A 66,357-nucleotide genomic window follows, 5' to 3' on the forward strand; every position below is an offset into this window, starting at 1 on the left:
GCTGGCAGAGAAAGCACAACTTCTGCTCCGTTTAGTTACCTATCACTCAAAGTAGAAGTAGATTTGACAGACTCCAATTGGTACTTGTGCGAGAGCAAATTAGAAGAATAACTTTACTCTCGATGAGATAAACTCGGTTAAATCTGTCGTAGGTATCTGCTATCTTGTCTTTCTTAATTTAGAACGTCAGTTGAAAATATTACGCTAAAGCAGGTGAATGTTGTATTTTTCGCATTTGTATCTTCTTCTTTTACAATGGAATGTAATATCACATTGTCGAACAAACGTAGAAAATAAATAATATATAATATAATATATATTAATAATATAATAAATAATATAATTTAATATATATTAATACATATTATATTAATATATAATTAAATACATAATATACAAAATTAAAAAAATATAATATTAAAAAAAAATAATAATAAATAATTTTCATAAAAGTAGAAAAATGTATTAAAATCTGCTATCTATCGTGGAACATGATTGTGCAATAAATAAAAGATATACATGCCAGGTAAAATACGGATGATAAAATCAAAAGGTCAAGATAAAGATAGTACTTGATAAATTTCTTAGTCTTTGAAAGTTGTCTGACAACGATAAATTGAACTGTTCGGAATTAGAAACTTTGAGATGCTCGTCGCCAGATGACTTGGACAACCCCAGCTTATTAGATCGCGACTAAAAGAGGGACAGAACGGTGGCACACGCGTGTCGCACGGTGACACGCTTCTCCTCGGTTCGGTCTGCGTTGAATTTCGAGAGGGCAGTGCAGCGGGGCACGCCCTCTCGCCCCTGCGAGAGCATAATTCCGATTTTCGCTGGTACATGTGCCTCGGTGGAGCAAACCGGGCCGCAATCTTCGTCCATGAGTGAATAACGCGTGTTGTTCAGCTACCGGGGAAGTTCTCTTGCAGCACGCGCAGGGGCGTATCAAGGACGCCTCGAACCAACGCCCCTGTCGACCCTTAGCTGGTCCAGGGCGTCACTGGGTGGTACACGCTTTAATTCCAGATCAGCGAGTCCTTTTCCTTTTCACTCGTTGCACAAACACATCGATTCCTCGACGCCACGCCGGAGAATAAAAATGTAACATCTCCGAAAGAAAGAAAGGAAGGATTAGCTCTAGAATTGGTAGAGTCCAGACCGTGGACAAAACTTCGATAAGAATTATAGTGAGTACACTCTCTACTACCCTCGAATGTTTTCTAGATGTTTGTGCATTGTACGGGATAAGTTGTATTCAATCAACTGTACTATTAATCATTTCTCGATGAGCGACCGATTTTCGCCACCATCTATTCTATTTTTCATCCGTACAACGGACAAAGTTCAATTAACCAAAATTCCGTGCCAATTGGAATAACACGGATTCGCAAATGGACTTGTGTAACTTCTCAGACTCGTTTAAACGCGACACCGCGTTGTAATATCATTTTGCCGATCGATAAGTTTCGCAAGATCGACGGCGACGATTGGAATCGACGATTCGAAATTGAACAGGACTGACGATGTGGCCAGAGTGCACCTTCGCGGCGATAATCATACGCTTACGTTTACAACTCTGCTCGACGTACGACGTACGTACTTCCTCGTGTATGCGATCCGCGAGCCTTGGCTATCGCGTAATAACAGGCTCAACAATAAGCAATATCGATCGCCAAGTGCAGATGTTCAACTAGAAAACATTCTTCTTTTCGTTCTCTTTCTATCTCTCTGTCGGGCAATTATCAACACGAAAGAATTCTCACAGCATGCAGGCGTATCATCTTGAAAAATCCATGTAAACCACGTAACGAGCTTTCCTTTATCTCTCATTATCGTTCCTTGAAAATTTCCCGCGATTGCTATGCGAGACGTAACGATGGAAATGGCACTGCGTTTAAATTTACATCGAAACGTGGCACGCGAGTGGAATCGAGAATAACAAAGGGGAGGGTTAACAGGGTGTTCATACGCGAAAGGATTAAGAATTGAACAAGTTTTGTAGAAAACGTTGTAAATAAAATAATGGAAGAATTTTAGAACGTGGAATACACAGCGAGTATTCGTACTATATCATTATTATTTTATTATAATATTAATACTATCGACTTAATATATCGCGACTATGATTAGTATTTTCTTTCGATGCAAGTTTGAAAATTCGTAGGATAACGAAAATGTTAATTAAATAAGCTTAATTATTTAAACGTGCATCATTATTGAGAAGAATTTCGACCGCGTCAAATCAAGGGAGGAATATTTCTTCTTACAAATAGTTACCAATGGTACTAAAGAAGAACATCACCGCTTCTAAATACGAATCTAAAATCAATTATGTGTATTTGTACCATTCGAAAATAAAAGGAACGTATTGAAAGAAAATAATTCGTGGTTTCCCTCCTGTTCTACATATTTGCAGCGTTTAGGTACAAATTTAAACGGACTGAGCTTTCTCCGCAAGAATAGGAAAATGGAAAATGGAAAATTCCTCTCGAGCTTACGAAATTCAGATTTTACAAGTTCCCCCATTTCTCCTAACAAATTTGAAAAACTTGTTCTCTGCAAGTAAAATAGAACTGAAAATAGAACAGAGTTAAAACTGCCACGAGAGCACCCCGACTCGTGCCACCCATTTCCTAGATGGCCAAACCGAGGATTTCTAGTTCGAAATAATTTTCTTCGCGGTGTCTGCGAATCACGAACAGCGCTGGTGGATAACACAGGTTCCGCTGGCGGTGGAAAGACACAGTGGTAACGGTAACGGCAATTGAGAAATCGAGGAGCGGAGTTGTAATTAACGTGGCATGGAGCAGGAACCAACCAGGGAGGGTGGAGAAGCCCCGAAGCGTCGGGCGGTGGCGCGCTCAGCAGCGGCAATTGCGCGTTTGTAATTAATTAAATAACGATATAATTGGCTCATAGAGCAATTAGTTGATTGATACGCGAGACCCTGACGAGCGAGAGAGCGAGCGAGCGAGCGAGGGGGCGACGAGAGAAACGATTGTATAGACAGACACGCGTGACGGAGAGATGGAGAAAGAGAGAAAGCACGGAACAATGGGAATCCCAGAGGTGAAATTGTTTCACCGAAGTTGCATGCCAGTCAAACGATGGATATACGATGGGGTGTAATTTATTTGCAATTTGCATTCGATTTACGCGCGAAATTTATCGCGATTCAGACCGGTCGCCTCTAGCCGGCGAATTAATCAAATTAAACGGGTCTTGCGCGTGTGACTGGCAGAAATTCTGGAAGAAGCTGATGATTCAATGATTGCGTTATTGTTTCTTGACGCTCTTTTAACGCTCGCGGATTCGTTGGTTCACTACTGTCCTCTTACGACTGCTCAGTCCAACTAAAACGAAAGATCAATTAACAGACCGAGGGGAGAAACGATTAATCGAGACGCGAGGGAACGTTCCACCGTGAAAACAAGGCAACACACCAACGTTAAAGAATCGCGAAAGAATTTTATCTGATTGATCGACTTGTCGTAAGACAAGATGCGCCCTCAGCCGATACACTTCACGACCACTTCTTTTCACGCTTCGTATCTGTCCAACCCCGCCGCCGGTCCGAAATGTATTTTCAGCGTGAAACAAAGGAATAATAACGTGTAAAGTCCGGTGTAAGTCACGGTGAACGTGTAAGAGACGTGGACGCGGTTCGTTGTTCGGTGAACTCGCAGGCGGCGCCAACGAGTCCTTTGATGGTTCGCCGCGCGGTCGCTTTTTCAGGTAGCCACAGACGCATTAGTCACTCTTCTCGTTCTCTTCGCTTGTCTCTCTTCAAAGGAGAGAGGATGACCAGCCGCGCGCAGGTATCTAAATGAGCTGCTCAGAATTGTTAATAGGCGCCGCAGCCGCGAACAACAACGCGTGTCTCGTCGACGCGCGGGCTCGCTTTTTTCTTTCCACCCCGTGGCCCCTATATATCATCCCCGAATCGGGTCCTGGGTCCTTTCAATCAACAATGTTCACCATTGGCGGTGCTCTGTGGCTCGCGAATCCCTTCGAACATGTACAATGATCGGACAAAGTCATGGAATATCTTGCGCATCGCGATTAATTTCATTACTGAATTTTCAAACAAAATTCTTCAAAATTACGAAACTCTGTAGAAGGTGGACTTGCGCGTTAACTACGTTGGCATTAATTTCATTACTTGACTCGCAAATTCTGGATCATGAAATTTTACAAATACTCTCGGTGAGGCTGGAGCATCTGGAATTTTGTAACACGTAAAAATCCGCTGTCTAACTTGCAGTGTTTCCATTATTTTGTCAAAGCTCAAGTCAACCATGGTCACAGAATTGAAAAACGATATTTTTCCAAACTTCCATTTAAAAAAAGAAAAAAAAGAAAGAAAATACCGCCAAGTATTATACGCGAATCTTTTTAAGTTTCGTCAGATATAAGTATAAAAGTACCAAAAAACAGAAAAAAGAGAGAGAGAGAGAGAGAGATTTTATTTTTGAGCGAAAAAGTGGTTCATTCAAGGTCCGAGGGGGCGGTCTTTGTTCTTTAGGAAATCAAGTATGAAGCCATCAAGCTGCCAGTAAATCGCGAGCTGCGGGCTCGGCGAGCCTCTGTTTTTCTGCGGCAGTCCAATCTCGGCGCCAGTCCGGAAAGCCAAATCACGGCCTCATTATAAAGTAATTAAAACCCATTACTAATGCTATCCTTTATCGCGGCCGGGCAAAAGGGCCAGAAGCCGACACACAATGAAACGGCAGTCAGACCCTCGTCTTCTCGCGCCGCGGTTCTCTCCGATACTGGAACCTCGATTTTCGCCGCATAATCCAATAGTAATACGAGGCACGACAGGACACCTCAGAGCCCCGAACCCTCTCCGTTCGTCAATATCCGTCCTACGATGAACTTCCAATAGGATTTTCGCGTGTTTTAATTGAATTTGACGGCCAATGGACGACAAACGACACAAGTCGTCTATCAGAACGGATACATGCGTGTATTATTTTTAAAACGGTTTCTTTCTTGCTTTTCTTTAGTATTTGATAACGCAGCACGAAACAGACATTAGATAGAGCTTTAGATAAGTATTATAGACCACAACAGTTTGATTCGGAATGTTCGAAAACATAGAAATCCAATTAATTTCATTTTTTATTTGTTTGTATTTCAAACAAACGCAACGATACTTAATACGTCGAAGACGGTAATGTTTTATTTTTTTTTAATTCTATACAGTTCGACGAAAGGAACTGTGTGTGTATACCATATTTTTGGAAAAGAAGAATTATCCAATTTAATTAGATAGAACTTTAGATAAATATTATAGACCACAACAGTTAAATTCGGATATTCAAGAATATAAATCTTTTGCATCCTAGTTAATGCAATTAATTTCATTTTTTATTTATTTATATTTCAAACAAACGCAACGATGCTTAATACGTCGCAGATGGTAATGTTTTTTGAGCAGTTTTGGATATATTTTTTTTTTTTTCAATTCTATACAGTTCGACGAAAGGAACTGTGTATACCATATTTCTGGAAAAGAATTATCCAATTTAATTCAATTTATCGAGTCAAATTATTTGGTTTACCTAATGAATGACGTGCAGAGTAGAGAAAAAAGTTACAAATATTACAAAAAGAAAGAAAAATGAACAAAGCTCGGTTAAACTTGAGGAAGAACAAATGCAAACCTACTCGATCATCGACCGAGAGATAATTGCACCTATAGGTATTATATTGGCTCGCACAAGTTCTCTTCCCTTCGATAAGAAGAGACTTTTTGCATGGGCAGAACGTCAACATAATTACGAAGATCTACCAATCAGCTTTCGGGAAGCGACGAACGACAAAAAGTGACCTTAAAAACGACAAAAAGTGGCAATAAAAATATGACGAAGCCGGTGGCGCCAGGGCTCCTCCAACTCATTACTCGATTCTCCTCGCTAACCCTTCATCAGCCTCTCTCAAGAAGACTGAGTTTCAAAATTTACCTCTAGTGTACTGGTTAATACAGCGCGAGAGAAAAGAAGAGAGAGAGAGAGAGAGAGAGAGAGCTTTCTTTCCTTCGTTTTGTTTTTACTGCTCTTCACGGCACTCTGTTAGACAACGGAACGTTGAATGGAAAATGATTGGAAACAGGCCGACTTTGAACGGGATAATCCCGCGTTTAACCGTGGTAAAGGAAAAGAAAAGAGGGATAAACAAACAGGAGGATGTGGCGTTCATCGATCATCCTAATGAAGGGAACGAATTCTCGTTCCTAAGGCCCGAGGTAAAGGCGAATTTGCCGTTGCGTTTCAGAGTGATGCAATTTCAGTTATTAGACTGCGGTTTCTTCTGTCTTTTTTTTCCCCCTTACAAATTTTTTGCAAGAATAATTAAAAGGGTAGAATCTTCGTTTCATCCGTTAAATATTATAATAGGTAAATACTGTACTTGTATATAGACACTAACTGCGCAAATGGACACCTAGTGCCATTTTATTGATAAGATTTTCCAGTATCAATTTTCTATATTGTGCCACAATTGTAACGCTCAAGTTTTAAAAATCTAACACTTCGTAAAATCTGCATAAACTTCTTCAACATTGCTGGAAACACGTATTTCAATCCAATTAATCTCAATTAAAATAGCAATATAGAGCGTAGCGTTAAGGTGCAGATTTTATTGACAAATGATCTTTCAGTTATTGATTTTCTTACCAATATCAATCAAATGCGTGTGTTAACGTTGAATTAAAAAAGATTCTCTTTGAACACCGGGCAAAGAAAACCATCTGGAAACTCGTGATAATTCATTTTCACGACACTCGAACGCGGCGGCGATGGAACAGCGTCTAAGATGGTCTCAACAACAGTGGTTGGTACAAACAACGAAATCCCAAGCTCTCGCAACAACGACGGTTTTCCCCGTGACGTTCGATAATTCGCTAGAAGCTGCTCGTTTTTCTCGCGTCGAGAAGTTCCTCCACTTCTGGGACGAGCTTTCATTTTCCCCTTGGAATGGCTGATGGAATGGCTTGTGATTAGAGAGGCGCGACATTTTCGCGATCTTATCGGCGAGTTAAGTATCGCTTTTCAGCATTCCGACAAAGCCGGCCTGGCAAAGGTAACGGTGATGACGGGTGTAGATACAAATTGGGGTCGAGAGAGCAAAGGTCCGATCGATCGTCGAGAGATCCTTATCCGTCTAATGGACAGAAGCCACTGGAGGCAAAATCAAGAGTCACTTATTTCGGGATCCAATGCCGTGAATTAATTCGCCCCCCCCCCCCTCTCTCTCTCGTGAAATTGAAATTCTCTCGTTTCTTTCTTTTGCTTTCTCGATCGCTTTCCTTCGTTCCAAGGAGTGAGAGGAGCTAGTGGAACAGTGTCTGACTGGAACAGTGAGAATTAAAAGACAGTTAATTCGATTTCGGAGTCCTTTATGCTCGTCCTCGTTAATTCGTAAAGAGACAGAGAGAAGCTGTCGGAGCGTACAAGTAAGAGATGACTGGTCGGATCCCTTTGGTCAAAGAACCTTTCGATCATCCGATCGATTACGAAATGATTTGATTAGTTGTGAATGTGCCTTGTTGGTCAAGCACCACCTACAGTTATTCACATGAATGTGTTCAAAGAGTTGTAGCAACTTTTATTAATACTGTAGTGAGAAACGATTTTGAAATCAATGTGGATATGTACATATAAGACGATGGAAAATTAATTGTTTGTCATGTGTTTGACAGAGCAAATTTCGAAAAGAAAGTATCCTATTCACGAAAAAAAAAAAAAATCGCAAGCGATGCAAAATCATGTTCCGGACGAACTATCGAAGCGGAGAGCTTTAAAACGAGACTAAACTGGATCTCGTTACTACCATCTTTTTTTCACAAAGTTACGTCAGTTCAAATTGTATGACAATTTTCCATTGTCGTCGGTTATGCTGATCTACGCGGCGGAGGAAAGAAGCGGCAGAAAGGCGGAACCAGGAGAGAGAAATCCCGCTGATCCTTTATAGATTCACTCACGCCCCCGGAACCTTGTTTACGTGGCCGTAACCATCCGTCGCTAAACATTTATCGTCTCCTTGGAAGAAAACCGTCGATAACGTTGTTATTACCATTATACCTGGTGCCCCGAGGCGTTCCCCGAGTGCTTTTCGCTCTTGAAAGTATCGAAAGTGCTTTTTAAGATGAGGATCGCGCCTGGATCCGAGAAGAGCGCATCTCCACTCCCGCGTTCGCATCCGGGATCGTACGAACAAACACGCGGCGGCGTACAGGTAACCTGCTGCAACCGTAAATTGATGGACGTTCACCACCGTGGTACAGTAATTGAAACTCTTGAACTTAGCAAATGAAATCTCGGTATACCCCCGCCACCCCCCCTTTGGTGATTGGTATTATTATTCCAAGGGACCAGGACCGTTTCACAGCGAAATTACAAGCCTGGCTGAAACGCGTAACTTTATGGAAACTCGACTCTCGCGCGCTGTAAGATCCAAGGGATCCTCTCTTCTCTCCCATTCTCTCTCTTTTCCTATGCATATGTAATTGCGCCTGTGTGTGTTTGTTCCCCGTCGCTTTTATTGTTTGCCTTTTCACCGTTTTACTCCGTAAAACGCGCGTCGTGTCGTAAACTTAATAGGCAGTTAAGTATCTGTAATCCGTCGCTATTTGCACACAGGTTCGATCGTTCCCCGTTGACGAAGGTGTTAAGAAAATCACGATCTCTCTCGTGGAATATCTACAACAACCGTCATTTACGGACGTCGAGAATGAATACTTTTGCTGGTTTTTAAAGACTCATACGACGATGAATCAATGGACGTGTATATTCATCGAAGACACGTCATTTTGTTGCTTCTTGTTGTAAGAGACATCTAGATACTTGTACAAGTGTTTTATCAACAGTACTGACATTAGAGTAACAACGCGACGGATCTTGGATTTTCTTTTCGTAAAATCGTCGAACAGACAATTGACCAGACAATAAACGCATGTACCGTCGACACAAGTTTTTGTTTCTTGTACAGATCATTACACCAGAGACATGATGCGCATTACCGAGCAAACAGGCAGAGGTTCGTCAGTTTTATGTTTGCCTATGTTTGCGGAGGAGCGGATAACGAAGGTCGAGGCATTCGGTTCGTAATGACGAGGCCTGAGATCGTAAATTACAGCGGGCCGAGAGCGGGAGGATGCCGGCGATCGGCGGAGAAAGAGAAGAGAACGCTCTCGGGGACTGTCGATGAAAGGGAAGTTGGAACGGTTTTGCCTGGCACCGCCAATGATCGCGTGGTTCGTACCAACGCGCATAGCGCCCTCCACCGCTAAAGGTACTTCTATACCACGCTGGAAACGCAGTTTGTCTTATCGTCCGTCATCTAGCAATGCTGCGAGAGGACCATTGCTTTACGACTAATGGACTTGCACCGGTAAATCACCGGGCAACAATACGGCGCGGACAATTTACGAGGGTCCGGAGTCGGCATCGATTCTCCCGTCCTATAAAGAGATCGGGACGTTGAAAGTTGAGAGGAACGTGTCTCAAAACTCGTACTTGTACTTGTACTTGCCCAAGTGCCGCGTTTTCTCGAAAAAAGAGTCGCCTCGCGAGGAAGTTCCACGTTTCTACGGAACAGTGCAAAGAAATGGATGCACATCAGAGATATGAAAGCGAACAGAGAAACATTTATTGAATCATCCCATAAATAGCTCGGTTTTCTCTGTGAATTAAATTTAAGATAACAAAAAAGTTTTAAAAAGTTAAAATAACATAAAAGCCAACAACTTTGTTACTTATGGGATGATTTAATTAACTATCGGCTATATTCGAATATCTTTCGACTACTTTTGACATTCAAGTCATACCTGTTACACTGAAAACTTCCTGATCTGATCGTTTCGAAGATTAATATCCACCGAAAGTCGACGTTTCAATGTACCTTCCAATTCCGACGAATAATTACAGATCTCTCGCTTGACAATCGCCAACGATCTGCCTCTCCCTTTCTCTCTCGACCTCGCGTTGAAAGAACGAAAATTGCCAACGAAACGCGCTCGTTTAATACACAAGTACCTACATGTTATAAATACACGAGCGAAAGCACGAGATTTGTAATCTTCGCTAATAGAGACAACAAAGATATTAAAGGCGGGGAAAAAAAAAGAGAGACGATTCTTCAGACAGATACCACGACACGGCGACGACGTTTAATCACGCGAGAGCGCGGGATGTTATTCGCGTTTCGCGATCCACCATCTTCCGTGCAAGGGAGAGTTTTAATTAAAACGGCGAATAGCGAAAATTTACAACCGAGTTCTCGTTCGTTTGCTACTTCGATAGACCCGATAGCAAAACGGAGCGATTTCAAAGACTTCTCCAGAGATTTAAAACACATTTCGCAAGGTGACGCGGCAAGAAAGCCTCCTTCCACGCGTATTTTACGCGCATACGTACGCATGTACATGGATAGGATGAAAATTCTGAACGACGACGCAGATAACAAGGCGTTTGCACGCGCGTGCATCGCTAACCTCGATAGAAAATCCTCATTACGCTCGGCGAGGCTGGATTTTTGCGTCGACAAATAATGGCAATTACTCCCGGTGGCGAGCGATTAGAGACGCAAATGAGGCAGGATACGCTATTCCACGGAGCAGTCCACGCGCAGGATCGCGTCTCCCGCGGAAAAACTGGACGAACGAACGATCGTTGTACGCGTTAATAATCGCCGACTCGCAAGAAACTTAACGAGACGGACATTAATGCACAAGTTGCACGTGCGTGGAGGATGAGGCCAGAGGATGTCTACGATTTTATGGGATTCTACACGCATCGCGCAAAACATCGACGCTGGTGAAGCCGAGCTGGTCAATCCTTGTTTGTCCGTTTAATCCGACGCATTTTTGAACAAGAAATCGTCGAGATTATTTTGATCAAGATACTATTTTGCCCAACATGTAACACGCATCTTTGCACATTTCGTTCCAAACAGTTCGTACTTTTATATTAATTATTTTTTCTATGCCTATTTTTACTCGTTTACGTTATTTTTTTACAAACCTTCTTGAAAAATTTTTATCGTAGAGTGAAGTGTAAAAATTTGAGGGTGTTTCAACTATTTTTCTTTATCAAGTGTTTAGTATTGTACGAAAGATCTTACGATGAAAAAGAAAATAACTGGTTCAAGAAAAAAGTAACGATACATTCAATAAACACATTAAAATTTAAAGTAATTTAATTTACATTCACCCACATTTAGACTTTTAATAATTTCAACCACTCAAAGAAACAAGGACTTCTCTTTTTTTTCTTTTCACTAAACCGAGTTGAAGATTGAAATGTAAAAGTCTGAGACTCGTGAGAGAGTTAAAATCGATCGACGGAAAGCTATTTAGTAGAAACGAGACTTGATTCGAGCTTGCTTACTCACGTTATGCCATTTATATGCACATAGAGTATACTACACCGTGGATATACGCGAAATATACACGATTGTCTGTGATCGTGGGCGGATCTCCACGTAATAAGACTATGATAGATCATGTTCCCGTGAATGAGCGACAGAGATCAATTCGTGCATTATACATCCTTCCTGCGTGGTTAATTATACGATTGCTTCACCGCAATTGAGAAACAATACCGCGAAATAACGGTTCTCATTATACAGAAACAATGTTCATCATTCGCGTACGTGCATTCAATTGGTAGGCTCGACTTCACCGAAAATTAGGATAAAATAACTCGAATCGACCGTGCTTCTTGATACATTGAAATACAAGTTGATACTCGTAATGGCTAGTCTCATAATTTGAAGTATCATTCCAAGTTGGTCTTGAAATACCACACATCAATCTCTCGAGGGATATGTTACGTGGAGTGGTCAGAAGTCAACCAATGTAAGTCACCTCTCTCATCAGAAATAATTTATGTTTTACAAACGTATATCTTTTCATTAGTTGACGGAACAGTAGTTTAGTTGTATATTTACAATATGATTATTATGATATTATAATATAGTATTACAATATAATTACTACATGCTGTAACTAAACGGAAAGTTCCATCAAGTGAAAGTTTTGATAAGAAAAGTAAGTTTGCACGACACGAGACATTTTTAATGAAAATTGGCATGTAAGAATTAATGAAAGGCTGCAAATTATTTGTGCAAATCAATATTATTCTTTTTTCTTCAAAGGATGAAAGTTAAGAGGGTGTTTTGCAGTGACTGAAAGTAATTTCGAGTGTTACACGTAGTACACGTTTGAAAATTGATGTCTCGCGAGATTTACAGCACATGATCGTTCAAAGCAAAGGTGGTAACAGTAGTCTAGTAGGTAAATAAATTTACTGGCCTGGATTCCTTTGTGATGCGGCGTTCCCGTGACAAACGACGAGTCTCGATCTTATTGTATCGATTTTCTTTGGTTTCCTATTTAGAAAGTGGCCGTGACTCCGCCTTACGGAAACTATAACCAGAAACTATAAAGACACAGCGGACAGGAAGTCCCGAAATTCGTATACCATGGAAACTACAGACAGATATACAGCCAGCCATAAAAATCCCACATCTGTCACAAATTTTTAATACCTAAAGGAAATAAAAAATCGTGACATACACTTACTGCACAATTATCACGGAAACGAACACTGAACTTTCTACCTTAATTTTCTACCAAATGTTGGTCTGGTAATTTATCAAATTTCGCACAAAATTTCACATCCCAAAGATTAATCAGATTTAACGTTACACCAAATTTATTATCCCTAATTTTTAAAATCGAGCAATCATACACACGTATTAAAGCAATGATTTTACATAGAAAAGTAAGATGAGAAATACAATACAGGGTAAGAGAAAGTGATTAACTGATCGTTCTATTCTACTAAAATTACACGCTATACAACTAACAAATTAATCAAGACTAAAATGCAACTTTCCTTATTCCCTGAATATTCGAAACTCTGCTGTTCTACGAAAAAGGAAAGCTGGACATCGAAATCTGCCTAAAATGCTGGATCGGGCAGATTTCACGGTAATTTTCAACCGTGAGGTTTGAAAACACGGGGCCATCCCTCCAAAGTGGGAAAGTTACGAAGTGCCAATTGCTTTCTACGATTGTTATTAAGGATACACGTGGGCTTTTTTCGGGGCACACCAGCTGCCGAATAATTCCGAACCGCTACGCGTATACGACTTCGGAAGGTACGTGCTTATTTTGTGAGCCGATCAGATACCATTCTATCGTTATCGATGATTGCAGTCATTACGTGTGGTCCGATGCCCTGCATTAGAATTCGTACCGGCAGATTATTATTCGGCAACGAAAACTATTTATATAGTCGCCTGAGAACAACAGATTTGCACGAGATGTAGGTATAATGGACAAAACAGGAACCAATGTAGGTATAATGGACAAACAGAAGCGAGAAACAGGCTAGTTTGATCGATCCATTGTTATTCTGTTTTCATGTGATGATTTAACAAATGGAATGAAGCTTCATTAAATCGTACTTGCACAGTGGCGAATGTAACAACATTTTCTGAAATAGACTAATTCGTAATTACGTTAAATATTTTCAACAAACTAGCTCTCGTGTGTTTTATCAATTTTTGTTATTCTATTGTATTTATACGTAAAGACAGATAAAAAAAAAGGTTTGGAAGGCAGAAGACACGAGAGACAGTCCACAATATTATAAAATGGATTTGGATTCATCCATGTGACTAGGAAAAAAATTTGATATAAAATTAAATTAAATTATTAATCGTAAATGTTTCAATCGTAGGACGTACATCAATATTATATAGTTTATCTTTTTTTTTTTTTACAAATTTATCACGTAGATACTCGCGACAACAATGATCATTAATAATTTAAATTCTAGACATTAACCAACGATGCTATTAAAACAGCACTGCTGTAATAAAGAACTGTTAAAATTGAGGGTCGATAATCAACTATTATATATTATATTCTTCATCACGTATCGGTAACAGTATGCAATTTTACAGTACATATTCATTGTTATTAAATGTAATTTCGACGTCTATAAAATATATGTATTTTTCTTCTGTGCGTGTAAGAATGTAAGCTCCCGGTAGGATTACAAGAATTAATCAACTCGAAATGTGCCATTAATCAATCTTAGCACGGAAAAAAGAAAAACAGGTCAGCAAGCAGTTCTTGGAGATCCGAGCGATTTCAACGTTAACTTTACTCGCGATTGGATTGGTAATTATTACACTGCGGACATTTATGCAAATTTGTGTTTTTACGAATAAAAGTAAAGCAACGGCAACTAAATGGAGATTTCTTCCATCCCTTTAAATATTATTTTACTCGGAATATTTTGCATGTTACGTGGATATTTTGTGCATTCTTGCATTTAAATACCCCATAAATGAATAAATGAATAAATGTGCGGTATAGTAATCGAGATCGATAAAACAGGCATTCCCTGCGCTCCGATTTGTAAGCAGAGCACCTGAGAAATTTTCATATTGCACTCTCTTTAATCATTATAATTATATCGCCGACAATACATTGTACGTCCCTCATTGTTCGTTTCTCAAACCAAGTAGACAGTCAATGAAACGTGTAACATGTAGTTTGGTACTCTAAATGCCAATTGCATGTATCTTTATGTACAATTAAACAAAATGTATGGTTTTACTAACTGTCCTTGATACCATGTTTCAATCTTTTGTCTTATTTTAAAATTACAATATGAAAAATAAAATAAAATTGTTAGTAACGTGATAAAGAATATAATTATATATATATTCTCGTGATATGTTTATTGTAAATTGTCTTTTATCCGCCACTGTATAAAAAAACAAATCATTAATTAATTGGTTTCAATTAAACTATAGATACGTACAGATCTTTGAATTGCTGTGTAGTGAAAATTTTCAGAAAAATGAGAAACAGGGATTAATGGTTACTAAACAAGTAAAGACGTGACGAATGTAACGAAATTCTTTTTCAGTCGCCTTTTACGACACGCAGCGACTACGTTGGGCCTATTCCACCCCCAAGCCCACAAAAGGAGGGTAGAAACTCACATAGAAATTTCTGAATATTTCCTATAAAGAAAAAGAATTCCAATTCCCCAAAGATCCGCATATGTAACGTCGCCGAACTCGAACGATTCACTTGTTCCTAAACTAAATCAACAACCTTCGCGATTAACTGACAATTCCAAGTAAAACGAAACTCCAATTACAGAGTCTCAATGAGACACTAATTTTAAACTTTTTACACGCTGTTGCTTCTGTTCGTCGAGATTACGATTGTCGCTGAATCTCGCGAGAGGCGATTCGTCTTGAGAGAGGCGAAGGAATCTCGAGGGAAGCTCTCCGTGAAAGGGGGAGTGCGGAGATTCAAAGACTAGGCTAGGTTTTCTCAAAGGAGCCTCCGGAAGTCTCGTGAAAACGGAGAACGAACACTTTCTCGTTTGGTTCTTCCTGTCACTCGAGACCCTTTTACCAACACCATCCGAGAACCCGCTCCACCCTACGCGGCCCGTTAATAGGTGATTCTTTACCTAATGGTGTCGCACCGCTGGCCGGCATTCGTCATTCTTCTTTCGACGCTGGCTGTCGTGCTGGAGGCGCTTATTATTTGGCAACAAGACCATCGGTTCTGGTGGGTGTCGACCGTGGGTCATGCCCATCGCACGAGTCCCGATATATTGTATCTTTGGGGTGCACACACACATACATACATACACACACACACACATATACACACACTTCTCAACTTCAACCTCTGTTCGTCGATTGGCAGTCAGTCGCAGAGCTCCGACGACATACATCTGTCGAATTTTATATGCACGAAACAGACAGAGGAGGGTTTTGGATGTTAAGTGATTTGTTAGACGAAGTTACGTCAATTTTAGAAGATTGAAAATACCTCCTAGTGCTCGTTTAGAATAACGCGTAAACAAATGGGAAATGTGATTAAGTTGGCGGGAATAAAAATTATTTTTCATACACTTTAACGTAATTATAACAATCTACTGTGCAGTAGATTTCGTTGCTTTTGCTCCAAGTTTCTTACAAATTTACAATACTACTATACTCATAAATCCAGATAAAATTAAGATACGAAGACAAAGTGTAAGATGCAGAAAGTTCTTCGAGTTAATTAATGTGCCTATTTAAAGACTTCACGAGTAATTGTTCTTTGTTTTTGACATTAGTTTTATATATCTGACTAATATTCATGTATCTTCGATACAAATTGACGAATGTTATCCACGTGCCTGTGAGTAACACGAGAGTACAAAGAAGTGTGACCCAGGCGAAACCAAATAGAAAAACACGAAACTGCGTCGTCGCTCGTGCTCATTACGCAAATTAATAAACGTTTTTCGTTCACACTTCCCCGAATGGATACATAGAAACGATACGTAAATACACACGGGACGCGTGCAAACGATGAGTGTGCAGCTGCAAGTCTCACGCCCCCGACACACCCCCCGGGGGATACAGGGGGTTGCTAGAGCACACGTTTTCGAATAACGAAGTATTCACGCGAACGCGTGGCTAGCTTAGCTTCTTCTTCCCTTGGCACTGGCCACCATGCAAACGAAATATACACACGCTCGACAACGCGTCACCTTCGAATTCCAAACGCAGACTGGCTAAAAAGTCACAAATAGGATCACCTTTAACGCCAGAGCGACCGACACCCGTGATCAAAGACAATCTTGAAAGGACATAGAATTATTGCCGATGTGTATTAAAACCGACGGCGTCGAAGCCGTCGTACGTGTTATTCTCACAAACCGGCATTTTTCCACTCCGTTATTTCAATTTAAATCACTGCTTTCTAAAGTCGAACCTGTTCCTTCTTTCTTTCTTTTTTTTTTTTTTTTTTCGTCGTAGCGAGATAATTCGTGGGTACGACAAGTTATCAGAGAGATGCAAGATATTGCACAGTAATTATCACTGTGAATATATAAACATATCTTGAATATTTTTGTTAAAAGTAAGAAAAAGTTGTCTGTTCTTAAACTATGAAACTGATTTTTGTACCTTCTGTGTGTCTTCGTTTAATACTGCATCAAAATACTAATGTAAATCAAATTTTACTCCAGTGTTGATAAGATTTCTCAACTCAGGTATTTAAATATTTTTAGTGAGCAACTTTAACTGCATCAAATTCATCTGCAAACTTCAGCAATGTACTTTACTGGGTCACAATAACCAAGTCTCATCATAATCCTGATAAAATTACGAAACGTTCGTAAAATATTTTCCAAAGTATTCAAACACTTTCGCGAACAACTATAATTGCATTAAAATCGTTTCCAAATGTTGATCAAAAACTTCAACAATCTACGAATTGTAAGTCTCGTCGCAGACCTAATCATGTAATATATAACATTCGCAGAATGTTTTTGACCACGATGAACCACCCTCTGAAATTAACAAGATGCCAAAGAATAGAGATAGCAGGATCATCTCGGAAGATGTTAGAATTTTCCAGCCGATGACGTCAGCGGTTCCTTGTATCCAGCAGTGTGGTAGATCATGAATGGGTGGAGAACCCCAAGGATCCGCCTTTCGAGTAAACTACCACAACTACCAATATATCTGGGGTGTACCCCGGCACTGCCACCTCCATCGGGCACGGCCGGTCGCTGCCACCCCCGGGGGCAGTAATCTCGCATGGAGATCCGGCTTAAACGATAGGCCCTGTTTCCAGCGCCGCCCTCGTACGCGAGACTCTTAATTTCCAAGCAAAACGAGTACGCCGCAGCCACCACCCGATCGCCCGGTTTCCACGAAAATACTTTGCGTCCAGTTCCTTCGTCGCCGTTTACCCGAAAGAACCGCTCCGATGCCATGTTATTACACCGTGGCTCGGATATTTCCATATCGCGCGACTAGGCGAGGTTAATGCTACCATCAGAGCCGAGCCAACCCCCTTTTTTTTCGAAGATGGCGCGCTATTAAAGAGATTCCCTTTTCTCTTTATTCTCTCTCTCTCTTCCCCTCTCGAGAGAAAACAGGGTCTCCCTGCGCGAGGAGAGTTCGCCAAAATTTCGAATCACTTCGAAGCATCAAACTCTTGGAAGACTTGGAAGATAGGTCTTCGAGCCATTAATTCTTTATTCTCTGCTCGTTGTTTATTCATTTTTTTATCAATTAGTCCGACAGCCAGTAGAGACATCGATAGTCTGACTCTAGTTTATTAATTTATTCTCGATTTATTATTTGCTTTTTCATTCATTTATCAAACATCCGATCTAGGTGAATACGTATCTACTTCTGCGTTCAATGCTTTCCAACGAAGCATTCCGCAGACTTACCGCCAGCTTGCTTATGAAATACAATGACAGAAGAATGGGCGCACTAAACATCCGGACGCCCGTTCTGTCCATTTCGTTTATTACGTTCGCAAGATTATTATTGTTCGTTTCAATACGCGCTGAAGGGTGCATCCCATGAATAAATAAATATCCACATACGCGTACAGAGGATCAAGCCTAATTGCCCACGTAGTTTCAGCGATCTTGCGCAACGATTACGAGAATCGTAAGCGAGGGACGGGGATAAAGAAAAAGAAAAAGAAACTAAATAAGACACAGACAGAGGGAGGGAAGAACGAAGGTTTTGTATCGGCGCGGTGAAAATGGCGCTGGAACAGAGGACGACCAAAGGCAACGCGCAGCGACTATGGTAGGGCCCCCGAGAGCAGGCCAACCACTTATCATTAGCCGCATCTTCTACCGAGCAGTCAGGGTAATTGTTTCCTCTGGTTTATAGTTTTATTCCGACTCACCGGCGCGATGATATCTCTCCTCGTTTTATATTCCTCCAGGCTATATCAAAGCATCATGGCCGTCCTCTACTTTTCTGCGTCCCTTTCTGCCTTTCTTTCTCTCGATCCCGATCTCGCTCGTCGCCATTTCTCTTCTCTCAGCTTCTCTTTCTCTCTGTAAACGGATGCTCTTTTCCTTTTCTCCGCTCTTCTCCCACCGGCGTTTAAAACTCGTCCTTTCTCTTTCTTTTTTTTTTTTTTTTACAATACACCACGCATACTTCTGACAATCTTTTCCCTCGCTAATTACGGAATGAAAAGGGATTCTCGGATATGATGCGGGGCGGAACGAATCGCCTCGATCGTGTCTTGATATATCGGGAAAGATCGAGCAAACAAGAAGGAAGCACCAACGCGCAACGTTAACGATTGAACGACGTGTGTACATAGTGATGAGACACCTCGAATCGGTTCGAGTCCGCATGGGGAAGTTCCTTAATCTAGAGCGGATCTTAAACTGGACTGATTATGCTAGTTTTCGTCTCTGTTTACATATGGATTAATTTGTATAACAGTTCTCGATTGTTAACAAGATTGTACAGTTCGTACGTTATACTTGGTACAGCACGAGGACAGAAGAAAAGGGAAATGAAATGCAGCGTGATGATAAACAATTGTAATAATAACTGTGACAGTAAGTGTTTTAGCGCCATAATTTTGCCAAAGAAATTTGGAATTTTTCAGAAGGAGAATCATATTATTTTTACCACTGTCATAAAATTCCAGATGTCACATCTTGATATCTAAAAATTTTAGTTTCTTAAATTGAGCCAGTTAAATTACACCTAATTCCTTAAATATATACATATTTTCCTAACTGATCCGCTAAAGGAAACTTTCCGGAATCATTTAAAGCAAAGATTCGAATATCTGTCACAACGAACGATCAAAAGAGAAGCCGTGTAGCTACGCAAAGATTTCTACACAAGCGTTGTGTGTTTTAACATTCGTGTGAATATCCTTTGATAAAATGAAATAACCGCGAGACATTGAGCGTAACGCAATCGATATAATTGCGGATATGCCTGTTTACGACTTAGTCGCGGTTCGAAGATTACTCTACATCTTCGACGTAGACATGAATTTTTCATGGCGGCCGCCCTATACTTATTTTTTATACCTACGTTACGTGTCACCGGTCCGGTATAATCTCGAAAATGACCAGGATTCGTCGGACGATCTCCGTGCGTATAAAAGGGAAAAATTTTACTCAGTTTTTCGAAGAGACCGGTAGGTCTCGATCGATTTGCATTATCGATCCGCTCACGGCTTGATCGCATTCCTGAATGTTTATTCCATTATATTAACACATTCGCGTCAGATAATTCACATTTAGTTCTTATTCGTGCAATTTTTAACGAGAATAATGGAAGTAATTTATGAAGAAATTTGGAATTTTATTGCAACAGGAAATTTATAAATATTTATTATTCATGGTGTTATTCGTAATTTCATGGCAGTGAACGGTACAAGTAAAAATAAATTCATTGTCAATTTTAAGATTCAATAATCTTACACATCTACGACTGCTGTCACATCAAGCGATACTTCAACAACAGTGTGTACTAACAGCGTGCTTGATTTTTGATTACCTATATTTGTGTTCTAAATGAATAAATAAATATTTGATGGAACTGTAAGTGGATCTATCTACTACTCGCAATGTACTTTATACTCTATACTTTATACACTCTGTACTCTATGCTCTCTATACTCTGTACACTCTGTATACTCTATACTCTATACTCTTTATCCTCTATACTCTGTGCTCTATACTCTCTATCCTCTATACTCTGTGCTCTATACTCTCTATCCTCTATACTCTGTACTCTATACTCTCTATCCTCTATACTCTGTGCTCTATACTCTCTATCCTCTATACTCTCTAGTCTCTGTACTCTATACGCTCTTTATTACTCTATACGCTCTTTATTATTCTATACGCTCTGTACTCTATACGCTCTTTACTACTCTATACGCTCTATACTACTCTATACGCTCTATATTCCATCAGTACTCATGGAACTGAACTGTGAAAATTTCAACGAACGGCTTACACACAAAATCGAGAGAAGAGGAAACGCAGGACGATCGGAAGAGCCGCAGTCGAAAACACGAACAAAGCGACTTTCGTATTTCAATTTCCTCGTCCAGCCGTGCAAAGCGTGCACCTTCTGAAGAGATTCGACGAAGCTTCGCGCACGATCGTTTTCTTTCGCGTGGCCGAAAATCACAGTGTTCATGGAAGGCATCTAATTGCCAACCACTCGCATCTCGCGCTCCCCCATAAACTTAACGACCGGCTTAACGGTTGGCCCCGCCGGTATGCTAAAGAGTGTTTCTTCGGCTATTTCGCCAAGTACCCTGTTAAAGACTCCCGATGGCCCGTTGTGGCCGTCTGAATGGTGCAAAAGACCGCAATTCTATGCGAGAGACACCCGGTTCGTTTCGCCTATGCGTAATTATAAAATCGTCAAATTAATACGTAACCAACGGCAATCGCCTAATCGTTTTATTTCGCGAACGAGAACGGCAAATTTTTTTTTTCTCGAGCGATTTTTACCTACGCGAAAAAGCTGACGATAAAGGGCAACCTTTCACAGAGCGTTGTTTCATGGATACGTGAGCATGTTTTGTGAAATATAGTTTAGTTAGTAACCCTCAATCGATGTGATTGGAACGATATTAACACTACGATGATCACTGGTGATATTTCTATAAATATTTCAGAATAATTTAAACAATGAATTTTGAACGATACTAGTAACTAGATAATGTCACAAAACTTCTTACAGGAAGTATTTTGTCCTATAGACAAAACGCGAAAGATTTCGCGTGGTAATCAACGAGTTGGACAGCTTTAATAATTAATCTCCCTAGAATGGTAACACGCTGATTCAGTTTGCAAATTACGAAACTTAGTACTTAGTACTTGGAACTGCTTCTGCCGGAGCACTTGGACTTCATCCACAGAAGGATTAAAAATTACAACATTACGGAGTTACAGTGTACACGTGCATTTGTACATGTGTGGAACAGGGATCTCCGATTTCACAGCCCAGTACGTCTGCGAAGCGACGCTCGACGGACAGCGGAATCTGGCCACGCTGCGTGTTCCAACATTACACGATTTTTGCATCGGTTTGCATGATTCTGATTGGAGCGATTGGGGAAAAAAGTGCATGGTATCGGGGTGAGGGGAGGGGGGAGGGGTGAGTGCAGACGGCGGAGGGTCCGTGATTGGCGGGACATTAGTGTAATGAGAGTGTTTGAGTTAAGGGGGTAAAACGTGGTAGCGGCTACCGCGGCGTGTATCCGCCATGATTAGAGCCTCCGCTGCATTTTCGCCGATATCGTGAGTTCGTGAAATCGCTCCTGCAATTTTAATCCGGTCTCTCTCTTGAGAAAGCGACTCTTCTTCCGTCCAACGTAGGGAGAAAAAGGAACGTCGGTGGTGCGCTCGGTACGGGACGAACGAATGAGAAAAAAACGAAGAGAAAGCTCGAACGAAGGCGAACCAATCTTGGTCGATCGACGGACAAAGTATACACGTCGGATATATACATATATTCGTACTCGACGCGGGATATATTCGTACGCGCGTCCATCAAGGTACATTAATCACCAACACACGCGTACATGGGGCGCAACGTATGCGAACGATGAAAACGTTGCACGTTGCTATCAATATGATTTATGACTCGGACGTAACGATGCAACTCCCGTGGCGGCGCAACGCGCGCTGCCGTGTCACGTTAACGGAGGACCGCTGGCAATTCCTCTGTGTATCATTGTATCTTTCCGAGTACATCCTGTCGTGAATATTTTACGAACGGCTGTACGCCGTTGTTTCCTAGTTGCCGGCGTGTTGCTATTTTCCAACGTCGTACGATCCACTTTTGCCAACGCGACTTTTTCCCAGGTCGATCTACCCGGTGTAGAGATGGGATCGAGTACTTCGCAAGTACGGATCTTCCTTTCCTTTGGACTGATTTATAATTTCTCTTCGATCATTTTCGATTTCTGTCGTTTACACACCATATTTTGATCCGACGAAAACGATGTATCTTCTGGTTCAGGGAATCTCCGAATGTGGATCGATTTTTATTCATTTTTATTCTCGACTCGACGAAGCTCGCCTTCCGTCTTTCTACGCGCAACTTTCGATCGATCTTCGAAGCATCTTTTTTACTTTCGCGAAACATTCAGACACGGGAGGGCTCGGTCTGAATCGACAAGTTGATCCCATCCCTATTCACCGAGGCACGTATACACACGCGTGCCTCCCCGGTTGCCTACCGTTTAGGAGCCGTACAGTTACCTAACTTCGCGAACTTTACACTTTACGCTTTGTGTCGCCGTAAAACTATTTTTACCCGGTTTCATCCCCCATCGCTGCTGCTCGCGTCGTAGCCGCGTATGCAAACGAGAGCAACAAAAAAAAAAAAGAAAAAAAAAAAAAACGTTCGAACGTTTAAAAGCTATCGACGTTAACCACGGGATCGGTACGGTACTCAAAACACGATAAGCAGCGTAAATTTTCTAACAATGTTTCCCTCCCCGGAGGTGGGCTGTGGCGACGTGGCACGATAGTCGTCGCAAGAGTTACAGAGTTAGGTTTACCCTCTAATCATAAACGCGAGTCTGACTGCAGTCCGGATGCGAGGAAGCACGTGTTGTGCCGGTTCCGCCAGCCAGGTCGGCCCACAGTCCTTTCGTCCATGAGAGCATTACGTATTCAGTGGCCAGCGCCATTTTGCCTCGACCATTTTTGCCGATCAAATCTTAATTGTTGGCTGGCGGCTGTCTAAGGAGGCGTGGCCACCGGTTGGTTCAGTTTCTGCCACGCGATGCACGAACGCGTTGGTTTTCTTCTTGTTCTTGTTCTTGTTCTTGTTCTTCTTCTTGTTCTTCTTCTTCTTCTTCTACTACTACTTTGCTTCTTCTTACCGTAGCTCTACGAGGCATGGCACGGATACATCGCGACTTTCAAATCGTTTTCGATCCGCTGCTGTTCACTGGTTAAGCCGACCGGCCGGCGCTCCAATCAGACCGGACCGTTCCACCGCTATATATGCAAAATCAAAGATCCATGATGCCTCGGTCTTCATTCTCGCGTAATATCAGCGTGCACGAGCAAAAAAGGATCGCAAGATCGCACGATGCTTGTCGAACGAATGGGGATATTATACACCGTCAAATATGTCGGATACCTTTAAGCTGTTAACTGACAGAGACGAGTTCAATCTTGAACGTAATAATCCTTTTTTTGTATATTATACATATATATATATATATATATATTGAAAATAATAATAAATTTAACAGAAATTATTTTGGAGTGTCATTTCGTCTCTGTTTAAGGGGGTCTTCTAGTGTGAAATTTAAAAAAAATCGATTCTTTTTTTGCATATTCTTAAAGGATGTATTTTCAAAAATGCAGCTCTGGAATCTTATATGTGAACTCCCAAAATTAACGAAGTTATGGGTGTTTGAAGGACGCGACGATCAGTGTCTTATTACCGCAATATTAAAGTTTAAAGGCATTTTTCTGGAAACTATGTTTTTCAGAACGGTGTCCATGATATCTCAACATCTACTTGACCAAATGAATCAAAATTTTATGTACGCATTTAGTACGTGTGTGACTACAGCCCAAACAAGAATCGATCAACAATTTTTATTTTTTATATTTTTCTAGGCCTGCAAAGTATGACAAAAACACGCAAAAATCGATCATCGAAATTCAAAGTACCGCCAATTTTTTAATTACGGACATTTTTCTATAAGTCTGGTTCCGGCTATAGCCAGATCTATACTAATTAAGAAACTATCACGTTTTTTTTATTTCAGACAAGCAAAATGGCCGGAAACGTGGACACCATCAGGCGCCATTTTTTAAAAAACGACTATGTTTGAGAGTATGCAGTGCCACTGGTTTTAACTTTTTTTGTTCCAAAAAAATTTTTAAACGTCGTTGAAATACGTGCAACTAAACCTTGCCAATTTGATTGCAAAAAGTATAATAGTTTCTCTGCAAAAAAATTCCCAAAGAAAGTGCAAAATCACGCACTTCACACTTAGAGGACTGCCTTAAACTGAATTACATCGTATTTATATTTTTAATGATATTTGAGATTGACTTGATCACGTTCATTTTGAATGAAAGGATGAATCTTTCGAGTCATCATTGCAATTGTTCTTCAATCGATCTAAATCATCGAATTTCGTTTTTTACGATTATTCTGATTACAAGATCTATTCCTGTTAACTTCTGCAGCCATTTTTCAATCGATCTACTACATCGTCAAATTCCATTTTTTAACAGCTGAAACGATTGAGACATCGCAATTTTTCGAAATTTGAAGAAATTCATACGTTGGCGACGTTACAATAATTTATTGCTCTGCACGAAAGAACTTTCGGTCGACCAAGTTACTCTGAATGGTGCGAAATGGCAAGCGAATCCATCGGACAGAAGGGAACAGCAAACCTAAGCGAAAATATGATAATAGAGGAAACGAAGTGTCTACAAACTCTCAGGACAACGATAGGCGGGGAATAACATTGTTCACAGACTGAAACACCGGATTTCTGGACCGTAAAATTCACCATCGCGCCATTACATGCGCTGTCTTAATTAATTTTAAACAAATTGTCCGTTGAACAGCGACAGTTAAAAGCGCGTTAAGAAACGAATTTTCTCTCTGTCTCACTAATTAATTTTAATCAATGCACGCGCGTATAGATATAATAACAGGTGTACACAGCGCGTTATAATAACGAGAGAAATAATATTTTTATAGTTTCTTTTAATTAATGGCGTCAGCAGCCTTGAGATATTATTAACACCTTATTGATTCATTCTAGTAACGGATACGGTCCATAAAATTCCGCGTACATTTACCAAGTATCAAGTTTCAAATGTTTAAAACACGAGAAGAAGAGTTTCGGATATTTGGTGAACTTTGATTAATTTGTATCTAACAACATTAACCATGATTCTTACGTTCATTTGAGAAGAACATGTACAAATATGAATCGAAAACACTCGACTAGATTATTACATTTAACTAGATTTTATTAGATTATTAGATTATTGAAAATTTATATTTCTGTGAACATAATTTCAAAAATAGAATTTAAATAGATTGCCTCTTTTATTATTCAGTTGCTCATTATGTATATTCGGTATGGTTCGAATTTTTCATAAAAATCCACAGTTCAATAATTACCGCGCATTAAACAAAGTAAATAAAATAAAATTTAATACAATTCTACAGATTTTACAATTTTTCGTTTCCACTCATTTACCCTAATGTCCCAATCTTTTCCTGTACAATTCGAATCAATAAACAAATTCGTCTACAATGTTCCCCTTTCTTCCAATATTTAAAAGTTTCGAATGAACGTGGACTTTTGGCGACAGATCGCAATGATCGATCACTTACAAACCAACTTGTAACTAGACAGATATTACCTTATTATTAATACTAGACAGATATTACCAATCATTCGAGCTACCTCGATGGAAACAAACTTCCGACAAAGAATACAAATGGATAAAACCGCGAAATGTATCAATTAATTTCAGTTCGCGCACGTTCAACACGAACGAGTCATAATTAACCGACTGTACAACACGTCCTCCGAAATAATTATCCGAATTAACATTGTTCGCGGGTGCAATCCATTTTGTGAGTATAGGGCAGGAGTGGCGGTGCGTATTGCTGCTAACCTTCTCGCCGTAATGACACGTATTACTCTGATTGGTAACAATTGGTAACAATTGACGGGCGGAACCGAGCCTCGGAGGTTCCGCTACTTTGCCCGTGTTGTTTACGACCAGAACTTCGAAACGTTACACCTTAATTGCGTGGCTACATGCTCGAGGAATTATCAAGGCTTCTTTACGTGCCCCTGCCCGCAATTAGTTATTAGGGATGTTCTCTCCTAGCCACTATCTCGATATACACAGTATAACAATCTGTTTCATCCGTGGACGTGTAATTTATAACATTTTGAAAAATAAAATGACCGCGGCAACAACAACGGGGTTCCCGTATTAGCGTGCTCACAGCTTTTCAATTTTATTTCACGCTTTGTTCCTCGCCGCGAAAAATAAAAACGAGATCGCACGACGATGCTGTGCGATGCGTTCGACTTCCTAACGAAGCAGATTCAATCGAGAAGCAGAAGCAGTTGCACGATTTTATAGACAGATCGAACACGAAAGTATTCAAGCACTGGATGAAAAATTCTGCATGCTTTGAACTGTTGCGACTTAAAAATAAGGAAGACTATTAAGGAACGATTCGGTTGGCCCTGTTTTAAAATTTGGATCTTGAGATCCTTTGAATCTTATCTCTGTTCTCGATCATTGTATTTAAAAAAAAAACCAAACGTGTGTAGAAATATTAACAAATTGTTTTCTCGCGGCTAAAACTATTGTGGTCTTCAAGATTGAAGTCATCCTTTTTGCAACGATCTTCTGAAACTTGCTGTAGGATTTGTTTTATTGAACTTTGTTGCTTCCAAATGAAAGGGATCATCGAGGCACGTTCCACGATTTTCAACAAATTCCATCGATTATAATTGTATGGCACGTTCAAATAAGAATCTTACGTCAGAACCACAGACTGCGTGAAATACACACAGTGTAACTGAACGTATGCAAGACGGACTAATTTCTCAGGATCAACTACAATTCATAATTATAGATTTCTCAGGATCAACTACAATTCATATGTATATATCTCATACCTGAGAAAAGGTCAATGCATTCAATAGTAGATCTAACGTTTAAGCCAATTATCAATTAATTACGCCACGTGTAAATTTGACACCTCGCCGATTTCACAATCTCTCGTCGACGATCGTTCAATGTGCTCGTTTCCACTCGTAAATCATCGCTCGTAGATTCCAATAAGAGAGAAGAAACCGTCGAATGCGAGTATCGAATTTAAAGCTAATTGGCAGTTTACAATACAGTGATTCTCTCTAGGCTCACGGAACGTTATCAATTAACGTCGATGCCGATTAAGCCATCTTTAACGGTGATTGCAGCGAACAACAGAGCAAGGAGGCAAAAATTTTATGCGCCGTCTCTAATTGGCTCACGCTCGATAACTTCGAGTGTTATTCGCCTCGCAATGTTTCTCATTAAACGATCGTTTCTACATTTACTACCCGGCCAATGCAAACTCTGTTCTTATTTCTCGCACACCCTGTTATTCACTACACCCACATTTACGATCCGCCTGTCTTTTTTACTTTTTTTGTTTTTTTCTAGCAATAAAAAAAAAAAAAAATACACTCGCTGCATTCGAAAAATGCAACGATCGAACGACAGGCACATTACGGCGTGCAATCGCCGTTTTAAATAATCGACACGGCCCGTGTAATATATCTGCGAACCAGCAATTAATGAGATTCTACAAGCTTCAACAAGCTCCAATTTAACGTTTTCGCGTTTCTCAATTTCTATTCTGCCTCGAAAAATTTCCGTTTCCATTCGATTCCGCCCGTCAAAATACAAAATCCGATAAACATCAACTTTTGCGGGGATAATACCACCGAGGCCAAATAAATCTCGAAGCAACGAGCAGCGCGTCGGCGTTTTTCGCCGGAATTAGTAACGCAATCCTTCAATTCGGCGCATATCTAATCTACCGAAATCCCTATAATTCGTCCGGCTTTAATATGCTTTTCATCGAAATTGTCTGGCCAATAAGAAGACGCAGAGGGAGAAAAAAAAAAAAAAAGAAAAGAAGAAGAAAAAGAAATCGAGTTTCGACGGTGTGCTACACGCTGGCAAGATGCTCCGTCTAGTGCACACCAGTGACGTCAGCGAGTTTGCGGTCTCCAAATTACAATATCACGAAAACGAGCGAATCGAGAGAAAGAGAGAGAAAGAGATGGTATGGAGACTCTACGGGGGAGAGCCGAAGAGAGGCAGAGGAAAGGTCCTTATTCCGCCAGCCGTGCGCTCGTGGAATAATAGCCTCCTGATTATATGCATTATATGGGCCGAGATTGATACGGTTCGTAATAAAATAATTGAAATAATCATACGCCACAAGGTCGAGACAATGTTAGAAATCTGTTGGCCAAATGAAACATCAGTTAACGCAGTATCGTGCTCGAAAAGGAAACACAGTGAATCGAGAAAATACTGAAGCGTCCTACTTCTTTTTTCCTTTTTTCTAATATCTTTATATGTATTGACGCAACGTACTAATGCAAAGTTTTTTTAAATATATGATCTTTAAGATGTGTGATTTTTTTGCAACAGTCAATGACACTGATATAGTTGAAATGTTGTCACTTCGTGAAATATTCTATGATCAACTAATTGCATGTGTTGCGTACATTTTGAAATTTCATTAACATTGTAATGAGAAATGATTGCTGTGATTGTATGATAATCAATCAGAAAATGTATGATACAGTAAAATTGTACAAGATGTAATAAGTATCAAGTGTGTCTAGTTTCATTGAACATTGAGAATTATCGATAATATATTTGTCACTTGCATTAAATATTTTGTCATTTTTATACACGTGTTTACATACGTTTCAAATGACCAATTATAACCAAGATAGGGTAAATGAAATTTCAAAATGTTTTATATAACACATAATTCTACCGTAGGAGCATAATTTGCAAAACATGTCATAATTATTTATCTAAAGATTTCCATGAATCGCAATTAAACTCGTTAATTAATTCTCAGAAAATGAGTTTCTGTCACGTGAACGAAAAATGATAGATATTCAGTAGGAAAGTTTTATTTCTTCAAAATCATCAAAGTAGAGGCTTCGTGCTTAAAAAGACGATTTCTACGATTTCTTTTTCTACGAAGTTACAACAGATTAAAATACTTTTCGTCCGTCTTCTATGAATAATTCAAATCTCACGAGGTAAATTATATAAACGCACGTTCAACTTCCACGGTTGACATTCCCCTTAATTAAAGAGAATTATGTCATCTGTGCGCAATGAAGAAAGTGTGCGTTTCGTACGAGGAAAACTCTTTATGTAACAGTTGTTTTCCTCTGTGTCGAGTACGAAGAAAAAATTTCTGCTCGGAATACACAATGTCGGTGTCAACGATCGTCGCATCCTCTCTTTGTCCAATCTCACGGCGCCACCAAAAGGCCAGACATAAAGACAAGCACACAAACACACACATGCACATACACACGCATGATCGTCCTTTTCTTTCATCTCCTTTTTTTTCTTTTTTCTTTTTTTCATTTTGAGGCAATCTTAATATTATCCTTCGAATTACGACCCTCCGGTGATCCACGACGCGCGTTCCCATCACATACGCACAACCGTCGAATTAGACTGTAATAACGGTCGTATTTTCGAGGCACGACGTTCTTCTTTATATGGACGTTGCGTTATGTAATGGATTGCAAGTATACGAAACGCGAACGCACACCTGTAATTAGCAAGCTACTGAAATGACAAATTTTATTTCTTTGTTCTCGTAATTGCTAGACTGAATGCAAAAATAGAGGGAATACGCAAGGTAATGTGCTCTTTGTGTAATAATTTAAAGGACGAAGTCTCTAAAATTTTCAAGTTTAGAATTTATAAGTGAAGTCTCTATTTTATTGTGATTCTCTTTGCTTCGTAATTTATTAGATTACGGATGTTTATGCGTTTACGGAAACGCAAGGATGAAGTCTCTATGCCCAAAGTCTCTAAAATTTCCAAGTTTAGAATTTATAAGTGAAGTCTCTATTTTGTTGTGATTCTCTTTGCTTCGTAATTTATTAGATTACGGATGTTTATGCGTTTACGGAAACGCAAGGACGAAGTCTCTATGCCCAAAGTCTCTAAAATTTCCAAGTTTAGAATTTATAAGTGAAGTCTCTATTTTGTTGTGATTCTCTTTGCTTCGTAATTTATTAGATTACGGATGTTTATGCGTTTACGGAAACGCAAGGACGAAGTCTCTATGCCCAAAGTCTCTAAAATTTCCAAGTTTAGAATTTATAAGTGAAGTCTCTATTTTGTTGCGATTCTCTTTGCTTCGTAATTTATTAGATTACGGATGTTTATGCGTTTACGGAAACGCAAGGACGAAGTCTCTATGCCCAAAGTCTCTAAAATTTCCAAGTTTAGAATTTATAAGTGAAGTCTCTATTTTGTTGCGATTCTCTTTGCTTCGTAATTTATTAGAAAATGCGAAAATATACAGAATCCAAGTAATATGCAAGAATGTAGGAAATATTCAAAGTAATATCAAATGTATGAAGCAGATCTCGATGTAGATTTTATTTCCTTATTGCAAGAGTATATGTTCATTCATTCACTACACTGCAGAATTTTATGCAAGCTTTGAAAATATAGCGGAACGAATAGAATTTTGGACAGCCTCACTCTAAAATTTTCTATGAATCCACAGTCTAGAAATGAGTTTCCCTTTTAGTCGCCTTTTACAACACGCAGGGACTACGTTGGGTCTATTCTACCCCCGAACCCACAGGGGTTAAATAAATCTTTAAATTTTATATGTTTAAAAAAAAAAATACTATTTGACGAAAAAAAAAATGCTTCTAAAGTTTTTCTGTATCATCGTATAACTAGAAAGTTATTAAACATGCACTCTAAATGTACACAATCTATTCATAACACTGCATTCTTTCTTATTAATATTTTTCGTATTTATTATTTTATCACCATCGCACGATTATAATTATAATTATCTATGTAACAGAGCAGATATATATATACATTTTGCTATACATTTTATACTTGTTCTGATCATTTGCAATGAGAAATGCTGGTATTATTTCACTAGCACAACATTATTTCCGCCAGGCTGTGATTTCAATCGCGAGTATTTTTCGACTTTTGAGGAGGTTTTGCACATTTTGTTGGGAAAGAAGTGTGCGTGTTTATGGTTTCTACGAAAGCATTGCAATCAACCCTCTTCTGATGACCCCTTTTTCTTCCGCGGATTAAAAGCGGCGTTTCATTTCGCAAAGCTATTCCTAGAATCACATCGAACTCGTCTGCGAATAGACACGCTTCGAGAGATCAAGTTGCTGGGATGAATTAAGAAATCGTTTCAAGAAAAAATTACGAAATAACCGCACATCCAGAAATAGTATGCAAGAGTACATATTACATATAATAAAGAAAGAAGAAAAATGGAAAGTGTACAGTGCTACAAGCCATGATTAACTCAGTTCGTCCAAATCTAAGATTAAATTACTGAATTTGGAAATTTTCAACTGAATTGAATTTTATCAGAAAAGTAAAATACCCAAAAATTTTAGTAATTCAATGAGGATTTTTACAAACGTCTGTAACCCTAACGAGGCCATTTGAGAATGAAAAATTCGCTTTTCATTGCAATTTGCTGTCCCTTCGATTGCCTCTTTTTTTCCTGGCAATCGACAAAGTTCTTAGCTGGTAATGCAGATCCCTGTTTCACTATCAAAGGCCGGTCGAACGCGTGACGTCAGTGCAGTGCTGTGTGTTCCTTTCCTTGCCACGCGTTGTGCAGTGATATTTACCTAGGAGAGAAGTACGAAGAACAGTCAAGGTATTTGATCGATAATTAATCACCCAGTGATTCCAGTAACGAGCGAGGACAACGTTATTACAACAAACGTTCGTCGAATTGCCCCAGAGGCAGGCAACGAATATGCGTGTGCAAGAATGATGCAATGTTCGGTTCCACTGATAGAAACATACACGTGGCTCTCACGCACGGACGAACGACTCGGGCGTGCCGCAGGAACGTCGAAAAACGTGCACTCGAAAATTGTTAAAGTTAACAATCTATAAATAACTCGTTCTCCTTTTTTAAAAAGTAAGGTTAAGATCTAGTGTGCATCTCGTGGCTGGTTCCAAAACCTAGTGCTGCGAGGCAGCACTGTGTAATGTACCTAAATTTATAGCTCCCCCAATGCGCTCGCCGCGGTATTAAAGATTGGCGCCTCTTTCGAATTGAAAATCTGAAGACCCGCGGTTCCGCGCGTTTTACACGATTAATTCTAAATCTGACAATCATCGTTTCTATTTTTTTCCGCTATATTTTTGAATATAGAAATGGAGACAGCAGAAATAAAAGGGGTAAAATTGATAAAGCACAGGTAGGGCTATCACTTCGAATCGCCTTCTTAGAAAAACGTGAAATCGTTCCTGGAAACTGAGATTCGAATGTTCGTGATTGAAGACACAACGATCAAATTAAGCTACTTGACACACGACGATACACGTGTACCATCCATTGTTTTTCAATATTGTCTGTTATCAATTATATTCAGGTCAAGTTGGGGCGCATATTTTGATAGCAAACGACAGATGAAATCTTACGACATTTCACACTGAGGGAAAAGTGGAATTGTAAATTGTACTAAGGTACTTGTGATCCGTCGTGAAACTAAGAGGCGACGGCGATACCACGGCGCCGTGGCGGCTGTTGAGTAGCATCGCGCGGGCGGGTCCTTTCTTCTCTTCTCTTCCATTATCGTAATTTGCAAATTTCCCGAGACGAGAGAGGGACGAGAGATGGTGGCGCGGTTTCGAGTTAAACGCGCTGGATAGTTTTGGAGATGGAGAAGACGATGGGAAGAAAGAGGAAGAGGGAGGCCGGTCGCGATGGTTGACGCTGCGAAAGAAGGAACAAGAGGAAAAGGGGTGAAGTGAAAGAGAGAGAGAGAGAGAGAGAGAGAGAGAGAGAGAGGAGAAGAAGAAGAATCGCAAAGTCGGTGGCGGATTGGCGGCCTAAGGCGCGGTTGCAGATTCCCGGCGTGATGCCGGTGATTCGCGGCTTTGGTGCCCAGTAATCGTCGGTCCCCTTACTCAACAGACGTATTCCTCCTCCTTCGCATCTTCGCTCTCGGGGAGAATTCAACAACCTCTCTCTCTCTCTTTCTCGTCTCGTCCCTTCTTCCTTTTCTCGTTGAATTCTACGCTGCTTTTCGTTCGCCTCCTCTTTCTCTCTATCGTCGCCTCCCGTAGGCGTCCTCGCGCGTAGTACCTGTTTCATCCTTTTGATATGGCGCGGGCCGGTTCGTGCTACAGCAAACGAAAGATGAAGAGAAAGAAGAAGGGAGGCAATCTTGCGGTAAACACAGCAATCGCTTGATGTGCCGTCCGCATTAATATAATTAGTCACCCCGAGCGCTCGAGAGCGACCCGATGTTTGAGAAGGCCGACCCTTTCTTCCTTTCTTTCTCTCGATTTTCCTCTTTCCTCTTTCTCTCTCTCTCTCTCTCTCGCGCGCGCGCGCGCGCGTTGCCTTGATTTTGTTCCAAGTATGTGGCGAGGGCCGTGGGGCACTGCGTGCATTAGGTAGGTGAAACACGGTGGACTGTTAAGGATTCCGCGGGTTGGGGGAAACGAGGGCGTGCTCGATTCACGTTCGATCATTTTCGTTTTGATCCCGATACATCCACCCCTTCTTCTCATCCCTTGCGGTATACACGGTCGTTTCTGAATGCCAATGGTAGTTACGTAGACGAAGAGGCATCGGTGAATACTTCACTTTGGTCGTTGTGAATCGAACAGTGTCGAAACGAATGTTCGATCGTAGCATCAATGAACGTATTACGAGGTCATTTTCACAAGAAGGATGTAACTTTATATATGCTGTTATCTTTATTTGATCGTAGACAATGAGCCTGTTGCGAATTTTTCATAGCGTGATAAAAAATGGAACCCTGGTATCAACCAATGGATTGCTTCCATCCGGTGTCGAATTCTCGAAATCGATATTAATGATAAAAAATTCCACAGACCTGAACGAGCGCACTGAGGATAGATCCGTGATGTTTCTGTCGTAGAATGGCGCCGAAGAAAATCGAAGAGCCTGAAAGGAAACCACTTATCGGCCGCGTGGGCACTAATCTGAAAGTTGGCATCGTGGGTATACCCAACGTTGGAAAATCAACGTTCTTCAACGTTCTCACGAAAAGCCAGGCGACTGCCGAGAACTTTCCATTCTGCACCATCGAGCCAAATGAAAATAAGTATCCACATTTTTCTTTATTACCGATTTTTATGCTATTTTGCAAGTTTGTATTTTTCAACGAGCAAATTTTTGTACGTATTATATACGTGTTGCGCGATAATGATCGTAAACGTACAAATACTCGCACTTATTAAAGCACAAATGCTGCTCACTAAATTTTGTTAGCGAATTATCAACCATATCATTGTTAAAAAAAAAAAAAAAGAAAAGAAGAAATTCGTTTCGTTGTTGCAATATCAATTCTAGATATTCGTACGATTCTTCAATTGGGAGAAACACTTGAAATTTCTTAAACAAAAAAATTTTATATTTAAACGAAGGTTATGCGTGTGTTCTATGCTATCTACAATTATTTTACACAGATTTATAAATGAATAATGAAATTAATAATTTTTGAACATCTGAGATAACAAAACGGAACAGTCGTTGGGAAATATATATATTTTTATGAAGAGTACGCCAAGTTCAATGAAAGTTTCATCCTGTAGAAAGCATGACAATATTTCATCTGCGCTAACCTAATCATCTCGCTCGCGACTCGCGCCTAAACCGCAACTATCATTTGTCGGCGAATCTTGCGCGGAAGATTTACAACGGTAACCTCGAAATGAAACACGTTCGACGATGTGTGACAAAACGTCACGTCGCGAGAAGAGAGACGAGCGCAGAGATGAGAAGTTTTACGCGGACGCGTCGTTCATTACGAAGAAAAGTTTCCTCCGATTCGTCAAAGGGCAGCCTCGCGAGGAGTATTCGCCCCCTTGGCCGAAACCGAGTCCCTGCGTCTACCCGAAGGCAAACTCTTACTACGCCTACCACGAGGATTCAAATCCATTCGCCAGATTCACTGGCAAGTGTCAATCGAGGGAGTATGGGAACGTTCGACCGCACTTCGAACCTTCCGAGGAACCACACGAGACTCGCGACCCGTATAGCGAGAGAAACGCAAGGGACAAGTATCTGGCGAGCGAGCCGACTTGTTTCGCGATTTTCGGCAAGCCTGGCTTGAACACGACGAAACTCGCGACGACGATAGCAGACTCGTGGAACTCGATTCTGATTTCACCGTTGCCACTGATAAAGCAGGAGATCCAACGAAACAGCGACAGAGGTAAACTCATGGCGGATGTTTTGAAGGAAGGGGGATCTTTGGGTCCGGATGTGATCGCGAATTTGATAGCGGCTCGGCTTAACCGAAGAGACGTGTTTCACAGAGGATACGTGGTGGAGGGGTTACCGCTGATTCCAAACGCGACGCTCGATTACTCTTCTTGTCCGAACGTAGTCACGGCGAAGGAGCAGAACTTGTTCATTTCTGGAACTTGCAACGTATCGAACAATAGTAAAAATGCTTCAACCGTCGACCAAGTAGCAGGCAACAAATTGTGCGTCGTGAGTTCCAATTACGAGGACTTCGTTTCAAGTCAGATCGAGGATATATTCACCACGTGGCCCATAAAACCGTCGGTAATCGTCTACGCGATGTGTCCCGACGAGGACGTGCTGACGAAGCGCGAACACCTCCGTCTGGATCCGGCAACCGGTTGCATCGTGGACACGAGCTTCGTCGACACGAACAACAAACGCATCGAAACGTTGTTCTCTCGCAACAGAATGGAGAACGGCGCGAACGACGTATCCTTCGGGCTGTATCAGAAATTAACGAACGAGGAACGACAAGGGAAATATCTGTTGAAACGTCCGTCCGATGAAAGATCGAACGCCAAATGGCAGTGCGCGCTGTACAAACGTCTGGCGATGCCCACGATCGAGAAATGGATTCTACTGCACAATCCTCAAAACGTCATTCGCGTGGATGGTCGCGCGTCGATGTCGTTCATGTTTCAGATCTTCGTTACGAGGACACGCACGTTGCCGTTGTTGCGCGTGATTCTTCCGAGAAGATTCACGGATCACACCGCGTTGGGGTTCGAGGGCGAGTCGCCGGTGGTCGCGGACGAATTCGACGACAAGTCGAACGAAGAAGCGTTTCAACAGCTGACGAACAGAGAGACTGTCTCGCCGTTGTTCCCCTGGGAACTCTCGCCTTGGGGTTTCCTCTGTCCGGTGGAATTGGCGAGAGGCAGGACCGTGGATGGTCTCGCGAGACACGCGGTTCGATTCATGAACAAGATCTTCTTTCTCTCGTCGAACGAGGCGGTCCATCTGTTCGTGGAGAATCCAAGAACGTTCGTCCGTCCGTTCTCGCCCAGACCGACGTGCAAGATCGTGGTGTTTGGGCCTGATTACTCCGGCAAGTCGGCGCTCTGCAGCGAATTGGCGCGAGTTTTGAAAGGTACGGTGATCAACGTGAAAGAGATGGACGAGCCGAGCGACGAGTCGATCGTGGAAGCCGTGAGAAACGTTCCGAGGGAAGAGGTGGACGTCGAGGTCTGGAGAGACGGTGGCTACATAGTGGATGGTTTGTATCCGAATATCGATACCTGGAAGACGATCGTCGATGATTCAGAGATTACCTTCGAGGACGCGATTCTCTTGTTCGACGACGATCCCTACGATTATCTGCTGTCAAAGTGGCGCGAGATTCGCGGTAGCGTGGACGGTGAAGAGTTCGAGGAAACTTGGAATTTGGAAGATCTCGATGCTGAAGGAAACCAGGGAGAAGCAGAAACGTTGGTCGAATACATCAGGCACGTGCAGAAGTTTCAATTAGACTGGGAAACGATGAGAGAACGAGTGACGGATGATTGCAGGAATTTTGTCGCTTGCAACGTCGGTAAGATAACCGACGTTTCGAAGTACGTTATAGATGGGATTAAAGATCGTTACAAGGCGAAGGCAAGAGTGATGAGCGAAGAGGAGAAGGAGAGGGAGAGAGACCTCGCGGAGTATATCGGCATGACTGACACAGAAAACATCGAGGAGGAGGAAGAGGAAGAGAGAGAAGGCGGGAAAGAAACAACGGAGGTAGAATTGACTCCCAAGGAAGATAATCGTCGATTCGGAGACACCAGTTACTACTGTCCAGTGGCGTTGTTGAGGTACAACGTGTTTTGGAAGGGCAAAGAGGAGTACGGTGCAATTTTCATGGACAAGATATACCACTTGTCTAGTCCCGCTGCTCTCGAAGAATTTGTTCGCGATCCGCAAAAACTAGGTCTACCGTTGAGAAAGCCTTTGTCTGTAATTCCGCCCCTTCGCGTGAGCATCGTTGGTCCGCCAGGAAGTGGGAAAAGCACGCTGTCTGACGCGATATCCCGAGAATACGGTCTGGCCCACGTCGACTATCTCCACTGTTTCACCACGTACATGCAGTCTCGCGGGATGCAGCCACTTTCTTACAGAGATGTTCTCGTCTTGTCGAACGAACTTCCAGACGAGGTCGAGTTGCCAGAGGATTTGAAAGACGAGAGATACAACAGCGAGTCCGACACAATTTTGACGTTCGTTCGAAATTACTGGAAGGACGGAGGTACCCTCCCCGAAAGAGTGCACGGTGAATGCCTGTTGAAGTTTTTCCAACGACCGTACAGCCAGTGCGGCATCGTGTTCGATCAGTTTCCGAGCTGTCCGCAGGACGTGGCAACAGCGTTGAAGAGTTACACGGTGCCCGAGGTGATCGTTGAACTTGGCTGCGGCAGAGAAACAGCGTCCGAGAGAGTGATCCCTCGGTTGCTCGAGTCCTGGCAGACAAATATGGAAGAGAGGAAACGCGTGGAACAACTCAGACACGCGACTGAGCTTGAGAATTACGAGAGAGACCGAGATGCCTGGGTGAAGGAAATGTTGAGTCAATTAACTGCCCGAGGAAGAGCTGTTGGAGAGGAGGACGATGATCTTCGTGGTGAATATTACGAAATTGAAGAGGAAGACTACGTCGTGTTGGGCGAAGACGTCGAGTCGGAGGAGATGCAAGTGAGAAAGTTTGAACTGGAGGAAACCTGGTACCAGGAGAATCCCGAACCTGTCCTGTTTACCGACTGGGAAGATTTCGAAACAGCCGAGCGGAGGATCGAGCGGGAGTTTTTCGACAAGTACGAGACCGAGTCTCGGAAACTAGCTGCTACTCGCGACATTTTAAAGAACGAATCGATACCGTACATCGTGCTGGACGCTGAGGCCGACGTGAGGAGTGTCCTGTTGAGAGTGATGAGAACTCTCGAGCCGTACGTTCGTCGACACGTGTCTGTCCTCGAGAGGATTCACACGATCGATCTGGAAACGGCTGACGCTCTTCTCGATCGCGGTTACTATCTACTGAGTTCATTCGGCCGCTGGTGTCCCGTGCAACTGCGTGAAAACAAGGTTCCGTTGCAGATGTTTCTACCATCGGAGTCTGCTCGGGAGATCCATCCAGTCGTGCACAGGCAGTTCGTTTACTTCACCGCCGGCAAAGACGCGCAAACCGAGTTTGTGAAGAGCCCGTTCAAATACCTCGAGCAAGATTCTCGCGCGCCAGTCGTTCCATTTCGACTGTCCATCGTCGGCCCGCCAAAATGTGGCAAGACGACTCTCGCTCGACGATTTGCAAGCAAGTACAACGTGAAAGTGATAACGCGAGGCGAGGCGTTGCGTCACGTCGTCGAACACTTCCCTTGGACAGAATCCGCTCGATCGAGCGAGTCCTCTCTGCGCAAAGGACGAACGGTTCCAACCGAGTGTGTGCTCCGCGCTGTTGAAATGTATTCCATCGATCCTGACGCGGTCTCTCAGGGCTTCGTGCTCGACGGTTTCCCTTCGAGTCGCAGAGAGTTCGAGGAACTAACGTTCCTGGGTCTTCAGCCGATGATCATCCTCGATCTGAAGGCGAACTTGAATTTTTCTCTCGAGTGTCTGTCTCGGGAAGCCGATCGAGTGTCGAAGCCAGCCAACTTCTCGAGCAGCTTTCTCTCTCGTCGTTTCGCCATCTGGGAGGCCGATCAGCAGGATTTCAGAGCTTGGTTGAAGCGTTTCACGCAGAACGTGGTCGAGTTAGACGCGACCAAGTGCGCGTGGTACGTGTGGACCGTGGCTGACAGACACGTGTGCTCGAGATACGCGATCATCAGATCGTACTTTCGCGAAAGCGACTACGACAAAGTCCACAGTCTCAGATACATGAGCGTCTCGTCGTACGAGTTCAGAACGAGGCAGAGCCGATTCGAGTCTTACTGTCCCCTTTGCCTGTACTACGAGAACACGATGAAAGCTTCGGGACCACCCGATCACGAAGGGATGGTCCAGTACCGAGAACACTTTTACTGGATCTGTTCGCAGCATATGCAACGATTTATCCAAGATCCGAGAAAGTATCTACCACCAGTGAACACCTCGTATCCCCCGGAAGATCGTCCGCGAGTTTTGACCGAAACGATTGACTTGGAACACCCGTGCTGGGCCAAACGTTTGCGAGTCGAAGGATTTTGCTTGGTGACGTACGTGGACAGCTTGCCGAGTCGCCAACTCGCGAGAGGCGAGTTGACCACGGCAGTTCTCTACAGGGACAACTTGTATCTGTTTTGCACGGAAGGCTGTCGCGATAAATTTCTGGCGCAACCCGGTAAATACGACAACACCGAGATTAAATTTCTACGCAGGCTGCCAGAGATCGACGTGAAATCTCTGCCGGATCTCGGCTACCTGGAGCAGACGGTCTCGAAGATGATAATCGAGGCTGTGAACCAGATCAGCGTCGACAGACCGAAACTACCAGGTTTGTCGCCCTCGGCCACCGCCGCTGTTCACATCGGCGTGTATCTGAAGGCTCGGAATGCGTCCTGCGCTCTGAAAGAGTGCCAGTTGTACAAAGCAATTAGCGACAGGATCTACAGTCGTGAAAGAATGATCAAAATAGCGACGAAAACGATGAAGAAGATGTTGAACCCTTTTGTACAGATACCCGTGTACGAAGACCAGCCTGCCACATCTTCTCATCTACCGCGATCTATCTCGATTGTATTTCGTCGAACGTCTCCAACGCAGATTTTAATCGATCCCTATGACGAATCTCTGGACGACGATGAAACAATTTGTAAATAGGAAGCATACATTCTATTATTTCGTACTTGTCTCAATATGTTACCTTAATCTCTAATAATTTCTTTCTCCTTTTACATTCTGCTATTTTTCATTCCAAATGGAATCCACATCGGATTTGTATTGTTTGTATTTTAATAGGATTTAAGTATCATTGGAAGATCTCGTATCCCAGTCCAATAAATAATTTAAGAGTAGATGATATTGCGTTTTTTACCTCTTGCTTCGACGAGTTATGTTTAAGAAAAATTTCATTTATTCGATGTTTTCATTAGCATTCCTATTATTTCTTATTCCAAATTTTAATCAATCTTCGAACGTTTTACAATTTTATTAGTGACATTTAAATTTGATTACAAATCAAATGTTACTTTTTATCCATTACATCAGCACATATAATGAAAATTACGAATATCACGAATGAAATTGACATATAAATATTATTTTTTAAAAAAATTCAAAATATTCACCGTCTAACTAGACCTTTTTTCCTCCAGCACGTCGCGTACCAGTCCCTGACACGAGATTCGATTACCTGTGCGAATATTTCAAGCCAGCTAGGTACGTAGCAAACCCATCACATACTGTCTAAATATCGTTCGATCGAAACAACAAATATCTCCTACGCTGCGTCACCATTGTGTCTCCGAATGAAAATAACGAGTCTAGCAGAAAATGCACCCTCGCAGTGGGAAACGAGTTGGAATAACCATTGACATTTCCATGCTTCTTCGCTTTTATTTCCACAAGGCAGGGATATGGGGACGAGAGAAAGCGGTACGTGATCTGCAATGCAGATCCGACGAAATTCGTCTACGCGACGCACAGCCCATGTTGAATATCAACCGACTTCGCGCATCTCTTTCTTCGCTCGCTTACCATATAATATATTTAACACTTTTCCACGCTAGAACTACGAAAGTAACCAAAATGACCAATTTGTAATTTTTGTTAGAAACTTTACAGGCATGAAACAGTGAATTTTTAGGGATTTAAATGACCTTTCGTAAAATATAATAAATAAAAGCTTCATTGTATCGTAAAGTTTCACTATTTTTTTTTTTTTTTTTTTTTTTTTTTTAATGTGTGAAACATTTTAAAAGCTTGAAACAAATTTAAAAATGTGTATAGAAACTACAAGATGTTTCACACGAATATACAGTTGCTCAAAAAAAAAAAAATTTTTGCACTTAACAGTGAAACTTTTCACGAATATTACGTGTACGGCCACAATTCATTACATCAATAAGCATCTATTTCGCAAAATATATTTTTCATATTTTACCCGGCTATACGTTTCAATAACTTCCACGTACATTTACAGATTCGTTTCAAATTTTATCAAACTGCAGTCGCAATTTACGCGCCGTCTGTTGTTTTGAATTTCGCGAGAAGAATTTGATGAAAATTTCACCCGACATTTGCTAACGAAACACACGGGAGGGCCGCGCTATACATGCCGTGTGGCATGGTGTGCATCAACGTAACTGTGGATGAAAGCCGCGTTTACCGTGGCTCGCGTTATCACGCTGGCTCGTTGACACGATGAGATTGGAATGTACAAAGCAGCTGAATCACACGAGGGTTGGAAAACACAGCGTACACTCTGCTTCTGGTGGTTTGGAAATATTCTTTAACACCTGGCTCCACCTGGTAAACGAAGCCTGACTTAACCAAAGTCGACGGTATAAAAGTATTGTTGCTAAGAACTTCGAGCTGTTGCAATCAGGTAACAATGAAATAACGAGTAATTATACGTCGAATGAAAAACGAGCGAAGTTTACTTTACTTTACGCGACACGTGCTTGCTCTGAATTCTACTAATTCAGAGGAGATTAAAACGCGGCACGATGTCGGATCAAAGAGCATCCTGGTCATCCAACTCTGGAACAGTGTGTCGTCGTCGTCGTTGTCGTCGTGCGTGTGGCGCCGAATAGTTGTCACACACGTGTCAGATGATTCAACGATCCCTAATGAAAGCCATCTAACGTGGCGGCGTGTTCCCCCTTCTTGCTCATTTTACTAACGCCTCTCTTCAAAGGCTAATTGTTTAATGACGCTACTTGCATTAGCATTTAAATACAGCTCGTTGCCGCTGCAACGCACCCCCTCTCTCGTTTCAATTGGAGGGACGTTCGCGTGCAAAAACCTGGCAGAGTGCAGATTTTGCAGAAGTTGCGGAGCTCGTTTCGAGCAGTCACCGTGACATTTTCGAGTTTGCAAGACACCGTGACACCGTGGCTTAAGAAACAAGGCTTCACATACTTTTGAAGAACTTACATTTCGAATAATTCGACGAGAAATTTGATCTGTCAGGCAATTTTGAATAGACTTGGGGAATAGACAAAGTTTTCCGTTAGTTGAGAAATCACAATGATACTCTACGTAAATGTAAATCACAAATTTACATTATAGTATAATTATCAATATTGTATGATTGTAATGTTACATGTGTATATATACTCACACATTCATAATGTAAAATTTCTATATTATATTATATAGAAATCATTATTATATTATTGAAAGTAAACATATGCACGAAGTAAAATATGAACGAAGTGTAACTTTACTAAAGTCTTGGATTTTTCCCAATCTCTGCACGAAAACAACTTCTCCAATTCGCATTCGATTAATGTCAAACGAACGAAAAATCACAACGAGACGTGTACTTTCCAGCAAGGTTCCAGCTTTCTTGAACGTCGTGGACATCGCCGGTTTGGTGAAAGGGGCGTCGGAGGGACAAGGTTTGGGAAACAATTTCCTATCGCACATCAACGCCTGCGACGGAATTTTTCATCTTTGTCGTAAGTCCAGCGTAAATATACGATTCGACACGTATAAATTCGTTCTTACTAGTGTTGATTTTACTATATACACAGAGGATGAACATGATAGAAATATTTTGAATATTTATAAAATTATACACGTAATAAATATATATTACATAATTACATCCATATTGTATAATTATAATATATAACTGTAACATTGCATTAATATCATAATACATCCTTATGCTAGCACGACTAACAAAGTTGTTGGAAAAGATGCGACAACAGTAGCGGCAAGCCTGACACTCCAATAGTATATCACATTCTCGATAATCTGTACGCAGGAGCATTCGACGATGACGACGTGACTCACGTGGAAGGAGACGTGAATCCCGTGAGGGATCTCGAGATAATCAGCGAGGAGCTACGACTGAAAGATATCGAATTTTTAAACGGACATCTCGAAAAGCTGGAGAAGCTCGTTGTCCGAGGCAACGACAAGAAACTCAAGCCTGAATACGTAAGTATTCATTTACTTTTGACGATGATTTCGTGTCCCTCGACGTCGTTGATCTCTGCGCGCAAACGCGCGCCGAAAGAAACACATTAGGGACGTTTAAAGAAACTCGTCCGCGAAAGAGAGAAAAAAAGAAAGAAAGAAAGAAAGAAAACGATGGAAATCATTTGTAAATGGAGGCGTACGAGCAGAGTCTGAACGAAATTACCGAGGAAATTAAGAGAGAGCGCGAGCGCGGTCGGTACACTGCTTCCTAGAACGAATCAATCGAATTACCCTCTTTCCGTGGATTGAGACCCACGGCAATTTCCGATCTCTACCCTCCTCTCTAGTTTCCAGACTTTAGCAATTTGCTGAAACTTTGCGAGAGTCGACGGCTAGGTCTTCTCCCGTCTTCTCTCGGTCAAACTAATGGACAGGCGTTTTGTTAGTGTAACAGTCCTATAATCACGGTTCGATCGGTTGGAATTATTTCACCTCGTTATGTGCTCTCACTTACGTAAGTATTATACATACGGGCGGGCTCGCGAAAATATTTGAATGATCGTTATGAAAGAGATCATCTTTTTATATCGGTGCAAACGTACTGAAATTTCACAGTAAAAGTATGAGTATTACGATGAACAAATTTGAAAATGGAACGTATAAAAATTACGAGATGGATGTGTATGTACATACGGAAGTATTCGAACGTGGATAGAAACAATTTGTAAAAATATTTTACTATTACAATAAAATCAAATCAATCTTCTGGAATATAATACGTTTTATAATATACACAATATATTATTTAAAAAAATTCCGTGCGTTCGAATATTTCCGTGAGCAACTATATTCTATTAAATATTTTAAAATTTCTTGTTTCGCATTTTGAAATTTGTTCCAGATTTGACTAATATATAATCACGGCAGTCCAATTTCTCGGTAGTGTAAATAAAATTTCAAACTATTTTACATAACACACACGATCGTAGAATGACTGCAAGCGGAACTAAGATTTTTTCTCGACTCGAGATTTTATAATACTTTTTTTATTAGAAGTAGAAACGACAGAAACGAGTCGTCGGAGAAAGCTAATGGTTATAGATATAATCGGGTGTTTTTATGCACAGGATACATTATTGAAAGTGAAAGGTGTAATGGTGGATGAAAAGAGGCATATCAGGTTTGCCGATTGGAGTGCCACTGACGTAAGCAAAATCGCACTGCTTTGCAAACGAAAATTTTCAAGACCTTATTAATCCTTTGTTCTCGCCTATTTTCAGATCGAGGTGCTCAATAAATATTTATTCCTCACGTCGAAGCCAGTTATTTATTTGGTTAATCTGTCTGAGAAGGATTACATACGTAAAAAGAATAAATGGTACGTACACGTCTCAATTTCTGTTATCTCGGATTTATGTTTATTATTAATATGAAACTTTACACGACTGTCGATTAATTAATACGTTATCGTATCAATTCCCTTCATCACATTTCGTCACTCCTACTAAATTTCAGGTTAATAAAAATTAAAGAGTGGGTGGATAAAAACGATCCAGGAGCTGTTTTAATCCCATTCAGCGGAGCTTTTGAGAACAAACTACTCGATATGGATGATGCAGAACGTGCGAAATATTTAGAAGAAAACAAAGTTACTAGGTGGGTGAAACTATCTATAATTTGTTACGTACAGGCTACGGATTTTTATGCAATACAATTAAACTTTAGAGCCTGATAGAGCTACTTTTGTAACTTTAAGTAAGCGGACTAATTAATGATCATAAGTAAGATTATAATAGTCCTCTTGTAATTTTTTTTATCATTCATATTTTTGGAGTATTTCTGAGATATTCGAGTATTTCTAATTAATACTTGATAGAAGAAAGAACTTCTGGAAATACATACGTTATTCGTGAAATTTAAAAATGTTCAACATTTTCTTGAACATTCATGCAATTTTCTATACAATTCTCATACTCTATTCAATATGTAGAGTGTACTATGCATGTAAATTTTCAGAAAAGGAAACCACTGTACTTTGTCGTCTCATAGAATACCACCATTTTGTAAGAAAAAACTTTTTAATTAAAAAGATGAAGCCTGGATAGAAATCTGTTTCCCGTTAACAATAAGTACTCTATATTTTACACCCATATTTTCGTATATCACGTGTACTCTTGCATCCTTAAAATTTCTCAATGCATAAAAAATCCGCAGCCTGATTACACATTTCCACCCGTACTTTTCAAGCGAATACAAAACTATCTTTATACTTGCAAATGAAACGACCGGCAAAATAAGTACCCTATGTCCATCACAAATTAAGAGGGGAGGGGAAGAAGATACAAAAGGTAAAGAATAAGGACGAACATAAAAAATCGTAAAATTCGTAAACTCTTGGTTCCCCCCCATCTTGCCTCAGAACCTAAGAAACTCAGGTTCCCACATTTAGCTATGCACCAGGTTGTTTACTGATGGTAATAACAATGGAGGGCTCTCACGGCTCGAGCTTGTCTAGACCAGCCCTACTTTCGCGTAGAGTGACCAATAAAAACTGCGGCGTCGTCTTTACCCTCGGCGCATTATATTTTTACGAACGGCTATTCAAATTCTTGCAAAATTGCATAAAAACCCCTCCTACCCTCGCGGGCACACCGGGTATAACCAGGGGGACGAGCGGAATGAGGACCAACCGGTTCAGTTGGCTAGTGGGTCATTCGCGGAGCAAACCAAGCTCATGTTGATGCGCGTAAATTCGATGGAATTCGTAACGGATTTTTTTAACCCTCGGGCAGTATCGTACGTAGTTTATATTAGTTTACTATACTACATCCCTCGAACACTATCGCGTGAAATTAATTAAATTATTAGAATTTAAGATGGTTGATATTACGCATTTGTATTTCGCATCATTCGCCGGTGAGAGACTCAACGAAATTAACAAATTTATTAAAAAATTCTGATTGAAAATGAATTTCGTTTACTGTATCCTCAAATAGCATCGTTGGATCATAGACCAGCTTTAATAATAAAATCGATAGAGATTCGATAATAAAATTCAATGAAAAGTTCAATTAAATTTGTTGAAATGAAATTTTTATTACACGTACGAATATGTCCAAAATTTTCGATGATTCAAAATCCGTTGATACGTGATCCGTAACAAAAGAATAAAAATTCACGAAATAACAAAAATGAAGACCCACGTTCGGCCTCGACGATATTGAATTCCTCGCCGTGCGAATCTAACATCGCAATTAGACGAAAGCTAAGAAATTGCCTAATTACGTCGAACGCGGAAAACTATCAAATCAAAGTTGCCAATGATACCTATCATCAGACGATCGATGGTCAGAGATTTTGTCGATCCCACGAAACGATCGCACACTCTCGTGGTAATCACAGGGGACAAACGAAAGATTTCTAGTTACTGCGATTTTATTTCGAGACCGCAGATAACCGAGGCGGGCCCGAAAGTTGATCTCGGACTGAGAGTTCGAGTGATAAAATTGCGGTATTAAGTCGTTCGGCTTTATGTGTATTCTCTGAAGTCTCGATGTTCGTTCGGGGGCTCGTGGAACTGGATGGCCCCCCCTCTTCCTCTACCCTGTCATTAGACGATATTCGGTTCGAGACAATCATATTCCACGGTCCTGTTTCTTTCGCCACCCTTTCTTTAAACCAAGAATTCATTTTTTCTTTTTTTTCTTTTCTGTTTCTTTTTCTTTTTCTAACATAGCTAGGATTCTCGTGTTCACCTTATGAATTGTTTCTAGCGCCCTTGACAAGATCATCGTTCAAGGATACAAAGCGTTGCAACTGCAGTACTTCTTCACGTCGGGTCACGATGAAGTGAAAGCATGGACCATTCAGGTAAACTCGTAACTTCAGTGTTAATTAATTTCATAAATTAGAGCGAGTATTTTTGAATGTCGTTCGATATTTATACCTGCGGATCGTTTATCATTTCAGAAAGGCACGAAAGCACCTCAGGCTGCCGGAAAGATTCACACGGACTTTGAGAAGGGATTCATCATGGCCGAGGTTATGAAGTTTGACGATTTTAAGAACGAAGGATCGGAAGCGGCAGTAAAAGTTAGTACTGTAATTCAGCAGACCGCGGATTTTTGTACATTCACAGGAAATCTCAAAGTGCGAAATTGCGTAGGAAAAAGTGCATAAAGTGTATTCAAAGTATATACATATACATTCTATAATGTTCAATGTTTATGTGTATTTTATCAAGATTTTATTTCTTGAATTACATATATTTTAAAAAATATGAATTTATGTAGAACTCCGCAGTCTGGTAATTAGTATTATAATATTAATATTGGCATAATAAAAGTTTAGGGTTAGTACTATGATTAATACTGCGGAGTTTTATATGAATTTATGAAAAATTAAAGAATGTAGAAATGCACAGGATATACAAAGTAGACAAAAATACTTGTTACAATGTTTAGTAATGGAAATAATTCTAACTATACTCGAAAAAATTGAGTAACAATCCGCAGTTTGATCATAATACTAAATACACTGTTGGCCGTAAGAGTATTCGACCACTTGCTGCCATTTCACCGTGATCTATCTCATGATTGTATTGCTCGTTTGATCATAAAATTAAAATTGATCAATTAATTTAACTTAAATTAAGGCCAACCTAATCTCATCAAAATCACCGATCTATCAACACACTCTGATATTATTTCGACTGTATTGTATCTTAATCTTGATTTGTATCTTCGTTTTACGACAGGCTGCCGGAAAATACAGGCAACAGGGGCGCAACTACGTGGTCGAGGACGGCGACATCATCTTCTTCAAATTCAACGCCGGTGCTGGATTGAAGGACGCGAAGAAGAAGTGATGGCACGTTTTGCTCATGTTGTTGCTCGTTCATTTGTACATCAACATGATCGCCATGTTCTGTTGTACGCGCGACATGCGCATGAAACGATCGAAATCGCTTTCCGACAGCCCTTGAAGCTCACCTTTTCGTTCAACTCATAAACAAACGTCGTAAAACGGTAATACCATCGTTGATAACGATAGTTGGCGTTTTTTATAGCAACACTTGGGATTTCGACTGCTCGAATAAATATTTTTATATGTTCTATTTACGATTTGGGGGAGGGAGTGTATCCTAAACGCTTGTGTGGTTGGAAGTAATTTTTCAATTCTATCGTATCAATGTTGGTAACCTTTCGTCGCGTATACATGACAACTTGCATTTTCTAAGGCTAGCAAGTGTAAATAAACGGTAAGAGCTTGACAATGTAATAACACACTCGGCTGCTTCTGTCACTCGGAATAACCACGATCACATTGTACGTTTTTCTAATTGTTTCTTTGTACATTTTTCCATATTTATTCTAAATATATTCGTTTGAGATATAAATAACCTGATGAAAATACCTTCTTCCTCGATAGCGGCGTGTCGCACGTTTCGAAATCGTCGCAATTGCGAAGACAAATGTTGTGTATAATACAGTTACTGTATAGTTATTTCATTGGACTTGGCGCCGTGAAAATTCAATATCAACGAATTACTACTTACATTAGAAGAGCATTGTTCTTTCTTTATTTCCCGCACAAAGTTAAAGTAAGGAAAATATTTACACTTATATTTTTTGATTGTATGCTAAATGTAATTGATAGCAGCTTTGAAAGATATTACATATTAATATATTCAACGAATAATTGCCGATTGAAATTGTGGAATAATTATAACAGTGGAAACGATATAAATTACGTATATGTTCAACTTGACATGGCTCGCAACTTTTGTACCCTAATTATTCCTCGTCGATGATCACTGCTCGACAAAAGTTTTGACTATCATGCACAACGAGGATGTTTCAACGTAGCACTGTACATCGAGAATTGCTATTACAAAGACGTAACTTCGACGCGGAGAACGTGTTTGAATTATTACACCATATTGTTATAATGGATTTATAATAAAAATGTAAAAATTAATAAATTATAAACTATGATAATGGAGCATTTCTCTTACTGTATCCTACGTTCTTTAAGAACGTTTGCCAAACAAGCAGAGGAAAATTAAAATCCTTGCTACTGCAAAACAAAGTATTATTGTCATTCTTACTAAAAAGATAGAAATATACAATTATATCTTGCGAGCGTATTACAGAATTTCATGGGATTTATTGAAGTAGAAAAATCTTCCAACAACTGCAATATTTTTTAAGAATTTTCACTAAAGTAAAGAGCAATTGTTAATAATTTGTAATTTTATTGCCAATCTGACGTGGAATAGAATCCTGAAAAAAGACATTTCGTCGTACTCTTAATTTACAGCAGCTTTCTCACAATAAAAGTACAAAAAGAGAATAATCTACGACCACACTTCTCCCCTAACAAAAACTTTTCAATCGATTTATCTCGGTACAAAGAAATTATTATTATTCAAATATTTAGTACGACAATTATCTTTGGTATATTACGAAACTAGCGCTAGAGCATGATGTAAGTTATAGGTAATCCTCTATTTCATAATTAACGGCTTTCATCAGCATCGATCAATGTCTCATTTAAAAGTCGATGTTTTAGCCACTGGTAAAATTCTATTTCATCCTTAAGAAGCTTAAATAAAATATCTCCGTCTCGTGGCTTTAGCCTGAACGTTGGACTGGAAAAGCGTTTCCCTCCAGGCTCTAAATGGAATGTGGATCAACGTGAATTGAGACTGAAATCTTGGTTAATAATTGTACCTCATTGTATTCGCATCATGTTTACTCACGAATCTTTCTGTAACTATCTTTAGCACCTCGAAAGAAATATGGGAATTTGTATTCCAATACATCTATGGATCGTTCCATGTACTCTAATAGAGCAACGACAGGATAGTATTCAACTACGTTCGTTTTAGCTCGTTCCAACGCCCACTTGTTATTTACCTCTCTAGAATTGATATCCGATGCAGAGAGGTAAAAAATAAGTGACAATGTGGATCCGTTGAATACTCACGTGCATCGAGGATCTTGGCCACAAAACGTTGGTATGGCTCTATCATCGAGCACGTTTCTCCGTCCATCGTGATATCTAAGAAGCAGCAGATCGATCACGTTTAAACAAAATCAGTGTTATTCGTTCGTTTGCATCACAACTTCAGTCCCACGTGTAATATTACATTCGTTTGGCGAATCATTCGTAATTTGCCTTGATCGAAATATTTAATTATTCTCGATTAATGTTGGCTGATTATAATGAAATATCAGAGTACAAGATCATAGCATATACAAACTCTGATGATATAATTTCACCGTTTAAAAAAAAAGAAAAAGAAACTCTCCTTTTTGAATGTGGGAATATTTAAAGAATTGCTGAAAACATCGAAATAATCGTTAACATCATTATCATATATTATTATTATAAACCGAGCGTTTCAAATGTCTCCAGCCAAATAAAAATCCAAAGGAAAGTTTCTCTCTTAGAAACGGTAGAATACAGTACCGAAATTTAAGTTTCTTTTATATATTAGATTAATAAATGATTGGCAAACGCACGCGCTCGAATATTCACGCAGAGCTTCGTGATGCAAATAGAAAATAAAAAAAAAAGAAAGATCCCGGCGGAAAGGAGCTTGACTTTTACCTCTGTAAATTACGCGCGCCTACGGGATTTCTCACTAGAGAGACAAACGTCGGAGATTCTCGTCCGAACTTGGAAAAATTCAGAAATCTAACATCCCCGTCGAAGCTCAGAGGGATCGCCTCCTGTCTTATGATATTAGTGATCTCCTCAATCAAAAGTTCCTACAAAACGTGGCGTCAGGATTATTTATAACCAAACACGCAGCCTCTCTCCTCTGCCCAAAGTCCAAAAGTGCAAACTGACGAAACAACCGAGAACACGAGAAGCCAAGCGTTCCCGCCGACATGGAAACCGTCAAGATGATTGATTGTATACCATATAGCGGAAACAGATCGAATCCCTTAATATTTATCAACTTCTCTATCACGTATTTCACGTAACCAGCAGCTTTAAACAGACATGCCCCAAATAGGAATTTCCGACCCGGCTGCTTTAATTGGAAAGACGAAAGTGGCACGAAACAACATCGATTGCAACACTGAAAACCGAGTCTGACGCGAGCGTAAAGTGTAACGGCCACTACGCGTGTATAGAGCTGCCGCTATGATTAAATCCCAGAGATTTATGCCGTCAATGAATCAGCGGCTGATTCATATTTCTTGCGTTATTGTTCGGTGTTAGATCAACATGGCTGTCGTTGTTGCCGTTTGAAATGGCGCTATGGCTATTTCGTGTTAATTGATGAGCATTTAACCCTTTCGAGAGATTAACAGAACGATTAAATCGGACGTGAACCGATACAACTCGCGGTGAAATTATTGAGACAGGTGAGGCCGAGAATTAGTAGATTCAAAAGTTAACACACGAAGAGAACATAGTGTCGTTGCCGTCAGAATATTGATAAAATTTGTAGAAGTGAATCTGGAAGCGAAGGGTCCACGAAGAAGAAGGAAAAAAAGAGGAGTTCTTATATGCGCTTCCGGATCACAGACTGTCGTACTGCGAACTGAATTGAAATTTCACTGAATTTTACATTTACTTTGACGCGTGAGAAAACATGAAGCTGCGACGTTGAAAAATAAGTTTCCGTTTTCCAAGAAATTCGGAAACTTGACGTTCCCTTTCTCTCGTGGATCTTTCAAGTGTTCGGAAGAATAAAACAACTTTAAACAGCATTAAATGGGAAATTTTTCTACCGAAATATCGACGAACAATTCAACAGAATCAAACGAAAAGAGACGTTCGCAACAGGCAAAATCGAAAAATTTGTTATAACTGCAACAAAATCGAACTAGCAAAGCAGAAGTAGTAGCTGTGTGTAGAATGCTTTGTATATTTTTTACCACTTTAATGATTTAAATATATTCAATAAATAAACTTTCTTCTTATATACACAAGTACATATTTCTCACTGTCGAAGCCTATTGACTATGAGATATTGATATTTTCTTATTTATTCTAAATCCCATTTTTCACAGTTGAGAATAGTTATCTTGAAAGAAGAAAGATTCTTCTCGGAAGGGTTAACTCGAGAACAATTACCTCCTGTAAAGTTGACAGAAGCCCATGATCACCAGGTGGTAACCGTATATGTTTAAACGCATTGTAACCCTGCAGACGTTGTAGAATCAAGACTAACAGCTCAGACCCGGCGTCAGGTACACGAGTCAACATTAAAATGTGCTCGTTCACTTTGTGCAAACTCTCACGAACACCCAGTTCCGCAAGGGAAGGTGTAACGCGTCGATACGTCTGCGAAATAAATTCTATTAATAATTGTAACTGCAATAGACTAGTTCAAGTTAATACATAGACTGTGATAAATCTGTTTGTGCAAATTCTTTCAGACTAGAATGTTTTTACGAAACTTTTAGAAGATTCTCTTTCAACAGATAAGCAAGAGAGTAAAACTTACAATTGGATAGAGATTTCATTAAATATTATAAAGATCATGTATTACGTTCTGGATATTCTATTTCAAATTTTCCATAAATGCATAGAGATTATATTTCTCTCTGATTCTTTATCATGCTCAATGAACCAGTTTATGAATCGTAAAGAGGAAAGATCACTTTCCAATAATTTATCGTTCACTGGCGGACTTTCACCGCGAATGTAATCTAAACCAGTATGTTACTTTCAAACATTACTATATCGATTTGCATTAAATATGGAAAATATTTGAAATATAACAGAGAATAAGAAATTATCTTTCTTTTGATTTTGAACTGTTTGTCACAACACAAGATCAAAATGATCGAAACGACCAATTCGTACGTAATTTTTCACAGAAATTTACAAAGGTACAAATTATGAAGATTCGTTAAAAAAAAATTTTCCTACTTCTCTGATACGAATACCTACAAGTAATTTCTATTTTATTCAGAATAAAATTACATCAAAATTTTAATCACAAATTTGACTTTCGTAATTTTGTTTCGTAGCTTTTAATTCGCGTTATTAACATAACTTTAATCGTCGATAGTTCTAGCGTTGATCAGATACGATTTACCTGGCCTTTACGAATTTCCTGCTCCCCATCATTAGATTTCCCTATCCTTCCTGAATCGTTAACAGTTTCCACCGTCGATCTCGAGTTTAAAAGGAGGAAGAGTACTGTGAAGCAAACAGCGACACTGGTCAATAAGCCGCGACTTAAGCGCATCTCAAAACGAGATTCGACCTGTTAACAATCTCTCTCGACCTCTTCTCCTTTTCTCCAAAAATTACTTCACTGACGATCCTGATTACGAACATCGAGAGTCTGACTCACGGATTATCGACGTTTGTTTCTGCCAACTAACTAAAGAGAATGTCAGTGGGTCAGAGACTTCATACTGCTTGATCCCCACATCTTCTCGCCTCAACTCCCACCAAATGGGTATGTAGATCCCGCGAAAAGCGAGTCTTGGCTTTTCCATGTGCATTTGCCATACGTTCACTGTACGCAGAGTTTGTTTCGAAATCAACGTCCGAGAGACTCAACCCAAAGAGAGAACTCGAGTGCAAAGATATTAAAAATTCAAAGTTCCTCTGCGAAAGAAAATTCTCAAAACTTTTACAGACCAGTGAGAACCGTAAAAGAACTCAGAAAATTTAGACTGTTTAATTTTAGAATGTTTCATTTAATACTTTCGTGGACGTTTTCACGATCGTTTACTTGAACAGGAAATAGTTGCTTTTTGTAAAAAAAAATATCGACAGAAATTTAAATTACTCCACAAGGATTATGAATATAAGAGGGATGTAAGACTCGTTACGTAAATTACTTACTTTTGGAACTTTAAATTTAATTTGAGCGAAATTAACTCTTAATTGACACCCTGACGAACCAAAAAATCGAAAATCGTAAAAATTTCGAGTCGAGTCACTTAACTTTAGAATATTTCGTTTAATTGTATCTCTATTACAAAATAATTGCAAATAACCATTACGTAGAATGTGAAATTAAATCAATTATACGCCATTAGATGTTAAAGTCACTACAAAGTGAAAAATACTGTGCGTAAGAAAAGGAACATACTTAATTCAACTACATCAATATCATTCGCCTCAGTCGTAAATTCTCTGAAATGCAACAACGATGATTCCACTAGTGGGATGGCCACACTCGGTGAAAGGCAGCTCTTTCTCACGGAAAGATGATTCTACTTCCTCGCACCGTTCGATATTTCTATCGACCTTCGTCGACCAACGTCACCGTTGGCTCGATAGACCGGCATTTGTTCAAACGACAAACAAGAATATTCAGCGAATAATTGGAAATATCAAAGTTAAACGAGCTAGTGGTGGAAAATCCGACCGGACGCGCCAGTCCCCTGTCAAAGGTGAAGTGAACAGACTACGAAGGCAGCTCCGTTTCGAACGGATCGTCGAACTTTCGAGGAAAAGTGCGACACTCGACCCGAGAGATAATAGAAAAGAGTGGCGCGAACGCCATTAGACGCGGCGAAGTTCCGCGAGCGGCCGCTATCAAACCGGCCGGCGTGGTGGCGCAACTATCCACGTGGTGCGGCAGCAGCGTTTCGCGATCGTTCTATCTACCAGTTTATTTGTAAACACTAGACCGGGACCGTGAGAAAGATGGACGCGTACGACGTACATCGGCGGAACTGGGAGGAACTGGACGTGACGAGAGAGGAGTTGAACAACTTGACCGAGTGCCTGAAGAAGGAGGAGTTTCGTAAACTGTTGATCGAGTACGTGGAGGAGGTGACCGACCCGAAGAACGTGGAGGTCTATCAGAACGAGATCACGCAGCTCGAGAAGAAACGGGGCGTCGACGTGACGTTCATCTCGCCGCGGCCGAGTTACGTCATAAAAACCAGCGTGAACGGCGATCGAAAATGCTTCATAAACGTTTGCACCAGTGAGCACGTACAGCCGTCGTTCGAGCAAGGTGATCGCGGACAGTGGTCAATCCCGCACATGTTGACACCACCACGCGATGACCTTGACAAAAAGAATGTGCGTTGCAAAGTCTTCGACGTGATATTTCACCCTGACACGATTTTTCTATTTTTGAAGCACGCCAAGCTTCGCAAGCTAATCAACGACACGGCTATGGACGGCGTGGAGAATAATTTCAACGTAAGAGATTCTTTAGTACTAACAGTTACAACTACGTTAGTGACTTATCTATTTGTTCTTATCGCCTGTTTCTTTTTTTCCTCCCCTGCCTTCTCGTGCCACACGCATATAGGTCAAACTAGATAGACAGAACATCAAGTTCCCGCACATAAGATACAAGGGAGTGTGTCATCCTACTGTGATCAGAAAGCCATCCAAGGACCTGCCTGAGAAGGAACTGGACATAGAGCCGGAGATCTATCAGAAACTGATGGCCAGTTACGACGAGAGCAGGCAGCAACAGTTCAAGCGTACGGAGAAGGTGCCAAAGCGTTCGCCGCCTACCAAGTATTACAACAAGAAACTAGTGGACAAGGACCAGGTAGGCGTTACCAAATTTGTCACGCCAAAGTTTACCATAAAGTATCGAACCAACGTGGAGCTGGAGGACTTTGGCACCAGTAGATATGCGAAAATGAACGCCACAGTACCCAAGGCACTGATCGTTACCGTGGACCTGCCCTTGCTGAAAACTGCCACCGACGCTTCCTTAGACGTGCAAGAACGTTTTCTCAGCGTGAAGAGCGTCAAGCCTGCAAAGTATCTGCTGAAGCTTCCTTTGCCTTATCGCGTGGACGGGGACAGTGGTAACGCCAAGTTTGATCAGAAGCACAAGAAGCTCGTTGTCACACTGCCAGTTATCGAGCCAACGATACCGATCTACTCGACGAGCAGCACCAAGGAGGACGATGATGAAGCTCGTGGCAGTGATGGTAATTCAGCGGAAGATTCAAGTAGCCCGAGTCAAGTGATAGGGGACAGTAGCTCTACGTCCAAGTTGATGGAAGAGTGTGAAACAGTGTTCGCAGCCACGAAAATTGAACAGGAGAGTGAAAATGTAGAGGACTCGATTGACACTACGCTAAGGACTACTAGCGCGGAAAACGCGTGCACGTTTCTAGATACTAGTACTAAGTATTCACTGCCAACGTTCACCTGTAATATATATAAGAAACAATTCACGATCACCGTAAATGTCAAGAACGTCGACCCGAATTCCATACGCTATAGAATTTTGCAGAATAACGTAGGGATGCACGCTTCACTAACATCCGTAGGCGCGGGATTCTTTCCTCAGCACTACTCGCTGTGTTTCAAAATTGTCGAGAATTCCTTCATTCCCGAAACGTTCAAGGTCGATCCGTGGGACAACAACGTCGTATTCAGCATCACGTTGAAAACTATGAACGACGTGACGCGGTACTACGTTGGTCTAGACGAAGAGTTCATGGAAGAGAAACACTTCCCTAATAACGCAGCTTTGAGGGAACTAATAAGAGACTTGATAGTAAGTGTTTGAACAATGAGCAAAAATTAGATATTAATTGCCCGTAACCGGCATACGAATTTCAATCCCCCTAGACAGAAATAATACTAATGCAAAGTCATTTACTCGCTAAAGTATATTAATACAATTGGCGATCAATCTGTGATTCCACTTCATAGACATTTAATCATTTTACTACATGTTTTCACATCATTTGCTATTTGAAAGCAATACACACTTTTTAAGAAAGAAAAGACTTTTTTGTTGACAATTTCCATCTCCAATTCTTTTACAATTATAATTCAATTGTAGTAATTATAATAATCGCGTGTCGGAAAGTTTGAATTTTGCTCATATAGAGTCATAACTTTCATCACTGTTATATAAACGGTTATCCAAGATAGACATTAACAAATTTAACAAAAGCTGAAATTTTATTTTAATACAAATTGTTCTTAATTGACATCATTTGCTTTTTTTTTTTTTCTTTTCTTTTTATTCAAAAACACTAGAAATAACCTTGACAATTATATCGTAAAACGAGCCATTTTTGGATGAAAGAGACAAACATGATAGAAAGACAAAATATAAAAAGCAAAGAAGGAGAATAGAATTGATAAAGTCAGACTGCACAACGCCAGTTACGGGTTAAAAATGTTCTTGTACTCATCGACTCATGTTCTACAGGATGGGGAAGACGACGATAATGACGTATGTCCAGAGGATGAAGGTATCGTTATAAACATCGCTCCCAATCAATTAGATACGGATGACGAGGTTGAACGACACAGTACGACGTCGATCGAAGAACAACCGAATCTCTGTCATACTATGTCAAAGAACAGATCTGTTTCAGAGAGCAGCGGGGACGAACTGACAAGTAATAACATAACAGGCTCATTCCCGAAAAGTATATTGAGATCTCAACGCAACCGTAATCTTTCGCGTTCAGTATCCGAGTCCAGCGCCGACGAAAACGGAACTGCTGCATCGTCCGTCGAGTGCCACTACGACTCGATACAGGATTTCGAATCAGACTCGGCCAGCTTGAAAAAAACCGTACGATTTAACGACGTAGTATCGCGACAATTATTCAGGTACACACCGGCTCAATTTTTACCAGCACAATCTTGTCAATTTTATTATTAAAGTTACTCTGACTCTACTGAATTTCTTAACAACTGCGTTACGTGATTTTGTTTCTTAATAATCGGGAACAATCGAACTTAACTTCGTCTGAATTAATTGGGAGTAGAATAATTTTCTCGTCTTTTTTTTTCTGCTTTCTTTTCTCTTAAGTAATAAAATTTGTACGATTCAAATTAGAATACTCTGGAGTTACGTGCATTAATCGAATTATTGAATTCTTTTAGATCTAATTCTAGTATCCTCGGTCAACGTAAAAAGAATCAACGTAAATTGCGCAACAAGAGGCGCGCTCACGAGCGTAAAATGAGCGAGAGCGAGAACTCCGAAACGGAGGAGCGCGACAAGTACAAAATAAATCAAAAGAGCGCCGAGACGAGTATCAAAGAAGAAACGAATGAAATTTACTCGAGCGAGACTCACAAGAACGAGGTTAAGGCGCAATTTAAGAACGACCTGATATTCGACCTCGACATGTAGATTACGACCAACCCAGGCACTTTTGTGACGCGCATGTGATAATTTTCGAAAGCTTTTAAAAAGCGAATTGAAACGGTTCTCGTCCTCGTGAATTTCTGGAAGGAAGAAAAATTGTGGAATGCTATTTATTGTTTAGAGTTGTATGATAATTTCTTGATGAAATTATACACCCGTACTAGAGCGCGTAGCGCAGAAAAAAGTAACTGTAGGTGTAATAGAACTTTTTTTTTTTTTGCTCGATACAGTTAGAAAACGTCGATCGTATTCTATTATAATGCAGCTGGGCTCTTTATAACGTGAATAAACACGTTTCGCGAGATCTACAATTGTAGAGATTTCTTGAAATGTTTACACATAAATTGACAAAAAAGAAAAAAAAAATTAAATTAAAATACAAAAAAAGAAAAAATCAGAGAAACAATTATCACGCATGGCACGTAGGTAAAATTCTCTTTAAGAAAAAGTTAACAAAATCTCAATTACGATATTCGAGTCAATTTAGAAGGGAGGCAAAGCTTGCAACAAAGCATAGAAGGTATAATAAAATAATTACAAATTATCTTACATCCTTCTATATTGATACGCTATTATACGTATATACGGAGACTTTTTTTAAACAACTTTACAATCGCGTTGACTCTCTATAACTAATAAGAATTCCCTCGCAAGGGAAGAACGTTGTCAGTTTGTTCCAATTAAAAAATGTGAAAACTGATAATTATTCTAAATAAGCCATTCATGACGCAACATACAATATGAACACATGTGATATACATGCGTTATAGAGGGTCAACAATCAAATAAAAATAAAAAAATACAAAATTAAGCGAAACGTTATACAGTGTCCTATTGTACTTGTTATCACGCGAAAGTAAGAATCTCCTGTATGTTTCTCTGGCGCGATCTATTTTGGATTTCAGCCGTTTCTCGCAGAAAAAAAAGTAAAGGAAAGAAAGAGATCACGTTTTCTTGTAAAAAAAAAAAAAAAGAACCTTTCGCGGGGAAACATCTATTTTATAAAGCGAAATATCCACGCGTGTAACGCGATTACATGTTTTCAATGATCACAATAATAATCTGTGTCACGACTGCAATATGTAACTCCATCGTTGGAGTAAATAGGTGCACTTGCTTCCTTAGCGCAAACCGTTTGCCATATCAGTATGCACACACGATACGAATACACTAGGCGTATTTCACGCGACAGAGAAATGGAAATAAAACCTCACACGATACACATTTTATCGATCGATACTGGTCGCTGAGAAATTAAATCCTGAAATTATTGGGGCGTGCTGCTATTGTGGAGAAACGTACACAATATATTTTAAACAAATCAGCAGCTTGTTTTATTCACCCTACTTGCACACAAGCCTGGAGTTTCAACGGGACGGTTAGTACGGTCTCGACGCTGACATCGTAAACTGATAACCGGGTCATTTCTTAACCAAGAACGAACGTTTACGATTATAGAATTAATAATTGATAAAGACAAATTGACTCTGATCTAGTCAAACTTGGCTCCCTTGGTAAACGTAATTACGACGATAATTTATTTTTAATGGAAATGGGCCACTACGATCGATTTCGAATTAACGATTAATTAATTGTATTGGGCGCTGAAAATTGTGTTTACAATGCTGCAAGGTTTATTTCCATTATCCCGAAATTTATTTCTATTAGAAATTGAACGTAAACATTATTTATTAGACTATAAAATTGGAAGTTTATTTAAGAGTTGATCGCCTTCGTAAAAGTACAAGAAGCACAAGCATCGGATGTTTAGAATTTCGAATTATTACATTTAAGAGATTGGAATCCCAGTGACGAGTTGATTCTATTGTTCTTCCCAATTAAATATAACCAATTAAAATTTGGTTTATACTTGCAGGAGGAAAACATTATTAATTAATTATAGCTATTTATATTTGAATTTTAAATATAGAAATTAATAATTATCATAGTAAGTCACAAGTATTGTGACAAATAAGTTACACGATGTTATCACCTTCGTTTCGTTCGTTCGATGAATTATAGTTTTGATTCGAAAAAAAAAAGAAAAATTTTTAATTTTTCTCAATTCGAAATGTCAGTTCTTTAAATCGGAGATTAACAAGTATTATAAATACTTTGCATTTGACACGACGTAACGAATTACAACAACTAACGCTTGCTTCACCCTCAAGTGACATCGTTGACTTATTGCGTGATTTATGTATTGCAAAATTTAGGGTGATGAATTTCATTCCGTGTTCTGTGACAAAGCGAGTAATAATAATAAAATAAAATTACAACAAAATTAACAATTCCGAAATTAAGTAATTCCATCCTCGATTCCTCGAGAACTTCTTTGTTTATTCCATCGTTTTACCACGTAAATTACAAATTTGTGTGAAACGTCATTTTCGAAGAAAGAATTTGTTCTAAACGCAAGAAGAAATCATCATCGTCAGGTAAGGAGGTCCCATCAAGTCCAGCGTACACGTAACATGCCATTGAGAGTTGAATCGTTATGGGCTCCATAATGACACCAGCGGAGAACCGAGAAATTTGAAAAGAGAATCACACAAAGGCAAACGGTCGGAAATCCTATTCGAAACGGTGGTCAGAAGGTTATTAGCAAACAGTAAGGTGTGAAGCAAGGTAATTACGGTCGCATGGTGCTGGTAGAGAATGCGATAGAAAAGTGGGACAAGCGAGCACACGACGAAGGCAAAGTTGGCCCGTCGGTACACGAGCCGGTGGATGAGAGGTTACACCGAGTTTCAGCCCATCGATCCCTCCACCTGCGGGGGTGTAAAGGTCGTTACACTCGCGTCTATGTACCAGAGCGTACGTTGCATAGTTTCCTCGTATTATTCCTATTGATGCCCCGGTGCAAGACAGCGACGACGACCCTCACGAATGCAATGTTCTAATTTCGCCGCGCAATCCCCCTGCAACCGCTACTACTATACATACACGTACGTACATGCACACACATACAGATGGAACGTTGATGGTCCGCGTTGACGGTGACGGGGTCGCGGCCTGATTCGCAAACACTCTAAAAGACGACCTAGAAGGACAAGGGCCTCTCGTCAAACACTACGAAAGTACTCCTCCTCCTTCTCCCTTTCCACCTCCCCCTCTCTTGGGAATGCAGACTAAAGAGTAGAATACACATTGTAAATCTTTCTACATTTCGCAGACTTTTTGTCCATCTCCTCTTTGATTAATTCTGACACAGATAGAAGCTAGTACGCGTTACGAGTCTTTCTCTTTATACCTCGCAGATTTTTTTTGTTCAGCCTCTCTCTGCTCGGTTCTGATGTTGACAAATTGCAATGCAAATTAACGCGTTCGCCGACGCGTCATTCGTGGAACGACTTGAAAAATTAATCGCACGACTCTGAACGAAATCATAAGAAAGAGGAATAAATTAATTGCACGTGCGTTGCAATTTAATTTTACTGCGAGAGACGAGCATGTGTCACCAAAACACGCCTCAACACGCACCAACACACACCTCGGAGCTTGAAAATTCTGACTCGATCGATCGTTTTCAGCCACTGTGTACGAGTGCCGCTCGTGTACTTCCCTCGCTAAAAAGAGTCTTTTGTAAATGAGTATTCCTTGTAAATCGTAAAGAAGTAGGAAAAAGAAGAAGACAGTCATTAAAATGAAGAGTGTACTTTTTATAATGAAAGACAGTCCTCACCGAGACAGATAAAATACATCTATTTTAAACGCCAAGCACTAACTGCTTGATTTTTTACATCGAAAAACTTTTCTTTTGACATGAATGCTTTCATAAAAATGCTAAAAGGATAAAATGGAAAAAAAAAAAATAGAGTGAGAAGATGAAGAAAAGAGGAAAAGGAAATTCGTTTGAAACATTCGAACAAAGAACGTATTAAACAGATCCATTTACGAGAATATGACATTACGTATTACGCAGTGAAACAAAAATTAATCGCCAAAGATTTGTAACATGCAATAAAATCGTAACGAAACAAATTTAGCCGACGAGGAGCAGCTCGTACGTACGTGAACGGAAACGAGATCGAAACAAGAGTTAACGATAATCGCAGAATCGTTGGCGTCGCTCCAGATTGATTTCCACTTGAAAATCGATTCTACGATTACGTAAAAATCACGCGAGTCGAACGAATTTCGTGATTCGACTGCCGATGAGATAAAGGTGGTAGGCCTGACTAAGCACCAGGTCGATAAGTCGTCCACCCCTGGAGAGAGAGGCAGAGGTTGGCGTAGGTAGACCAGGGTACACGTACCCCGTGTACCGTAGTTACGGCCGGCACGACATCGGCAATGCGGCAATCGGTTACGTTGTCATGCCGTTCGGCCATCGCACCTGGCACCACCCAGGAAAACATCCAGGCCAAGCCGACTGGTATCACCCAATGCAAGAGTCACGGATGTGACGATGATTATTATTATATTAGAAATGTTAGACGTCACCGAGTGATTTGGCACAGCGGTGATCTTAGCAAAAGCTCGTTCGCCGACAGAGAACACCGGTGAAGACTTCGTCATTGACAAACGCACACGAAGACACGGAGGATTACACGTGGAACCGAACAACTAACTGATGTACATATTTACGAGTTAATCCCCAATGGCACATATGTAGCAGGCGACACATTTGAATTGGGTTTATCATACTAATACTACTAATGCGGATATTTATGTAAATTTTCGTAAACGTAATTGAAGAAGCTCGCGAAGCTAGGTGAAACGCTGTTTTTACCTTTTGAATATCGTAACGCGAGATCTGTGTTTTAGATGTTCCGTAGTTACGTCTTTGTAAATTACGTACATTTCATTTTTTATCTTTGAATTTCCCAAAAATGCATAAAAACTCGTTATATTATATATAGTATGTGTTATATAGTATTCTGAGTTTGACTAAGGTTTACTTCAAGTATTAGTATAATAAATTCAAGAGATTACCGAGAATCACTGGTAGACTATGACCGAGTTCTTAATTGAACATTTAGATATAAAACAGGAGATTTAAAATAGATTTAAAAACTCTAAATTTTAATGTCGTGGACATGACTGGTAAATCATTGTGTTTCGATCATTTGCTTTCTTTTTTTAAACACTCGTAGAAATTTAAAAATTACTGCATAGCATCATGAATATGAATATCTACTAAACTATGTAATACAGCTAATAAATCCACCATGTTTTGCAGAAATACGATATCTCGACTAATAACCGATTCAAAATAATGTAAAATACTGTAAATAGAATATTTAATAGCGGAAACGAATTATTTCTCAAACATTTGAGAAACATTGGAATTTCATGTAGTTAAAGAGCAGTTTAATTATTATTAATTGTCAAAAAAAGAGAAGTTGTTGAAATTTTTAATGTCGCCGTCACCTTCGTAATAGGAAGCCGTTACACATCGTCGGTGAAGACCGCGCTGTTTGCTCAAAGAGTAATAACTTCTTCGATCTTTGAGGAGCTTTAACCTCAGAATAATTTCTCCGCGACCCAGAAGTGCATTCCAGAAAGCTGATGCGCGACATTTCGCGTTTAAATTAAAATAAGTACTTTTATCGTATGAGGGAACTAAATTAGCACGGCTTTGTGCAATTTTTCATTCGTTACGAGAACGGAAACTGTAAGAAAAAAAAAATGCGGAAGAGCACTTCTAATATAATGTACGTTATATTTGACGTTCGTTAATGAGTATTATTTTCAATTAGAACTTGATTTATACTCTTTCATCCGTCTAGCAGAGATACACTGGCTCACGAAACAGTTCATGACAGAACTTTCATACGTATGTCATGTATGTGTATATATAAATAGGTATAAAAGATGTTGAAATTTTATTAAAATCATAATGAAACACGACACGATTATATTAATAGAATTTAAAACCAGCCTGAGGTCAGAGAGCAAGAGATACAAGATATTTATCTCAAACGTTTTTCAGTAATGATGAACAACCCAGAACTTGAAAATCTGAGGGAATATTTAAATATCAAGTAAATTCAATAGCCTCGATAAACTCGTATCAAATGAAATAATTAATTGAAATAAAATGAAATGAAGTAATTCGATAAATTCAGTAAATAAATTTCAAGAGGAAGAGGATTAATGATAATTCCACTGAATATCTCGGAATTGTTTAAACATTTCTACGATCTCCGCAAGATATAAGTATCTATACTTGTATTATACATACTAACAGGATGATTTAAGATAATACTATTTTTTTTTTTTTTTTTTTTTAACGTCAAACTTCTTTATATGATACATCAGAAAATATATTCACAAAATCTTTTCGTAAAATGCTCGAATGCTTAACTTCTTTCAAACTTTCAACCCAATATAATCACGAATCAGTGAAATGAAAGCTAGCCTTCTAGATGCTCGCGACGAAACGTGAAAATATTTCATACAAACACGCAAAAGTTCCTACATTGCCAGCTGTATACGTCTCTCGTTTAAAAATGAAAAAGAAGAGACGAGGGGTAAGACGGGCAGAAATGGACTCGTTAATTTTCTCATCGTTCATGGTAAGATTATGCGCACGAGGTTCTGTTGTTTCGGGCGTTTTCTCCCTTGGGGAGGAAACGAAGGAAGATCCTTCAAGAAACCCAACAGGAAAAAGAACGGCAGGGCACCCTTAGGAACTTTCTTCGCCTCCTTTTTATCTCAATCCATCTCCTTTTCTCCATCCCTCCCAACGGAGTCAGGTATTCGAAGTAGTGGAGTATCGATTATATGGACCCTGCTGCTTCGTGACCACGCGCCGTCTGTACGCCATGCTGTCCGGATAACCCACTGACACTGACAATTTTCGTGCAACACCGACGTTTTTTTTTATCGATTATATTTCCTCCTCCACGTATCAGTATCTCGCTAATTGCGTATTATTTCCTGCACTGGAAAATGTTTCTATCCCCCCCCCCCCCAAGTTCCAGCGATATTTATTACTCAATCACGTGTGTCGAGAGTTGATATTTCTGTCGACGTCGAAGAACCAACCACCATAAATTCATACTTTGACCCTCTTTTAGTAATCGAGAATCGATTACACTAGCTTCTTAGCGATTTCTGCTACAAACGCATTGAGATCCAAGATCAAAGTTTAAATCCGGGTGTAAATACGCTTTGAAACGGCTATTAAATTTAGTGGAATCGAAAGCTTAATTAATCATCCTGATTACAACTTGCTGTCCAATTCTGATATTAAT

The 66,357-nt window shown here is 40.2% G+C and overlaps 4 protein-coding genes across 5 annotated transcripts; 3 read left to right on the forward strand and 1 right to left on the reverse strand.

The window, feature by feature from the left end:
- The first annotated feature begins 32,256 nt into the window (after positions 1–32,256).
- On the forward strand, positions 32,257–49,456 carry LOC122533411 (obg-like ATPase 1). 2 transcript variants are annotated; one of them, XM_043663065.1, is made up of 12 exons: positions 32,269–32,370; positions 33,098–33,191; positions 34,619–34,800; positions 41,283–41,343; positions 43,462–43,589; positions 43,901–44,076; positions 45,186–45,263; positions 45,339–45,436; positions 45,574–45,714; positions 47,832–47,928; positions 48,028–48,150; positions 48,815–49,456. In XM_043663065.1, exons 3-12 carry the CDS (start codon positions 34,620–34,622, stop codon positions 48,923–48,925), a joined length of 1,194 nt encoding a protein of 397 aa, XP_043519000.1. In that variant the 5' UTR covers positions 32,269–32,370; positions 33,098–33,191; position 34,619; the 3' UTR covers positions 48,926–49,456. The 2 variants fall into 2 exon arrangements, with proteins under 2 accessions (XP_043518999.1, XP_043519000.1); XM_043663064.1 differs by lacking the exon at positions 33,098–33,191 and having other exon boundaries at positions 32,257–32,370.
- Positions 34,811–41,273, forward strand: LOC122533408 (adenylate kinase 9-like). The gene has a single exon (XM_043663059.1). The coding sequence runs from the start codon at positions 35,431–35,433 to the stop codon at positions 40,783–40,785; it is 5,355 nt and encodes a 1,784-aa protein (XP_043518994.1). The 5' UTR covers positions 34,811–35,430; the 3' UTR covers positions 40,786–41,273.
- On the reverse strand, positions 49,051–54,592 carry LOC122533412 (uronyl 2-sulfotransferase-like). Its single transcript, XM_043663066.1, has 6 exons — positions 54,128–54,592; positions 53,158–53,367; positions 51,676–51,836; positions 51,049–51,123; positions 50,822–50,982; positions 49,051–50,735 (listed from the first exon to the last, which is right to left on the reverse strand). Exons 1-6 carry the CDS (start codon positions 54,278–54,280, stop codon positions 50,578–50,580), a joined length of 918 nt encoding a protein of 305 aa, XP_043519001.1. The 5' UTR covers positions 54,281–54,592; the 3' UTR covers positions 49,051–50,577.
- Positions 54,593–55,621: 1,029 nt separating this feature from the next.
- LOC122533410 (protein kintoun) lies at positions 55,622–60,476 on the forward strand. Its single transcript, XM_043663063.1, has 4 exons — positions 55,622–56,205; positions 56,318–57,532; positions 58,199–58,608; positions 58,885–60,476. Exons 1-4 carry the CDS (start codon positions 55,699–55,701, stop codon positions 59,135–59,137), a joined length of 2,385 nt encoding a protein of 794 aa, XP_043518998.1. The 5' UTR covers positions 55,622–55,698; the 3' UTR covers positions 59,138–60,476.
- Positions 60,477–66,357: the final 5,881 nt, after the last annotated feature.

Source organism: Frieseomelitta varia, unplaced genomic scaffold (genome assembly GCF_011392965.1).
Source record: "Frieseomelitta varia isolate USP_RPSP 00005682 unplaced genomic scaffold, Fvar_1.2 scaffold_524, whole genome shotgun sequence".
Taxonomy (NCBI): domain Eukaryota; kingdom Metazoa; phylum Arthropoda; class Insecta; order Hymenoptera; family Apidae; genus Frieseomelitta; species Frieseomelitta varia.

What these genes read in the sequence shown, in the direction of transcription:
- LOC122533411 (XM_043663064.1), top strand. Translation starts at nt 34,620, where the DNA reads ATGGCGCCGAAGAAAATCGAAGAGCCTGAAAGGAAACCACTTATCGGC. An exon ending in ATACGTAAAAAGAATAAATG is followed by an intron (nt 45,437 to 45,573) that starts GTACGTACACGT and finishes ACTAAATTTCAG; the next exon opens with GTTAATAAAAATTAAAGAGT. An exon ending in GAAGAAAACAAAGTTACTAG is followed by an intron (nt 45,715 to 47,831) that starts GTGGGTGAAACT and finishes AATTGTTTCTAG; the next exon opens with CGCCCTTGACAAGATCATCG.
- LOC122533408 (XM_043663059.1), top strand. Translation starts at nt 35,431, where the DNA reads ATGTGTGACAAAACGTCACGTCGCGAGAAGAGAGACGAGCGCAGAGAT.
- LOC122533412 (XM_043663066.1), bottom strand. Translation starts at nt 54,280, where the DNA reads ATGCGCTTAAGTCGCGGCTTATTGACCAGTGTCGCTGTTTGCTTCACA. An exon ending in GGCCAAGATCCTCGATGCAC is followed by an intron (nt 50,983 to 51,048) that starts GTGAGTATTCAA and finishes TATCAATTCTAG; the next exon opens with AGAGGTAAATAACAAGTGGG. An exon ending in AGATAGTTACAGAAAGATTC is followed by an intron (nt 50,736 to 50,821) that starts GTGAGTAAACAT and finishes CATTCCATTTAG; the next exon opens with AGCCTGGAGGGAAACGCTTT.
- LOC122533410 (XM_043663063.1), top strand. Translation starts at nt 55,699, where the DNA reads ATGGACGCGTACGACGTACATCGGCGGAACTGGGAGGAACTGGACGTG. An exon ending in AACTAATAAGAGACTTGATA is followed by an intron (nt 57,533 to 58,198) that starts GTAAGTGTTTGA and finishes CATGTTCTACAG; the next exon opens with GATGGGGAAGACGACGATAA. An exon ending in GTATCGCGACAATTATTCAG is followed by an intron (nt 58,609 to 58,884) that starts GTACACACCGGC and finishes GAATTCTTTTAG; the next exon opens with ATCTAATTCTAGTATCCTCG.